Source organism: Ascidia mentula, chromosome 4 (genome assembly GCF_947561715.1).
Source record: "Ascidia mentula chromosome 4, kaAscMent1.1, whole genome shotgun sequence".
Taxonomy (NCBI): domain Eukaryota; kingdom Metazoa; phylum Chordata; class Ascidiacea; order Phlebobranchia; family Ascidiidae; genus Ascidia; species Ascidia mentula.
In genome coordinates this window covers 13,429,807-13,496,460 of record NC_138569.1, presented here as the reverse complement: position 1 = coordinate 13,496,460, position 66,654 = coordinate 13,429,807, and the positions used below count along the sequence as shown (strand labels likewise).

At 39.1% G+C, this 66,654-nt stretch overlaps 10 protein-coding genes across 12 annotated transcripts; 2 read left to right on the top strand and 8 right to left on the bottom strand.

Annotated features, from left to right (window-relative positions):
• Positions 1–2,516: 2,516 nt before the first annotated feature.
• Positions 2,517–12,058, top strand: LOC145898619 (uncharacterized). Of its 3 annotated transcripts, XM_082987144.1 has the most exons (13): positions 2,517–2,699; positions 2,764–2,819; positions 4,808–4,886; positions 6,130–6,273; positions 6,570–6,837; positions 8,675–8,828; positions 9,305–9,411; positions 9,601–9,715; positions 9,976–10,238; positions 10,383–10,563; positions 10,671–10,913; positions 11,155–11,556; positions 11,701–12,058. In XM_082987144.1, exons 1-13 carry the CDS (start codon positions 2,600–2,602, stop codon positions 11,752–11,754), a joined length of 2,166 nt encoding a protein of 721 aa, XP_082843270.1. In that variant the 5' UTR covers positions 2,517–2,599; the 3' UTR covers positions 11,755–12,058. The 3 variants fall into 3 exon arrangements, with proteins under 3 accessions (XP_082843270.1, XP_082843271.1, XP_082843272.1); XM_082987145.1 differs by lacking the exons at positions 2,517–2,699; positions 2,764–2,819 and adding an exon at positions 3,626–3,742; XM_082987146.1 differs by lacking the exons at positions 2,517–2,699; positions 2,764–2,819 and adding an exon at positions 3,885–3,961.
• A 321-nt stretch (positions 12,059–12,379) lies between these two features.
• LOC145899219 (helix-loop-helix protein 1-like) lies at positions 12,380–13,574 on the bottom strand. The gene is made up of 3 exons (XM_082987952.1): positions 13,490–13,574; positions 13,353–13,424; positions 12,380–13,196 (listed from the first exon to the last, which is right to left on the bottom strand). The coding sequence occupies exons 2-3, from the start codon at positions 13,421–13,423 to the stop codon at positions 13,040–13,042; spliced, it is 228 nt and encodes a 75-aa protein (XP_082844078.1). The 5' UTR covers position 13,424; positions 13,490–13,574; the 3' UTR covers positions 12,380–13,039.
• Positions 13,575–18,127: 4,553 nt separating this feature from the next.
• Positions 18,128–22,209, bottom strand: LOC145898808 (gap junction delta-2 protein-like). Its single transcript, XM_082987434.1, has 7 exons — positions 22,046–22,209; positions 21,650–21,784; positions 20,947–21,129; positions 20,200–20,267; positions 19,949–20,144; positions 19,065–19,247; positions 18,128–18,986 (listed from the first exon to the last, which is right to left on the bottom strand). The coding sequence occupies exons 1-7, from the start codon at positions 22,079–22,081 to the stop codon at positions 18,549–18,551; spliced, it is 1,239 nt and encodes a 412-aa protein (XP_082843560.1). The 5' UTR covers positions 22,082–22,209; the 3' UTR covers positions 18,128–18,548.
• Positions 22,210–25,113: 2,904 nt separating this feature from the next.
• Positions 25,114–29,074, bottom strand: LOC145897493 (V-type proton ATPase catalytic subunit A-like). The gene is made up of 15 exons (XM_082985805.1): positions 28,915–29,074; positions 28,621–28,749; positions 28,373–28,447; positions 28,168–28,307; positions 27,937–28,074; positions 27,625–27,776; positions 27,130–27,292; positions 26,956–27,064; positions 26,775–26,844; positions 26,503–26,670; positions 26,286–26,435; positions 26,104–26,221; positions 25,936–26,030; positions 25,528–25,803; positions 25,114–25,362 (listed from the first exon to the last, which is right to left on the bottom strand). The coding sequence occupies exons 1-14, from the start codon at positions 28,997–28,999 to the stop codon at positions 25,539–25,541; spliced, it is 1,857 nt and encodes a 618-aa protein (XP_082841931.1). The 5' UTR covers positions 29,000–29,074; the 3' UTR covers positions 25,114–25,362; positions 25,528–25,538.
• A 216-nt stretch (positions 29,075–29,290) lies between these two features.
• Positions 29,291–31,882, bottom strand: LOC145898510 (calsequestrin-2-like). Its single transcript, XM_082986993.1, has 11 exons — positions 31,746–31,882; positions 31,587–31,683; positions 31,419–31,524; positions 31,263–31,347; positions 31,102–31,202; positions 30,889–30,997; positions 30,750–30,823; positions 30,505–30,687; positions 30,228–30,383; positions 30,083–30,157; positions 29,291–30,009 (listed from the first exon to the last, which is right to left on the bottom strand). The coding sequence occupies exons 1-11, from the start codon at positions 31,786–31,788 to the stop codon at positions 29,716–29,718; spliced, it is 1,323 nt and encodes a 440-aa protein (XP_082843119.1). The 5' UTR covers positions 31,789–31,882; the 3' UTR covers positions 29,291–29,715.
• A 1,206-nt stretch (positions 31,883–33,088) lies between these two features.
• Positions 33,089–43,458, bottom strand: LOC145897480 (uncharacterized). Its single transcript, XM_082985790.1, has 24 exons — positions 43,290–43,458; positions 42,885–42,998; positions 42,551–42,623; positions 42,212–42,372; positions 41,495–41,858; positions 40,904–41,121; positions 40,421–40,707; positions 39,863–39,950; positions 39,579–39,688; positions 39,209–39,263; positions 38,663–38,760; positions 37,807–38,505; positions 37,177–37,371; positions 37,002–37,057; positions 36,481–36,541; positions 36,330–36,395; positions 36,041–36,236; positions 35,464–35,617; positions 35,261–35,358; positions 35,010–35,127; positions 34,817–34,939; positions 34,385–34,711; positions 33,759–34,268; positions 33,089–33,591 (listed from the first exon to the last, which is right to left on the bottom strand). The coding sequence occupies exons 3-24, from the start codon at positions 42,611–42,613 to the stop codon at positions 33,535–33,537; spliced, it is 4,104 nt and encodes a 1,367-aa protein (XP_082841916.1). The 5' UTR covers positions 42,614–42,623; positions 42,885–42,998; positions 43,290–43,458; the 3' UTR covers positions 33,089–33,534.
• Positions 43,459–44,642: 1,184 nt separating this feature from the next.
• LOC145898890 (uncharacterized) lies at positions 44,643–51,887 on the bottom strand. Its single transcript, XM_082987539.1, has 12 exons — positions 51,684–51,887; positions 51,350–51,447; positions 48,488–48,566; positions 48,063–48,324; positions 47,660–47,798; positions 46,916–47,077; positions 46,476–46,603; positions 46,235–46,394; positions 45,884–46,102; positions 45,539–45,671; positions 45,111–45,403; positions 44,643–44,939 (listed from the first exon to the last, which is right to left on the bottom strand). Exons 1-12 carry the CDS (start codon positions 51,778–51,780, stop codon positions 44,859–44,861), a joined length of 1,851 nt encoding a protein of 616 aa, XP_082843665.1. The 5' UTR covers positions 51,781–51,887; the 3' UTR covers positions 44,643–44,858.
• A 2,660-nt stretch (positions 51,888–54,547) lies between these two features.
• LOC145897836 (dnaJ homolog subfamily C member 11-like) lies at positions 54,548–58,967 on the bottom strand. The gene is made up of 16 exons (XM_082986287.1): positions 58,799–58,967; positions 58,599–58,725; positions 58,405–58,475; positions 58,220–58,321; positions 58,021–58,149; positions 57,781–57,903; positions 57,650–57,723; positions 56,817–57,021; positions 56,675–56,757; positions 56,489–56,605; positions 56,163–56,318; positions 56,032–56,101; positions 55,654–55,760; positions 55,315–55,459; positions 55,070–55,145; positions 54,548–54,996 (listed from the first exon to the last, which is right to left on the bottom strand). Exons 1-16 carry the CDS (start codon positions 58,868–58,870, stop codon positions 54,962–54,964), a joined length of 1,692 nt encoding a protein of 563 aa, XP_082842413.1. The 5' UTR covers positions 58,871–58,967; the 3' UTR covers positions 54,548–54,961.
• A 1,286-nt stretch (positions 58,968–60,253) lies between these two features.
• LOC145898781 (calponin-1-like) lies at positions 60,254–61,710 on the bottom strand. The gene is made up of 5 exons (XM_082987389.1): positions 61,236–61,710; positions 61,072–61,176; positions 60,859–60,948; positions 60,615–60,797; positions 60,254–60,544 (listed from the first exon to the last, which is right to left on the bottom strand). Exons 1-5 carry the CDS (start codon positions 61,377–61,379, stop codon positions 60,464–60,466), a joined length of 603 nt encoding a protein of 200 aa, XP_082843515.1. The 5' UTR covers positions 61,380–61,710; the 3' UTR covers positions 60,254–60,463.
• Positions 61,711–64,007: 2,297 nt separating this feature from the next.
• On the top strand, positions 64,008–65,390 carry LOC145898125 (uncharacterized). Its single transcript, XM_082986560.1, has one exon. The coding sequence runs from the start codon at positions 64,008–64,010 to the stop codon at positions 65,388–65,390; it is 1,383 nt and encodes a 460-aa protein (XP_082842686.1).
• Positions 65,391–66,654: the final 1,264 nt, after the last annotated feature.

Here is a 66,654-nt window from a genome sequence, read left to right as displayed (position 1 = left end):
CTTGTAGAGTGTGATATGCGCTGTGGAGTGTGACGTCATAGGAAGGCGGGCTGAGCGTCATCGCACGCGTGACCAGCATATACGGGCAGACGCTACAACGACACTAATTATATCAACATCGCTTTGGTGATAAAATTCGCACATATAATGTTGCTTTTCAGCCACATTGAATCTCTAGTTTATTTCAGCCACATAAAAAGCGTAAATCAATGAGGGGTTTGAATTTAAACTTGGGTTGCAGATGACATTAGTGTTTGGACGTCTGCAGAGAGCAAGAAGACGGTATAGTTTTTATACTAATAAGATCACAGTACAAATAGGGGGTTATACCTCATAAATATCTTTTAGTGCTGTGTTTTTTAACGAAGTGAATAGTTCGCACCACATGTGAATTAAACTTTTGCAGGAATGAATCAAAAAATGTTTGTTGGTATCTATTTTATATTCAACTAATATCGGCTATCGTGGGGGCTGGCACAAATGCTGTCCGTATTTCCAAAATTCAGTGCAATATTTCATTTAACTAGTACTGTTGTTTACTACCTTCTAAAAAAAGAAAAAAGATCACATTTTATTTGAAGAAATCACCTCTAAAAAAGATCACACGATTTCTTTTAATAAAATGCAGGCCTATAGAAATGCCGTAACATTTAGTAGGGGTGAAAGTAACCGAAAAAGCTCGGGAATCATTGTTTCAGTGGACTTTGATGTTGAAAGTTTCAAATTTAATTTACCCCAAATGCGAATGATGTACGTCCATATTTTTCATAAAAACCAGAAAATCAACCTCTTTAGATTTTATATGTAAAACACCATTTGAACAAAATATTTTTATTAAATTGTTTTTATATCATGTGACTGTGTTTTATGTGTATTTTTAATTACCGTCAAATTGTTTTTGTTCATACAAACCCATTAACATGTCATGGTTGTGAGTATAAAGAGACTGGCCCATATTGTTATTAACACTGTCATGTTAAAATAAGACGTTTCGACAAAAACTTATGTCATCATCAGTTTGATTGACGCGATTGGTGTAGCTCCATCATTATAAGGAGCTGACCTGACCGACGTCACAGATAAGGCTCGCGCGGGTGGTGACGTCATTTTTCTATCGGCCACACACCACCAAGAGGCGGAATATGCGCAGTAAGCGACGCAAAACGCAAAATACACAATAAACGGCATAAAACGCAACAAACACAATACACATTAAATAAAAACAGTGGTGCTGAAGTGCCGTCACATTGAGTTGTGGTTGTTGCTGTTGTATGGACAGCGACTCCATCAGCAGGAGACGGTACCTGTCTCTCATGGTTGGTTTTCTCACATGAAAAATTTTTGGCACCAATGTATACATTTTTGCTCAGATTATTTCGTATCACAAGGATGAATTAGTCGCTTAATAGAAAGTAAAAGAATAATTTGACCTTGCAATCCCAGAGGTAGCAAATTAATTCCATTTTAAAATATTTGTCTGGTTTCATTTGCGTATTCAATATCACGTCTTGCGGCAATTTGCAAAGTCTCAGGCGACAAACTCCAAGGTCTACAAGAAACGGGTCTACCAGACAACTGTCTGAGCAACCAAAGATGACTCTCACCAGGAAAAAGGCACTAAAACAATGAAAAAATTGTCGGTAATATTGTATACCAACAATTTTAATCCGTATCATTTTTTTGTGTATTTCTTTTCAAAATAACGTAATTTCAGACCCCAATGCCCAACTTATTGAACAAGTGAGCAGTTTAAAAGGTGGCAGGCCACAATCCACAGAACAAGTATATGTTAAGATGTCTAAACCAAGTTAAATATGGAGACTTAACGAGCGGGACTTTTTATGTGCAATTTATCGCCTGCAAATACAAAAGCGGTGGTTTGAAATACAAAGAATAAAATTATATTACTCTAACATGTTTCAAAACTCTGGAGAAACTTAACTACAGTTTTAGTGCTGTCAAAACTAGGGGATGCTCTACATTTTGACAGGGGAATTTCATCCGGCGGTCGTCAAAGCGTGCAAATTGCGTTTACCATCCCGGGCAGTCTAAGTTGATTGTCTTTTACGAGTTTGTGGGTTTGTTTATGTCTGATTGATGTTGACGCGAATTCCTTTCACACTACAATTATACTCACAGTTTTTCTACTTCTGCCAAAACAATTTATTTCGTAAAATTTATCAATAAAGTACAAAATTCATGGCCGCAAGATCTAAAATAATTTGAGGATAAATTTCGAGAGACCGAGCAAAATAAAGAAAAAGGCAATATCCTTGTGTCTACGACAGCTGTGACGTCACAGACATATAAGCTGTGCGTTGACCAGTTTTCATTGTCTTGCAGTAGTAAAGAAGTTATCGGCCGGGTAAGTAAGGGCGCAAAGCCGATTTCCGTTTGCAAAAAAAGCGAAATGAATGGTCATTTAATGACCCGGTTAGGCAGAAAGTAGGTCACTGTCATGACGAGCACTAAACTTTACGTCAGGATGTAAACAGGTTTTCTTTTTTGTCAGGTGTTGTTGGTTTGTGATCTGCGAGGTTGTGCCTTGCGAACTTGTTTTGTTAACAACTTAAGTTTATCAGTTTTAATATATGTAAACATGCGAGCTCTCCTTGAAGATAACGAATTGTCGTATGAAAGTTTTGTTGAAACATTTTCAAGCATAAGTCGTCCAATCGCCGATCGATCCAACGAAAATGGTGGGTATCTGATTGGCCAGTTTTAAACGTTTAATTCATTTAATCCCAGCAATGTTTTTTTCAGATTTTATTTCACATTCGATTTCTGCTGGCGAAGACGATGTTTCTGTAAATAATGAGGTGAGGAACCTGGATCTTACCAAATATTGTAGACCGGTTTGCAGCTGTAGAACGTTACGGATCACGTACATTGTAACTTCTTATTACTTATTCATGTGTGAGCCGCTGACATGAACTGACGATCGCGCACCACAGTCACATGTGTGTATTTTTAGGTTGGATAACCATGCCATGTTTACCCTGTGGCTGTTGATTCTCTTATCTAAAAATATAAATGTCGCGCATACGTTCCAGTAGACCCCTGTATTTTTAACGCTTGGTTGGTTTGCGGCCAAATGCATTCGTGTTTACTGCCAGCTCTTGTGTGAGCAAACCAACTTAACATAGTGAACATTTCCGCGATCGAGATTGGATTGTTTAAACTGTGCCCACAGTGTTGTTTTTGCGATCGTTCTACTCCAGTAGGAAACCATGGCACAGTCCCAGGGCTTTGTTTAGCAGCGCTTACATGTAGCTCTTCGTCCAGATTGTTGCAAATCGTAAACGAACAGCGTTTCTGTTAAAGTGCGAATGGGGCCAAGAAAGAAACAATTGTTACAAACCTCATCGAGATCGCTGCGAATTGTCAACTTCAGGCACTTCACGTCTGTACGAGTATTGGGTAAAACCGCCACTTGGCCCTTCGTATCAAATTGCCGACCTACGATCGTTGACGACGGGGAAGCGGAGACTTGTGATACGCTTCAACTCGTTTTACACAAGTCCCTAGTTTATAGATGAAAACGATCTGAAAGTCGACTTATTTGCCTTTCTGTGCGACGGCCAACTACGAACGTTGCCGTCATATTGTTTTGTTGTTTGCGGCGCAAAGTTGAAAGGCCCATGCGATAAACTGATGCCCTAAGCATATTTATTCGCTTGGTTCCTACTGTGAATGTGAACACTGCGGTGCAATGCGTGGTGAGAAATGTTCTCGTGTGAAGGTAATTTGAGTTTGTTGCCTGCTTGTGAAAATTAGTGTTAAAAAATTGGGTTATACTGAATTTTTTTCCTTCAATGATTTGATACAACCATACGAATCTGCGACTTTAATAAATTATCCTCGAGTTTGATAAAGGATCAATCCAGGATTAATACGTTGTATCTAGGATTAGCATGGCGGCACATTTACCTGTGCGTTGTTTCCTTTCACTTGAACAAAGGTGGGTTGCAGCTTTTTGTCACGCCACGTCTGAGTGGCGATTAATGCGATCTACACGGGTGTCAGTAGGCTTGATACAGAATACAATAGATTAACTGTTATCACGTACTGAATCCATGACCTTATCGAATTGAATTGCATTTATGCTTTTTACCTGTAGTTCGTGAGATGAACAATAGTCAAATGTTTTTGATATTCATTGGACATTAAAGGAAAGATCTACTACAACCGTAGGCTTGTTGTAGGAAATACCGTACAGACCAACTGAGTGTTTGTATTGCTACCCATTCGAACCGGTTTACTAGATAGCAGCTTTCTAAAAAGCGCGAAGTTCCGTGAGAATCGCTGCAAGCGTCGAGCTCGAATAGCTGCTGACAACGCACTTCTATTTCCACCTCTGAATTAATTTTAATTTAATGGTTCACGCCGTAAAATTAATTATACTCACCGTAACGCCAAACGGGCTATTTTTAACCGCAAATACAAAATTGCAACACCATAAAACACGATTTAGTTATAAGCAATCTTACTTATATATTTTCATTTCATGACCTGTCACTATATTTGTATTGTTCAACCCTGGTCAAAGGAAGTTATTTTGAAGTGGAATGGTGTATAGGCAATTTCCTTTTGGGTAGGTTTTTTAATAAGTTACGTCATTGAAGTGTATCGAGCGCCTGCTAACGTTGATCAAGACCTCTTTCCTCCAACAACGATCGACCATCGCCGGTATTATTGGGTCGATCGATTGTTTCAATATTTTTATGTTTGTCCACACATACGGGTTCAACTGAAACCAAGAAAATTTCACCTTTCTGCTTTATTCACATTACTTGATTTGTTGCAGACAAATTCAATCAAAAGTGTGGAAAGCAACTGCTTCAATTATGAACCAGCATTGGAAAATGATTCGATTCAAATAGGAGGTAAGCGAAACCAAATTATAATTTATGACACAATGAACTACTCTCTTCACCCGAAAGCGAATTGTACAGGAATAGCTATAATTTCGAAACGGTTATCATGACTTTTGGGGGAAACCAGATTTATCCATGGAAGCGAAGTCAAGGGTATGGAAATTTCCCATAGAGGCTTAGAAATGGCACAGCGTGTAGCCCGGGCGCAGAAACCAACTTTCCCACAGTTGTATTGACTTGCAGTCGTGTGGAGAGGGTTAGCGGGGAGTCGCACACCCACAGCACTGCCCTTATTTATTGAACAGTGTTCGACAAATGACATATCTCTCCCTGTGTATTGTATTGTAAAAGGACGGCGAGTAGCTATACATTTGTCAGGCAATGATGTCGAACACATTCCGGTCAAAGTGACACATACAGTGACGTAATCGACGCAAAACTAGCACAGGCCCTTGTCGTTGTTAAGTTTTTGTGTACACTAACCGCACGGCTAGTGTTGACACGTTGTGTCAGGTCCGAACCACAGGCTCCCAGTGTTTGCTTTCGTATTCCCACGTAATTGCTTTCCGTTCCGTCGATGTCATTTCAAGTAATGCACCTTCCCTGTGTGTGTTCCGCTTCGCCTTCTAAAGCTCGCGGTCCGGTTGTCAGCAGCGGCTGTCGAGCGATTTGTGAAGCATGCGCATTTGATTCCAAACAGAAATGATATCTTCTCCAATTTCGTGTTTGCCGAGTCAACCGAATCGCTACACAGTCCCACGCATAACTTCGCCAGTGGATTGGACATGTTTCCGATATCTTAAATTAGTTTACACAGGTGAAATATCTTTTACAGTAAGTTAGGATAACCGTAAGTAACTTCCGAAAATTGTTGAATCATTTTACCGGACGCGACAAAGAATAACATGTCATGGGTTTACTTGGAGCGAATTAATAAGTTCAATCACACTTGTACGGATTTAAAACGCTAGAATTTAATCCAATAACTTATGTAATGGAGAGAAGATCTTCTGAGCCACCATAACCAAACAGTGAAACTTCCACTACAAAGATTTATTGCGTATGACATTAAGGGTTGTGTTGCGTATTGTTGGGCAACACGCGTAAATGTGGACGCTGACACCTTGTTCGGGAAATGACGTATCATGATGGTTTAACTATGTTCAAGAGTTCGAATTTAAACGATTTCTAATAGGGTGCACTGTTGAAATAAGTGAGTTAGTTAATTTGTGCGCTGTATATAATCCTACAGGTGATGTTGGCAAACCTCAATCTTCCAATGCGTTTGTTGGCCGTCGCAAAAGACTGCGCAAGATTTCCATTGATCGAATAACGTCGTTCGGTGATGTTGTACAAGCTGCGATGACGTCACGGAAATCAAAAAGTGATGGACGAGGTGAGAAACGTAGGGAACGTCTTAGGAATGCATTTGGTTAATTCGCCACTGTTCGCTGTCGTTCTTGTGAATGTATTGGCCAGTTAAATAGCATATAACAAATCGTACGTTACTTGGAAACGTAGAACCCAAACTGTAGCGACGGTGTATTATGTATAGTGTGTGACTTTTATTGTATGAAATACGGGGGGTGAAATCAATAAAGTGCGTACACATTAAAAAGCCCAAGTGATATTTCCAACCAAACTTCGCCTACTTGCATTGAAACTTGTAAATGAATGCCCAACTCGCTACAGATGATCACTCGAGCGCACAATCACCTGGGGAAGCTCGCAGAATGTCGACTTTCCTCAACAATATCCACCCTTATCTGGCGCGCAAGTTTGTTTCGGAAAGCGATTCTGCTTCCACAGACGGCGAAGGCGGAAGTTCCGGCAGTATTTCCTCAAAAAGCTCTTCGCCAATCTCGAAAGCAGCTGTCTTCCGCATTCCAGCCACGAGGCTTAGCGCCGCGGCACACAGGGGTTACTTGGATTGCCGGAACAAGAAGAAACAGTGGGAAAGGTAGGTGCTGCTGTGTCCCAGCTTCTTTTAAGTGTGCATCTGTATGGTTTGGATAGTGCCGCTGCATCACATGCACCTGTTTGGTGGCATTTCAAGACATTTAAGCTAAACCAATAGAAAATAATATTTGTTGACACGGAGATCATGCTCTCTTGTTGCAACGCTTAGCGCAAGACAAAGTTGTTGATGTTGTGTCCATAGGCGCCTAGTTTTCATTTTTCCAGGGGGGGCGGCTATATTATGACGTCATAATTTGTTACTATGACGTCATCAAGTTTCGAAAAACTGTGTTTGAATTTCAATGCATGAGGCGTATTAACCGAAAGGGCGGCGTTAACGATAAACGCACGAGATCGGTCTACGACACAACCTATAAGTACCTGTTGGCACATCATAATGCGAGACTCGCGTTGCAACAACCGTAAGCGAAACTAGGTCAACATGTTTTGTGGGCGTCGTGTAAGAAACACATTGTTTTTAGATCTTGTTTTCTTTGAACGTTACGAAAGCGACGAGTTACATGGTGCGGACAGACGCGCGTAATAGCCACTCGTTTTTTTTGAAAAACCTGTGGGGGCGCCGCCCCCCCTGCCCCCCCGGACTAGGCGCCTATGGTGTCATTACTTTCAGAGTTTTGATGTTAACTTTGTAAAAACTTTTCGAGAATTGTTCGAGAATACGCCGTGAGAACTTAATTGCACACAAACGTGTCAAACGAAATCTATCGTCACCCAAAGGGGGAGTTCTAATCTCCCGGGCGATAACTAGAAGGCCTGTTTGGGAATCGCATAACACCAACTCCTCTCATCCTCCGCCATAACCCAACAATTACCACAAACATGTTTGACTGGCTAACGTACAGCTGGTTGTGAGTGGAATGCGATAACAAGGCTGTTCACGACGCAAACGTGCAGTTCGTTAGATACGATTGGCTTTTAAAGATTTGCCAACACTGAGCAGGAAATGTGTGTCAATACATGCGGGTTACATATTTCTACTTGCTCGATGCAATTCGCGGTGTGTCTGTGTTTTTGATCTTTTGTCCACTAAAAGCGACCCGCTGCTTCAAGCAAACATGTATGGGCGGATCATGTGACTCATTAGGTTAAAACTGCGCCGTCGAACCCGCTTGAACTCATTACCCTCTGTCAAACGTAAACAAAAACTACACACAAAGTGGTAGGCAGCACTCAACAGCACGGTATGCCACTGTCGGTGCTTAACAGGTCCTACGCCAGGCGATAAGATTACTGACTGTTTACTTGTCAGTCTGACCCATATTTTTCTTGTTCGGGTCCCTAAGGAGCATATGCTAGAAATGGTGCCAACAGTCCCCCCAGCAATGTCCGTTGACACCACAGCTTAACTAATAAAGATGATGTACTTGTTAAATTTAACGCCTCCCGCTTTGGTCACACAGTGTTGTTTCTATTTTAACAGTGAGTCGTTCGACCACCAACACGTTAGTCTATTATGCTTGCCATTCCACGTGAGGCCTTGTATTTTCAGAGATGGCTCAAAAATAGACAAGTCGCAGCCTTAGTGAAGTGCTCGTATTGAGTTAAAGCATCTGATAATACTAAGTAACGGTTATTGAACGACAAAAATTTGGCTTGTTTTGTGTCCGTTGAAAAAGTTTTCAAAAAGCACTGTCTTGAGTTTGGAAAAGTTTTACCTATCATACCAATTGAAAGTGGTCAGTTCCATCCATTTTTCCTGAAATACATTTAACAAGCATACACCTACGTGACCCATTGTAAAAATTACATTAATCATCTACACGTCAGCGGCCATTGCATGAAGTTCCAACGCTAATTGTTTTATTCGTGTTTCTCAGGTTCTGGTGCGTCCTTCAAGACACGTGTCTCTATTGTTACAACACCCCGCAATCAGAGGTGACGCGAGATGCTCTGTTGCTCAGGGGCTATGACGTTGTGGCCGACGTCACGAACCTTAATCGAACCCGATTTGCGTTTCGACTGCAACAGCAGGTGCTGCGACACTAATTGCTTTATTACCCATTACAACAGGCTTAGTTAAAGCTTACTAATTGCTCGTCAATATAAAGCTATTTGATGTCGAGTTTTTTTTGTAACAAGTAATATAAAGTAATATAAATATCAATTAATAGCTGTGATTGATTGTAAAGTCGACTATTTGAGGTTAAGCCTTTTTAATTTGCCTGGCCGCAGTTCAGACACGCATTGCACATATGTCATCATACAGATATACCTAAAATTAAGGCGTTACGATCACATATGTATCATAAATCATTCACGTTTATATACCGTAATTCCAACTTTTGTACCTGGTTGTTTTTGTAGAGGTGACACAAAAATCTTTTAAAATGATTTATTACAACACCGGGTTGTTGCCAATGTAAACCGGTTGAGTGTTGGTCACCGTTTAACTATTGTTAAGTTGTCATGATTAAACTTGCCTCAAGTTGTTGTCTGCTTTCATACAGGGAGTCCCAACTCTTCACTTTGCCTCAGACAACCACAGGGATTTTCTTCTTTGGGTTGGAACGCTCGAACGGGAGACACGGAAAGTAGCCGCCCATAGAAATCATAAGTAAGACAATTATGAAGCGCAGTTGGTGTTGAATCATCACAGGAGATTATAACAACTACAGGGTTCTTGATTCTGTATCGATCGGAGTAACATTACACTAAAAATTACGATCTGATGTTGTTGCAATACTCACTGTAGCTAAAAATATCGCGTAGCACTCGGTTAATGAAATGTTCCATTGCGTCACAGTAAGAGCACGACTACCGATGACGAAAGCAAACCTGCACCTAATGTTAAAGTTCATCGTGCCAGCATGCCAGCTCTGTCACCTACCTTATCTTCACCGTCTGAAAAGATTTTAAAGGTAGGAAAGAATGGAAAAGTTGCTGGATATTCTTGTTTTATTGAATTGTTTATCCTTCCGACCTTGACGGTCACACATATGTAACAAAAATGTTAACATTGTAAGTTTATCACAAATTACCAGAAGAGATGAAGTTGATAAATGATTTTTCCAAACAGTTTCTTTCCATAAACAAAAAAGTTACAATGCAAAGTTTGGTGTGACGATTTAATGTCATAATGAAATGCTGGAGTATTTAAACTGTGATTAATGCTTTGCAGAGAAGCTCATCGCAAGAAACGTTTGATATAGAATTGGTGAAAATGCAAAGGCAGAAACTGCTACGGGAAATATCCACACAACGCCAACAAATTATAGAAGAACAGTTTCTCCTCGAGAAAGTGGAAAATAACGCTTCTTCATCTGATGGCAGCAGCCAATCAGTAACGCGCAGATTGTCACGTGATGAAGTGATCGACTATTACGAGAAAGCTAAAGAGGACGAGGAGCTTAAAGTGACAAAGTTTCTCACATTATTGAATAGGTAAAAGGAGTTGGTTATCAACTTATTGAACTTGTCACACTCTGTGGGGTGAGCAGGCAGACACTATGCAACAATATTTCCTTTTTCATATATTATAAAAAAGCTTTGTGCAATACTAGAGTTGTTTTGTTTTCATGACGACAGGCGAAGGAATTCAGTTCAACTGAAAGCCGATCAATGTTCAAAAGATCTCGCGCCCAAAAGCGGTCGTCGTCGTCGTGACAACCATTTTCAATTTTCATCTATGGAATCGAGGTTGAAGGAAATGCAGGAAAGTTTGGCTCAAATTGACAAAGAGTTTGAGGAGGAAGAGGCAAATAAGCTGGTACGAAATTCACAAACAAAAAAATGTATTTGAAAGATTCAATTTTATGATTCTTACTGATCCGAGTTGGGTTCTTTCGGGTAATTTGTTCTATTTGTATCTTGCAGCATAACCTAGAAAAACTGCAGCAGAAACGTGACTTGGAACTTCTGATTCTTGACCAGCGAGAAACATTGAATATAATGCGACGTCACAAAGCGAAGGGAATGTCCCACCGACGTCGTTACAGCTTGAATGATCCGATGTCGCCCTCATCGACTAGGTCGGCGATTACACTCGGTTCCATAGATGAACTTTCGAGTATTTCGGATGAGAGAATGTCGTCATCAACGTCGGCAAGTTCCGCATCGGTAAGTTGGGTTTTACACAAATGCAAACGCTTTTTTGCTTTAGTAAAATCGTCCCAAAAAGCTACAGGAATAGCTTGTGCTGGTTGGTCGAAATCGAGTCCGCTCAGTGTTATGTTTTAGAAAAAAACGTTGCCATGAAATTCGCCAAGAAAACTGACATTGCCAGTTTCTGCGGTTTTGGCGCTGATTGTCTGCTTGCATTATAAATTCGCCTGATGGAAAAACACAACATTTTACGTAGGACGCCAATATGCTGCCATCAACGATGAATAATCCACCCATGAGGTCGATCTCGACTCCACTGAACAACAGACGCATATTCTATGAAGGACCTTCGCACAAACCGCCTTCAACCGCCACGAAAAATATCCCAGAAGATATAACGAGACGAATATCCGTCGATGGAAACTCTGACGCCGATTCTGGGTTTCAACCTTCATCAAATTTGTTGGAAGAACTCGTTTCAGGAAGCACGGAAGAAACTCCTAAATTATCTGAAACTTGTGGTCTACCTCCAATGCCCAGCGCAGATATTGTACCTGGAACACGTGCGCCTCATAGCGACGGAACGGTTTTTAAAAATGCTCCGCCAAGTAGCGCTAAAGTGGATGATATCGATTCTTCAGTACTGGCGCAAATTGAGGTAACTGTTACACAACATACTTCGCATATAAACTGAAAACTGAATTATGTAATAAGCAAAATATTTTTGTTGAAAAATATTTTATTATTACGTGTAAATGTTGTTTGGGTTTTGACCATTAAATTTTTTTCATTTTGTTGGTAGGATTTTCAACAATTTGCCAAACGGAAGTTGGAAGAAAAACGGATTGCTTCCTAAAACCGATCGTTTCCATGATTGCCCCGATGAGTTCCTGATAATTCTGACCAGTGTTGCCGATTATTCTCCTACAAATCTTGCAACCGTATGAGCAAACAAAACGTGTTGATTGCGATATGAATATTTTTACAGTGGAACAACATAGTAATGAACCCATGCATGCATGCTTTACGAAGAAGTGAAATTGTTACTTCTATTCCTTCCATATCCTCACAAGTTTTCAGAAAATACGATGTTTCCGGAAGCGCTTTACGTTATTGTTTTTTCATTCTTCATTAAAGGCAGTAGTGAAAAATTTGCGGAGTCACACAAATAAAATTATATCACGTAAACTTTGCTCCCTGCGCAGGTAGACTATCGGCAAAATAAAAATATTATATCGAAAATGACCAAAATATATTGAAAATGTCCTAAATTTTTGCTGGCATTTTGGTCATTTGACATAAATTTTTTGGTGAAAAAAAAACCCAGCAGGTAGTTGACAAAAGATGTACCTTTGTTGTGTGTTTCTACAACATGAATATAGGCCAGTAAAAAAATTGTACAGTAAGCATACAAATTTAAGGTAATATCCTTTGAAACTGATACTTGCTGTACTAACAGAAATGAACTGTCAACAACAATAAAACAGATAATGTTGTAATAAACTCAAATAAAAGAAAAGAAGGAACCGGCAAACGACAATGTTTTTACACAAAACTGCAAATTAAATTTGTATGAAGTCGTTTTTCTTTCTCCGGCGAAACAAAACTCTCTCCGATCACTCGTATACGTTTAAAAATTTCCCACCAAAGCAGAAGTTGAATAATTTGCTTTCACAAAAAAACGCATCGGCGATCCGAACATATTGCACTCATAACTACGTTCGCTTTTGAGATATTGCACAATCCACTTCACCACTTAATTTTAAACTGGGTAAAAAACCGCTGTTGCATACAAAGTATTTCCTCCCCAGTCTTACCGTGATTGACAACATGCAGTTAAAAAAAGCAATGGTAACATTACAGAAGGTTACTTAGACAGCATAGATACTGCAACTTCAAATATCCTATTCTCAGATTTTTTAAAATACGTAAGACTGTGGTAAAAAATGTACAGCAGAAGTGGAGAATTGTCGATAAACAAAAAATAAAGTGAAATGGAACAAAATAGTGCGAACTTTAAGAGCAACGCGACTCCACATGCCATGACAACTGTGAGCGAAACTATGACAAAGTCGCCTAGCTGTTCATCAAATAAAACGGTTGAAAGCATGACGTGAACTTGCACAAAAAAGGATAAAAGCTTAATTGAGCAACATGTTGTTGAGAAAAATGATGTATTGAAGGGTTTGTTGAAGGATTTCCACCTCGCTCAATGGTTTCTGTGGGGGAACAGTTGGAGGCAACAAACGACGAAGTCGCACGAAAGCAAGATGGAGAGCGATCATCCGTTGCCGCTTTCTGGGATCAAGTTCAATGTAATTATTATTTACTCTTTTACAAACTACATAAGTTACAGTTGATGATAATAGACCCAAAACGCAAAAACTGCTGGACCCGAACATCTACGAACTAGAACTATTCTTACGACATATCTACAGTTAAATTATTGCTTACTTCTTCGAAATGTTTTGTTTTTGGCGTATTGACCTTCCGTTTTTTATGTTTCTTTTGATTTGAAAATTCATTCTGCAAAATCGGAAACAAGGATAATCATGCATGCAGTGAACACAAACAAATAAATAGAAACGTACCTGTGTTTTTCCAGACAATACTCTCCAACACTTTTCAAATAATATCAAGCAAAATATTGGCAGAAAAGTTTCAAACCTATGTCCTAGAAAGCACATACAATGTGGTAGTCAAGCAGCTACTTCGTTTATTCACTTTGTATCGATTATTTGCAAACGTCGAGGAAAGTTCGGCTGTGCAAGCAGTTACGCAATCAAACACGATAAAAACAATAAAAACTGCGAACACACTCAGTATTACTAATAAAATATCCTAACGTTTCTAATCTTTTTCATAGTTCAACGGAAGCGAAATTATATTCGTCTGCAGTTTCTTAATTCCACGTTTAGCTGTAAAACCTACGTACCACTCGTGCCCAACGTGGAAGTTTAAACAGGGGGTTTGAAAATTACTCTTTGCTCCCTATCTACAAAGAACGATCGATGCTGCAGAGTTTCTTTCGGTGCCAACACTCTCATGGGAAGCGGACTCATCGATTCCCTTTCGTCTAAAAGAGGCAGAGACTTCTCCTGGCCTGGGCAACGACTGGCGAGTGTACCCCGGCTGTCTGCGGACCGCTTCGGCGATCGAAAGTCCATAAATTATGAATAAATGCTTCGGGGGCATGAACATATATTTATACCTTGAAGCTGGGGTAATTGAATTGCGACAGTGGATAGGTGGTCTTCCACTGGTTTTACTATTTAACAATCTTTCTCGCCATCTGCAACCTTCCTGCGCCTCAGCAACCACAAACTGCCCTGCGGACCTCAGCATCTCCTCAGATAATTTCACGAACCCCCTTTTTCGACCAGACATCTGCTCGACGATGAAGGTGGCGAAGGTAGAGATGCTCTGCGCCTGAACATAAGGTGTTCTCCGGGCTCAGTATGGATTTTCGATACGCTGATCAATTTATTTCGGGTTGATTTTACTTGCGCTCTGCCGCCACCTCCACCACGTGGCCTCGTTGCCATCGAAACACAGTTTCAAATTTGCGTTTAAATCTAAATAATCCTCAACAAACACAAACAAATGTTTCAGTAAATTGAACTGCTTTCCTCGCAACCACAACTGCACTATAAACAAAGTCTTGCAAAGGAAAAGTAAACAAAGGAAAAGTATCAAATTAAACGACAATGCAGAACTTTCCTCAAGTAAACTGATGCAGATAATGCAAATCAAGTGGGGCATTTAAAGCTTGTAAACAATTGCTTGCAGTGTAATGCAACATTTAATGGGAACTGACAAAAGTTGATTCTCACAAATTTATCAAAAGCACTTAGGACCAAACGTGGGAGAAAGCATTTAGGAATCGGATCGCTTTGTTCTAATTGTGGCTTTGCGCAAAACAGGAAACTTTTACAATTTTATTCAAAAGTTTTTGGGGCCTCAGGTCGAAGTAGCGGCTAAATAATAATCGTTTTGTGTCGTGTAGACGAGGCCTGTCAAGTCTTAGCATCTGGCGCTTCCCGCGTTTAAAATCAATAGGCCAACATCTGTCATTCGTGTAGGACGCAGGGCGGGTACCTGCTGTCATGCGAAGCTATACGCTAAATGCAATTCGGCCCAGGGGTTCCTGACCAATAACACAGCTCCAAAGAAAACTACGTCTCCGTCGACAACAACAGGATACGATATGAAGACAACATGCCTGACCGACTATCCATGGTTAACAGTATGTTCCATCCAATGTAGGAAGCAGATTTAACAAATCACTTTCAAAAAACATGGAGTGTTTTAGTTTCAAAAGGGCGCATTGGGCGCCATTGTTCAACAACCACTACTTTCTCCAAAAACAAAGAACCACAGAGGACAATTCAAAAACAGGTTAAGTACATAAAACTTATTACAGTTTTTTTGCTGCTTTATTGATGCCTGACACAACAACCCAACAAAAACACCATGTTATCTTACTACACACGTGAGAGACCTTTCAAACAGCCAACACTTTTAAATAAACGTGGAACATCATTGCTACTCAAAAGTTGTACAAGCAAAGAAAAAACTGGTATGAGAACTTGTGGTGAAAACCCGTGTGCTGTGACGTCACTCCGGCGCGACGGCGATTATATTTGTATTCTTAGATGCGACATGTGCTTTATTTCTCATTCATAACCGAATGCGTCTTTTCCCGCGCCTTGCGACAGGTGGTTTCTAATGCGCGACGTCTCTCTCGTCGAGTCTCGTATATTTTAACATCATCGATTGTCGCCGCTGCTTTTCCACCTTCGCGCATCACACCTATATACCAAACAAAGTGTGCCTAATTTACGATTGCGCTATATTTAAAAATTACCTCCTTCCTCAGAAGCATTGGGCGGTGTTAACAGCAACGACGCATGCACGTTCTTTTATGGATAACTTGATACGTTGTGTCTTCAACAAAATCGTCCTAAAACAATTTGAGAAGCAATCAAGCGCAAGAAGACATAATTTTGAACGCTCATCATACACGCCGTTTCCAAATAAGGCCACCGTACAAACTAATGTCACACGGGTTTGCGTGTCTGCAGCTGGTAAGCCGTTTGAGTTGGTTGCTCGCCATGGTATACAAACACAGTGGTTTCCACTTTACTAAAGCTACTGCACGTTCTTAAGGATATTGCTTAAAGATAATTTCAAGTAAATAACCAATATCTTTCTTGATGTTATCAGAAACACGAAGTGTAATATTTTTTGCGTGTCAGAACTTTTCTAAATATGTCTTGAAGTGCATGGAAACCGAATTGACCAGTACACGTCTATTGTTAACGATTCATGATTTGTACGAAAGATCAATCAATTCACATTTATAAGTGCAATGATTTCCAGACATGAAATTGACAATTTGCGGCACTTTCTCTGTAATGAACATAGAGAATATACAATGGAAGGCAGAACTTGTAAAATCTATTGTATTAACGACTGATCGAAACAGCAATAAGTACAAACAAACGATGCCGCGTGTCACCAAATTAAATGGCAGATGGTGTTATTGATTCCTAATGCCACTGTTTTTGCCTGGAAAAGGAAATAGAAAAACAAATGCAGATAGAAATCTATACGCCAGGCCACAAACCTTCTGCCAGCGACAATCACCAATAACGTCGATGCCCACATTGTTTCCAATACGAATCATATTAACAATCACCAACAATTGTGTAATTTGTTCTTTACCAAAAGAACGCTATGAGCAAATCATTATTTTCCCGGAAAATAAATTTCAATAATGAGGTGATCACTGAAATATTTTGTCCAAAATGTAACGGGTTTCGTCCGTTGGAAAAGTAACGCATGTATGTTTAGTTCCGTAAGGTAAAGTGGTTTCGTCAAGAAGTAACATGCAATTGTTAAAAAACAGTAAGTTTGTCTATTTGTTTATTATAATGTAGCAATTGCGCAGAAATTCACTAAAACCAGACAAATATCAAATCTGCGCAACCCGTTTTTCAGAACAGGCCAAACAATAAATATTTTTAAAGAATTATAAATTTTGAGTTCCATTATGCACGGCAAACTTCTTGCACAAAACTCCAGGAAACTTTCCTAAAAGAATGTTGTTTTGTTAAAAATAATGGAACCTGTCATTCGTGGACAAGACTGTGGTTTCTCATTTTTTTTATTATTTGGTGTTAAATCGTTCGATTTTTTGAATTTTGGTCACACTTTGACTTAAACAAAATAGTTTAAAATAAATTTCACATTATTTGTTTGTTTGGGGCGAATATGTCATCAAATACTTTTATACCACACTGGGATTAGAACACAGATTATCCTGGACACGAATCCCGATGTCGCCAAAGATCAACAGGTTCGTATGGTATAACTCTATAGCGCCACCCACCGTTTACAAATAAAACTATAAAACGGCAATATTGAAAAAAAAACTTACAAAGTATATGAAATTGTTACACAATTTCAAAACAGGAAAAATTGTAAGATAAAAATAAAAATGATGGTTAACATCTGGCACAAAGCATTTAAAAAAACTTTTAAGAATTTCCTCAGGTCATCTGGTCAAGCGTTCACGAAACTGGTGAAAATTTCACGATCGCCCCGGAACAATAGCGATGAGCACCAATAACATAAATGCTCCCAAAGTCATTAAATATTTATACTAGATTTTCAGTATCATTTGCGCTGCTTTAGTCCTTTTCACATTGTTTTTTTGTTTTACTAATATAGTGAGATGGAATGCCAGCCAAAAGAAGTATTGTTTTGGTAACTGTAGATACATGTAAGTTACAACCCACTGTAATGTTTGCTTTAATGCGACATACAACCAAATGACTTGTGCCAGTGACTACTTATTTTGTCCTTTGGCATTAGGTTGTGCACCAAACCCCAACTCCAGCAATTCCCTCTGAAAAAATGGTTTCGTTGCTTTATTATGTAGTTGCGGCAGATTAAATCCATTGAAGTATTTTTGAATGAACAAAAAAACTCTTCTTTATACTCAAAAATGTTGATGCAATTACACTGACCTGGTGGGTTGTAACACCAACAAATCGCTACAGGAAACGAACGTGTTTGGTTATTTACGTTTGATTTTGTATATTCTAGGCATATTCACATCACTACGCGATAAAATATGCACAAAACACATAAACAAACTTCTATCGCCAGCGTTAAGTTGATTATCTGGTTTTGAAAGTTAAAAATTACATGTCAAGGTAAAGAACGAATAATTAATCAACTAATGATTTGAAAACGAGACTAAGGAACGTAGTAGCAAAACAATACGTTGCCAATATGCTGCATGATTGTACATTTCACAAATTAAACATGATAAATACAGGTAAGCAAAGTTTTATGGCGGAATAGCTAAAACGTAGTGCATTGAGCTCCAGTTTATCGGTGTTTTACATACCAACCATAAACAGGTACACTACTTAAAAACTACAGCATTTCAATATGTTTGTTAACATAACGAAGGGGGAAAAGCTTTTACCAATCATCAATCACGATAGGTTTGCAACTTCCTAAAACGGTTAAAACGTTTGTAGATTTCGGAAACAGGGGAGAAGTATGTGCCAATAAACATTATTCTTGGCTTTAAACTACTAGTGTTCATGCAGCTTCAAACGATTAAAGTCACAACTACACGTAATCGTAATAATCGTTTGACTTTGGTTTGTTTTCTCCGGTACGTGGGTTAGCGAGATAGGGTTGGTCTACCAGGGTCAGTTCCACAGGTGCAATGAAGTTATTACTGCGTGATGATCCACCAGCGCTCCCTGGCGGCCCAGCTTGAAACCTCGGAACGCCGTTTCTGTGGTCAGGCAATATTGCGTCGTCCAAACTGAATGACATTGCCATACCGGTCTTGTTTCCGCCGGTAGTTGGCGCTAACTCAAGTGCTTCTTCGTCGGCAAGGTTGGCTAATCCACGGTAGTCAGGGGGTGGGGCATGGTTTCCAGACAAAATACCTCCATCCAGGATTTCGGCGTCGGCAAGCGTGACTCCACGTGACTCAGATATGGTATGTCGTTGCTGTTGGCGACGTCGCCTCTCCAGTCTTGAGCGCCGTATACCAAACTAAATTAAATATAGTTAATAAAACACCTGGAGAATTATAGTTTTGTAGGAATATTCACAAAGCTGTTGTCAACTTACCTGCCAAATCAAATAGTAGATTTCGGCAACATTGAGGCTGAGGCAAATTACGGCAATTACAAACATAAACCAGAGAAAAATGGTTTTCTCCATCGGACGCGACACAAAGCAGTCCACCACATTGGGACATGGGGCTCCGGTACATTTGTAAAGCTCAGATATTTGAAATCCGAACAGTTTGTACTAAAAACAAAGTAATTTTGTGTTTCAGTACAATTCTAAGGCTAGTAATTCTTTTATACACAGTCCATATGTATCAATTCAAGTTATGAACATGTTTGTGATGTCAGCACTGCAGTTGAGTTATTGAATAACTTTTGGGTAAACTGTACAAAGATTTTCTTGCAATAAACACATAGTGGTGGATTGACCAAGATGGTGAGTCATTCAAGTATCTGAAAGCCAAATTAGGGCCCAGGAACTTTGACCAACTTCAATGTGGTTTCATGCACTTGCACATTCTTATCGTAGTTCCGAGTATGTCCACCAGCAATGCGGGTGCTTTTTAACGTTAGATATTTAAGACCGATGCCAACCAATCATTGATTTTGAGTCTTTCTAATGAAGATAATGCAACAGTGATTTGTCAGCACTTGAAAAAATCTATAAAGCTAATTTGGTGCTTATCCACTTGCGCAGAAGGTATAATTAAGGAGTGGAATTCTACAAATCGATATTCAGATTTGTGCACAGACATCTGTTGTCATTAACTTAAATTATTTGGCAGCTCTTATAATGTTCTATATTTTCACTGAAATAAATGTCACTTATATATGTGCTCGTGTACCATCTATATGGATTGTCACATTTCTGTTTCCAGTAAATTATTGTCATGAGCGTACTGTGTGGTGGAAGTCTAAGGTAAGTATTAGATTGAGTTTTACCTGTAAAAGAATAAAGAGCACTTCGACGAGGGTTCGCATCAGTACAGACATTGCATATAAGACATAATGCTGAGAAAATGCCGATTTTTCCTCCCCGAACATTTCTTGGATAACCGACTGGCGAATTTTGCGAGACTCTAAAAGATTATTTTCTTGTGTTTCGTTCTGACCGGTCAGCGACATCGGCCTCATTGACCTACAAAAAAAGTTTTTTTCTCAAAATAAAAAGTACAAGGTATTAATGTTTATACTTTTTGCGCTTCCGTTTATCATCGTCGTCTTCTGGTCCACGTTCGTTTGCCATTTCGGCCTTTTTGGTCTACAAAATAACACAATCGATGATAAAAGCAAGAGAAACGTACGACTACAATACTAATTTGAGGCACAACATGGTGCAGTGTATAGAGAACGATGGAAATTGTTGAAAGCCAACGCACGCAACTGACAAAATCGATTGATTCAAAGTCGGGCGTTCCGCAGCGACAAAAACCAATTGCAAGTTGCAAATTCCCTTGGGGTCGCTTGCAGAAAATGAGGTAGCGGCCGAAGCGGCACCAGATCGAAGATATGCGCTTTGTCTAATTGCCAGTGGGCGTTCTGTGCGCTTGGTTTAAAAGGCTCAAAATTAAATTAAAAGTACAAACTTTTCCTCTAGCATCGATTCAGAAACTGCCTAATGGTCGAAATGGAGGGAAAATGTCAAATAAGCCGCCAATGTTTCGTTGCAAACCAAGACAGAAACCACTACCGCCATCAACAATATTTTAATATTAATATATGGATTTGTGTTATATTTGAGTGAAAATCCTTCCTGTTTACAACCATCTAAATTATCCAGTCATACAAGAACCTTAGAAATAATAAAATAATTCAAACCGATTTGACAGCATTGACAAGAATGATTAGACTTCACATCATAAAATGTGCAAAACTATGCTTTACAAAGTGTTCAATACATAAGAAACTGCTATGTTAATGCAATTCATTTGTACGCTTACAGGGGAAGGTGTTGGTCCGCTGCTGGACGTCTTCTCTTTATGAGGTGGTTTCTTTTTGATTTGGTGGGCTGAGTAAACCATGAAGACAATAGATGGGGTGGTGACCATTATTATTTGGAAAGACCAAAACCGAATGTGTGATATTGGAGAAAACTGATTAAAACAAACGTTTGGACAACCAACCTGAAACAAAAACAAAATTCCTGTCAAACAAATTTTACACGGAAGCCGATTTCTCATGCAACATGCGTCGTGGAGCATTATTAGAGCCAGAATTTGATTCGAAGATACTTAATTGTTTCGCTAACGAAATAAACATGTCTTTTTGGCCGGGGGGTTGCAACTTCTCGTTTATTAAACTAACATTGGCAAAATACAAAACAAGATTAGTGTCAGAACATTAGTGAAGATAAAGCAATGAGTGGGGGGAATATTTGTATTCGTGGAAACATAAAAGTGGCTAAAAAAGGTGGATTAAAACGATCAGTGGAGATGATACGCTTCGAGCAGATGTGCATGTCCCACGATAAATAATTCACCGAATGCTTGGCAAAGAGTGGAAACGTAATGCTCACCGTACCAGGGGGTGGAATAGGACTGAGCTACGTGTGGAGCTACGTCACGACACACGTAAAATATTCATGCTTCGTCACGTGACCCGGTGTTGGTGGTAAACACACGTATTGCGAGTATTTGCACTTACTTGCATGGTATTACACTTAAACTCGCTCTGTTCGTCCGAGTAAACTCGATCTCCCACACTGGAAACGACTACGATGCGGAACACGATGAGAAATGTGATCCAAAATTTCCCGATGAGGGTCGAGTGCTGGTTGACCTGGTACAAGTTAGGTGTAAAGATTGTGGCTTATAGCAACTATTTTTGATTGTTTACAGAACCACATTTACTTTGTCATAATCGTAATAAGAGGTTTAGCCACATAAACATCCACAAATTTAGCGCCAATGTTCAACAGGGAAATGTTAAAGAACAATAAATTGCTAACCTGAAACACACATTATGTGAAACACCTACAAGAAGCTTAAAAAACAATGATTTTTGTTGCAAAATTACTGAGTCACGCATTGATAAATTTACCTTTTGCAACCATCGCTCTACGAAATGCCAAGACATTACTGTTTATAAGTCAATACGGTTCCCAAAGTGGGGTTTATTCCAAGTTTCCTGATCCACAGCTTTGGCATTTATGTTGTTACAGACTAAACGTTGTTCTTCCACAAGCTTTAAAATCCAACAACCCAACAAAACCAACCTAAAAAACAAAACATGGTATTTTGTCAAAGTTTCTCCACATAAGGCTGCGCATCGTTGATATTATCCTCTAATGCAAAAACTTCCCTTCGTTACTTCATATTGTGATTACTTGAAACTCCTTCTTGTCTGGACTTTCAGTCGATAAAAAAGTTTTAGTGTCACCCCTCATTTCGTCAAACTGTCCACATTGATTTTCGTGTCCAGGGCGCATTTGCTAATGAGGTGGCAAGTATAGTTAGCAAATCAACAGCAAACAAAATCTAACCTACATCCATGTATACTAACGCATTACACTATCGACACCCACAACTCGTCATTTCCAGTTTGGTCAGCACATTCACAGTAACATATGTGGAAAAACTCCATATTTGTATTCCAACAGATTCTTCTGCCTCAACCCTGGAGGTCAACTCAGCTGTAATTGCTTCGCAAGGCTGGACGCACAACTAACCTCTGACAGAATGTGTCGAATTGACCAAACGACTTGCCTCGTTATTGTCCCAATAATGTTTTGACTTCCTTGGCTAATACGATCGACCACCGCAATAAATAATTTATGCAGACAGTTGACGCTTGAATCGTCAGTACCTAGTCCTTACAATCAACATCACAATAAAAGTGGTATTTTAAATGAGCTCGTGGCATCGTTCAAAATTTCTCAATAGCATACACTGATCCCAAAAGTTTGTTATTTTTCAAGAGACGCTACATGAGCTGTACATCTTTGTAGACATCTAGCCAATTGCTGCGTAAAAGCTTTTCTAATGCTGCGGACACGAGAACGCTGTCAACTAGTCTTCGTCGTGCATTAGGGTGTCGGAAAATGGACTGGGCTACACCGCAACGCAATTTGCTTCCCGCACTGACGACATCCCGAGATTATTTGTATTGATTTCTCCAGATCTCCTTCAACCGATTGTTTTAATTTAGTCAGCAAGTTCGTTGAACCTTTCACCCTGTCCTAAAATCCACTCGGGAAAAAACATGACTGCCTGTTCAAGTATATACTTGCCAAATTTTCTGGCATGCAAAAATACTCCACATGCTCCTTACAACTAGGCTCCGTGTAAGCTAGCTGGCAATTACCTCGATTTTTTTTAAATTGTCCTGAAGTCAACCGAAGCGAATAACTCTCCATTTCAATTTAGCCGTTGACATAGAAATGGCGCCTAACACGTTATGGTTACGCATTGCTATTGTTTGAACTTTCCTTGTCACACCTGTTGCATTTATGTTCACGAATAATTGGCAAGATTAGCACCTTGAAACTTATATTACTTTCAGTCAAGCATCACATGATCGTTTCTCTATGTCACAAACCTCTACTCAACAGCGCTTGGTTGCCTGACCAACAGTCCACTGAGAACCACGGGAGTGAGATAACGCAGTTACAAACACTGATAAGAGTATAAAGAACAAACATAGGTATATGGTCGCCTCCGCATGGACGGAAGGCCTTTTGAAATGCCACTGAGTCAAGTTTAGTTTCTTTTGTCGCCGTCTGCCAAGCTGTCTGAACCTTCGTCGCATTTCCTTGGATTGCGGGGTTTTCGCAGATCGATAAAATATGGATGCCCCACAAAAAATCCACGTCACACGACTTAATTGAAAAGTTTTTATCTGCTCCTTACGGGGATTGGCATTTTACGTTTCCACAGAGTGGGTATTTGGGAGTCTCAATTGTCCTGCTGGTTGAGTGTATTGATATATTGCATTGTTTGATCCGGTTGTTGTTTTTTCGGACATGTGTGAAGCGGCAACCCACTGGGGATGCGTTGGTGACATTTTAAGGTCGCTCAACCAGTGACAATAACCAACCAACCGTTCAGATTAAATTGCAAATGTCAACTATTGTGATTTTAAAAAACACGTTCGCATTGATGCATTAACATTTTTAAGATGTGAAAAATGTCAAGTAAGGTTAAAGTAGTACGGAATCAGCAAAATCGATTAAGTTGCTCGGGCCTTAATCGCAGCCTGTGGAATCTCAATAATCTTAATATTGCACAAGCTTGTCCATGTCATATGTTGAATTTCTTTGTAGGCTACAATAACGTCATGGTATCAAGTTAATTATATTGATTCATTATACATAAAAAAGGTACATAACTTATTTGCGTACGTTGGCAATTTGGAGACTAAATCAAAATTAGATTAAATTTGAATTTGATTTTACCAGTGTTCATCACGATTTAGCACTTTATCGGAAATTATAACAAGAATGTGTTGGGAGTTGAGAAAGGTTTTTGATTGTAGTTTATTGCACCTAGGATGGTGAATGTGATCGATTACATAAAAAAAACGGATATTTATATCACAAGCCCAACGGATTATGTTTATTTGAAAATGCTTTACTTTAACAAAGAGAAACAAATAAACGCACAGTGATCTATACAATACAACAACAACAGTGATTTCTGAGAGTCAATGTAACAGTACAATCAATTGCGATTTACATTATAAGGTATTCCATGTTAATTTATGTCCGTTACCTTTATTGTTTCGTAATTCTATGAAACATTTCGAAGATGGGTTAGAGGTTTGCTATTTTGCATTTAAAAACAGAATCTGGCTACAGCCTAATAGGATCAAATTAATTAACTTTGTTCGTATTTACGTTCCACACACCGAAAGGCTAAATTGGTTTGCAAGCACAATCCGTTCCCTGAGTTAGGCGTTCCAACCACGCGTGTTTTTATCACACTGAGTTTCTAACCCAGGATATCCTGGCTCGGAATCCCGTTCAGGTTTTCTTCTTGGTATGTGGGTCGGGCTTGACCGCACGCCAACAGCAATATTGCAGTATACTGCCCTCTAACGGTTGTAAATCTTGTTTACCCAACGAAGTGTCATATTGGGTACGAATGTCCGGTAATTCAAGACCAAAAGGAGCGGAGACACAAACATTTATTCAAATCCATCACATACGAACTTACGAAAAAAGGGTTTGTAAACAATATAATGTGCCGCACAATGTATACATACATATATAATTTTATCAATGAAGTTGAGCAACAGAAAGAAATGAAAACTTTGTTTCTAAACATTTTATTGGTCGTTTTAAATTTCTCCAGAAGAGTTCAAACGATGGATTTCAACTTTTATTGCACAGGTCTACATGATACAAAGATAAATCGAACCTGGGGATAGAACAAAAGTATTTGGTATAAGATAATAATTTTTAATATCCACAAATTTGTGTGTTTTCAACACACTTTCAACACCATCTACTCACATGAAACTTCATCTACTCACAAAAATTTTTTATTTAAACTTTACCCAACAAAAATAGATTAAGTTTGTACCTAAAAGTTTTTCAATCTTCCAAATTGCGGAAAGCATTTTGCATGTCGTCGTACAACTGCTCGAAATCACGTTTAATATTTGCCTCCCCATCCTTGATCGGGTCTTTAAACTTCATCGACGACAATCGGTACATGACGTCACTTAAACTCTCACGAATCACGCCCCACGTGACCTTGTTGTCTGACTGGGCAGTAGCCTCCACACTAGCTCGTGACATGTCATAGAAGGCAATCATGTTGCGAATCATTCCCACCGTTTTATAAAATGGACAGTATCTGGAAATTTTCACAAAAATTAATTCATGCAAACCGTCGAAAATACATTAACGCTTCGCCTATTTAATAACAATAGTTTTAATCAAACCCTAAAGGTAATTTCGAAGTCGCTTTTTTCGTTCAAAATCCTACCTGTCGTACGGTGAAAAACCGTTTTGTTGCAAGAAATCGTCCTTAATGAGCTTGGCAACCTCCAGTGTAATTTTGTCAGATTCGGCCAAAGAGCTCTGAAAAAGAACTCGGGGTTAAGGGACGTCAGTAACCAAACACTCCCAAAAAACGTCTCCATTAGAATTTCACCTTTCCAACGAGTTGCACGATTTCAGACAACTCCTCTTCTTCCTGGAGGATTTCCTTCATCTTTGTACGCATGGGAACAAAGTCAGAGAAATTCTTGTCGTAATAATCATCCAGAGACCTACAAGATAAACACATATATATGTAAACCTAAACAAAAGCTGCCAGACATCGCTTCAACAAACCTGGTGTAATTGGAATAGCTGATGAGCCAGTTGACAGAGGGGAAATGCTTACGTTGAGCCAACTTCTTATCCAAGCCCCAGAAAACTTGCACAATACCAAGTGTGGCTGACGTCACAGGATCAGAGAAGTCACCACCAGGTGGCGATACGCTGTTGGTTTGCAATTAGAACAAAATTTTGATTTGAAACAAAACGTAAAACTACAATATGCACTCACGCTCCGACCAAAGATACACTTCCTTCGCGGAGGGGACTCCCCATGCACGTCACACGACCAGCTCTCTCGTAGAAAGAAGCCAACCTCGCTCCCAGGTAAGCAGGATAACCGGAATCGGCCGGCATCTCAGCCAGACGACCCGAAATTTCACGCAACGCCTCGGCCCACCTAAATACGAATGCAAACTATGAAATGTTGAGATTCCATTGGCAGGAATCGCATATTTAACACGTAATTGTTACTTCTATTCTTACATCTACATCGTTACATACCGAGATGTTGAATCGGCCATCATTGAAACGTTGTATCCCATGTCACGGAAATATTCAGACAAAGTGATTCCTGACAAAAATTCATAAAAATGTTACTAAAACACAACACAAAAAAAATTGTCACAAGATTTAGAAATTAGAGCCAATATAAAATGATCAAGATTTTAAACATTCTTAAAACCTGTATAAATGGAGGCTTCTCTGGCGGCCACAGGCATGTTGGACGTATTGGCAACCAATGTGGTACGTTTCATGATGGATTCAGTCTTTCCATTTAACTCCACAGACAACTGTAGAGCAACAAACACAAGTTTATAAAATACAGCATTTTATGTTAATGCTGGAAAGTTCCAACCTCTGGAAAATCACGAAGTACTTCAGACATTTCATTCCCTCTTTCACCACATCCAACATACACGATGATGTCACTGTTGGAAAACTTGGAAAGAGATTGTGAAATGACAGTTTTTCCACAACCGAACGCCCCAGGAATAGCTGTGGTGCCACCCTGCACTGACCTGTACATAAAGTTTATGTAGTTATGTTGTTGGTCCAAATTGACCTTCACTTATGTGCGGTATGGAAAAGGTTGTGTTGCATTGTTGTATGTTTAAAATTGTCCTGTCATATTTTATTGTTATATAATACTTCATTAAAAAAAATCAAACCAGACATATGCAAATAGAAATAGTGGTAATTTCAGGGGTGACAACATGCAACTTCATACTAAATATAAAATTTGTGCAATACTGCAGAATATACATTCCAAACATATTAAATGCAAATTGATAAATTTAAACAAATAAAGATTATTTACGTACAAAGCTGAAAACAAGTAGGTATATCTTACGGAAATAGTGCATCGAGTACACGCTGACCAGTAAGCAGGGGATGATTGGCTGGCAACTTTTCTACACAAGGCCTGGGCTGTCTCACTGGCCACACTTGCATCATGCTGAACTTCTTCACTTGTCCATCGAAATCAACTTCCAGAACAGTGTCCTATTTTGGAAAAACAAAGATGGCACCGTGTCAATACAATAAGATTAAACAATTTGCCAGATGTTTTAAAAAAGTACATATTGATATGTTTTAAAATTATATTCCCAAATAAACTTCATCACATAACACTTTATTGCCTAAATTATAAAAAACAACCCACGTCAATATTGTACATTCCTGGTTCTGCAATGTAAGTTATTCTCCCTTGAGTTCTTGGTGGCATCATAACTCTATGCTGGATAAGTGTATTTTCCTGAATCAATCCATACACATCCCCACCAGTAATATGACTTCCGACCTAAAAAAACTAAATTCTTGAATACAGTGAAGCCAAATGAAAACCATTTGATAACAAAAATAATCTTAAAAATACAATATTTATAAAGCTAACCTGGTAGGTTTTGACTGGGGAAAAGTCCCACTGCTGCGATTTGTTCAGGGCTGCTGTGTTCACACCACGTGGAATGTAAATAGATTGTGTCTGTTGTTGAATAACTTGCAAAGGCCTTTGAATTCCATCATAGATGTTGTCTAGGAATTTTTTTTTATATTACTACCATTAAAAATGATTTGTATGAAAGCTGAGTAATATTTACTTAAAATTCCAGGACCAAGTTGCACAGATAGGGGTTTTCCAGTACGAAGGACGGGATCACCAACAGTCACTCCAGCTATAAAAAAAAAAGATGATAAACACTTTTAAACAACTATTATGAAAGTTTATAAAAATTACCACAACTGTTACCTGTTTAATAAGCCATCTTAGTTGTACACATAAACTTTTTGACTAAAATGAGACTAAGTTCTATTTGGTGTACAATAAATTAGCTATAGTTTTTCTTACATGTTTCCTCATATACTTGAATGGTGGCACGATCGCCTTCAAGTCGAATAATTTCTCCCACAAGTTCTGAATGGCCAACCCGCACTAATTCGTACATAGAGGATCCAGACATACGCTCCGCAGTCACCACTTAAAAGTAAAAATAATGTTTTGTACTTCATTTTTTACTGATAGATTGGTGGTTAACATTCATTCATTCAAGGACTGTATGCTCTATTCAATAGAATTTGATTAAATAAATATCAAAGATGCATTTTTATCAGGCTAGTAGCGTCTTCCATAAACTATACATACCAGGTCCAGACACCCCAAACACAGTTCCAAGCATACTTTCCTTTTCCACATCTCGAATTTTCGGAAGATTAAAATCTTGCTTCATATTTATTCGCTATTTCCTTCCTAATTTACCAACTGAGAAAAATGTTGTCATAAGTGTCTTAGTTGTTAAATGCTAAATGGTTTGGGTAGGGCAAGAGTTTTAGATAAGAAAAGCAATAACAGTATCAAACGCCAACGCTTATTGCTAGCTAACAGTCATTACGCGTTCTTGCATACCCAAATCATTCATGCGTTAATTCCGGTCATGTGTTTGTAAACCAGTCACATGATAAGATATGGTACTCGCTTTTTGAAAATAAAACAATAATTTCAACCAAGAACACTTGTCACCTTGTCAAATATATTTATGACCTTAAAGCGTGTATGCATGTGATAATATAGTTCCGGTAACGAAGCAGAAGCACCAACAAAATTTTGCTTATTAGCGATGACTCATAGAAATATTACAAACAAACTTACTGTGGATTTTATTATATTTTGTGTATTATGACATTTGACGCTAATAACACTTTCTTTAGTACGATTTTAATTGATGCGAGCTTTAGGTATGTTTTTGAAACAAATTATGAAACAAACCTACTTTTATACTATCGTCATTGTTGTTTATTTTTCCTTCGGGTTAAGGACAACTCATATTATACAGCACGCAATGATCACATCAAGCAAAAGGTATAGTGATAATTGCTCATTCAATGCAGAAGTGAGGAAGCAAACAAGTAGGCATAGCAAGTGAAATCTACTGCAGTTGAGCCAACGTTATAATTCCTGATTTGATTTTCGCTTGGTTTCGGCGTTTATCTTCAATTCATTTTCATCACTCTCATCGGCATCGTTATCATCATTATCGTCTTCTTCGTTTTCATCAAGAATCTCATCATTAGAATTTCCCTCTTGATCTTCTTCGTCTTCACCATCCTCGTCATTTAAATTGTAATCGTCGTCATCGTCCTCCGTGTTAATTTTTCCAGACAAAACTTCCTGAATCCACTTTTCCAATTCCGAAATATTTGGTAAACGTGACTTCCTCCGCTCCATCCAGACACTATCTGCCTATTACAACCAAAATTGCAATCAATACGTGGAATGTTATTTTCTTATAATAAAAAGTGATGGTGCTACTTACGTCTGTGACGTTGACAACTCCTATCTGGGGTTCTTTTAAGTCTACGCCAAAGGTTCTTTCCCAGTAGTCGTGAAGCTGCACATAAATATGTATTGAGTTTTGACTATTCAAGGTCAATTGCCATGGAACGGTATGTATAACGTACCAATGTAAAGTCATCTGGGTCAATCCAGACAATAGACAGATTCAAGTTGTCTGTGTGCTGCTGCGCAATCTCCTTCACAAGCTGTAAAAACTCATATCCCTCTGGATCTTCGTCGTCCGCAAAGGCAACCACATGAATCCCATTTACGTCATCCTCCTGAAAACAGAAAACAGCGTAAACAAATCGAAACAACAGATTGTCAAGGGATGAATAATTTCTACATATTACTTATAGAATTACGTACATTTTCTTGATTTTTTTTTAAATTTGCACGTACCCATGTGTCGTACATATCCAGGGGTTGCAATTTTCGCAACGTTGCACGTTTGTGGTGATCGACGTAGTCTTCAATCACTGTGTTATCGTGAGGTCTTTCTCCAGGAATCGTCAATGGTTTCTTCATATACGGCTCGTAAAAATCAATTTGATTCACTTCATGCAATCCCAGCTGCTTTGCCAACTTTACGAAAATTAAACATAAATAGTGATTATTTTATCATGTTTTAATTTTGTCAAACTAACCAGTTTCTGAAACACGACAAAGAATGGAATCACTGGTTGGTAATCCAGGGCGGCATCGACAAAATCATCGTAAGCTGAAATAAATAAAACAAACATATTTATTAGTTTTATTATGAAAATGACTTTGTCGCATTTCTACCTGCGCTGCTACTGCTTTCAAAATACCCAACTACCTTCATCATCTCATTTCTCTTGAAACTTTGGATTTCAATCTTTGAACTGATATCTTCAACAGGATTTTCGTCAAGCTAATCAATGCAATAACGAAAAGATTTCATTAATTCAAAAATATATTGACTAATCGACAGAAAAACAAATTTATTTAACTTTCCCGTCAGACGTATTGACATACCTCCAACAAAAATTCCACAAGTACGTCGGTCGACCGCTGCCCATTGTACTCGACTTTATGACCAGCTTTGTAGGCGTATATTGATCCCGCCTCGAATATTCCTGTCAACATATATCTTACATTTGCCTGTCAATTTATATAAACATATCAAAGTTACTAACCAAGTTTTTCTGCAAGCTTCCGATCTTTGTCAAGGTCGATTATTCCAAACCCGATCCCCTCACGGTCCGTAATCTGGGCCGCAAGCTGTTCACAAATGTTTTTTACGTTTTTTTTTCAATGAATTTTAAAATAATTTGCAAAAGAACTTCAACTACCTCTAACATTTCTTCGGTAAGTTTCCATTGCTTTTCGAGATAGTTGTCATGTACATCGTGTGGAATAGTAAAGTAAACTATCAGGATGTCGAACTTTTTCAAAAATCTAACACAAGTTTTATTATTACACTGCAATCACTTTCTGTTGTAACCTATTTATTTTCTAACCTGTTAAAGTTCTTTTTGCTCAGGTTAATCAAGCGATCCTTTCCATCATGTGTTGGAAACTCAAGTCCTTTTTCCGGAAACACAAAACTAAGAAATCCTAAAGAAAACGTATTTCGTAAGGCACAGCAAATGTAAACCTTATACTCATATTCCACTCACCACAAACCACAAGAATCTGGAAAAACGTTGGGAAACCCGACATAATTTCAGCACAGTCTTCAAGTGTGCGTAGATACTGGCAAGGTTGTAGTGGAAGTGATACAGAAGCCCGACCAACAACTTATTTTAAGTGCGTGACGTGCAAGTCGCCGCAGAGCAGTGATAACAAATGTCGATAGCGGTGAACACGCAGGGATGTCTGCACATCCAGCAATGGCGTGAAGGACGGCAGCTGCTAACTCGCACGGTAAAGGCTGTGATTTTCCCCACAATGCAACATTGAGTCAGAACGTCGTATGTACCCTCCTCAATCGCTCCCGATCGCAAAGTTTCCAAAATAAGCTGACAATATGTGCCTGAAACAAATCTTAATACAATTTAACATTTAATGAAAACTGTTAAATCGAAATCACTCAAACATGCATCGTACGTAATTGAGTTTCGCCACAGTAGCACACTTTACCTATGACGTCATGAAATATTCGAAATGCTTTTGCAAACTTAGTTTGTTATAGGTCTGCTGGTCGTGCATGAAGTTGCTGTTCGATTTGGTAATCAGTTAAACTTTACCACATTCTACTTGAATAAGTATGGTCAGGATTAAAAGAATGTTAAATTCTGTTTTGCTCATTTCTTAAAGTCTGTTCATGATTTGTAGACGGAAAACCGTGGGTGAACATTTCGTGTGCGTCACTTCAGCGCGAGCGTCATTGTAATCGTGAAAGACCATACACGCGTTTTCGGGAAAGTCACATTCAGTGTAACAGCTCGATGCCGACCAGCCGGTATAAAAACATATGACGTGATTTGGAATTATATTTTTACAAATTTATTGCGGAGAAGGCATGAGTTAAATTTACCTTTCACTTCAACTTTCAAACTCTAAAATATATATAATGACCAATGTTTAATATGCTTTGGCAAAATGTGGAGTATTTCTTTTCTCAAGTTGCATTAAGCACTATATAGCTTTTGTGCGATTGAAGACTTGCTTAATTGCAATCTGATATGCGTCGGTCCAGTGGTGAGTTAATTATGTTTGACTTTCTTGGCATTCATCAACTGTTGTTGCTCATTTTATACGCTTCTTTATAACGAATAGTTATTTACATCGCTATACCACATGGCAACTGGAATATTGTATCATGCGTATGTTGAGACGATCAATATTGATATGTGAGAGCTTTTAAATGTTCGTTCGTGTTTCTGACACGAATTGGTTTGTGCAAAAAGCGTGCGCATGTGCCTACAAAAATTCCAAGTAACTTTTTTTTCCAAAAATTGAAACAGAAAATGAAAATCCGCAAAATCAGGAGAAGAAAAATCTGAAAACTCTGTTTGTGATGACTGATTCATAATTTATTCATGATCAATGATAATTTGCCAATAGAAATCGTCAAATATCGCTGTTAAGTCGTTGAATTATTTACTTTGAGGAGAAAGTTTGCTGCCCACATGAACAGTGAAACACGAAAATCACTCGCTGGGGGTTCCAAAAAATAAGTTGTTCGAATAGACACAGAAAAAATTTTCCCAATGCTGAGTATACCCTTGGGATCTTAAAGGGTACACAAAGAATATTCGCTTTTTGTGGGAATAGGTTTCAGTCTTTGTGTGTAAAAAATAAATAAAACATGCTCTTACGTGGTAACATCAACGTCAAACACCATAAATGGCTAACTTAAAAAGCAACGTGACATAAAAATATAAAACATCGCACAATTCTGACAAAATAAGGCAATGAATAGTTGGAACTGCATTAATGAAAGACAACAAACAAACAAGAAGTTTACACTTTTTCACGTCGAAGTTTTTGCAGTCTAAGATTTGAAAATTTCTCAAACATCTGCAAAAAAATAAAGATACGTTAAATAGGAAAAAAATAGGGTGATTTTTAGATTTAAAATCCAGAGTAGGCAAAGTTCCTTTACTCTAAGTTAAAAGTTGTAAAACAAAATCTGCATGTACTTTTTGTTTTTAAAATAGTTATAATATTTGCTTAAATTTACTAACCTCGATGTTTGCAATTACAGCGGGATCCACATCTGCAGCTTGTCGGTCTGCTGATGCATGTAGAGATGAAGTTGAAGAAGAAAGAGATGAGGACGAGATTTGAGCATTTAAACTTCCTGAACTGTTAAACTTCGGTATGGTGGAGTTTTCATCGGTCGACTGGGAAATATTCCGATTGATTCCGAAATCAACCGAAGCAATAGAGACAGCCGAGAGGTTTTTGCTCTCTTTGGATCGTTTGCTTCTGGGATACCGTGGCGTGGACATAGTGCGAAAAACTCCCTGTTCTTGCATAGAATCAGATGAAGTTGACGAACAACAATCCGAGATGCTCGACAACTCGTCAATCGACATAAGAGTGTCGCGCGTGTTTGAAAGTTGGTGACGGCGACGGTTGACCACAGCGGGCTGTTCGTCATTTTCGTGTCGCCGCATGATGGCAAGGTTGTCCTGTTGCTCGGTGAGCAAAAGTTCCAATTCTTGCCGCTCGCTAATTTTTTCGATGACATTCTGAAAAGTAATGTTTGTTCGTGAAATTTGTGCATGCTGATGTTTGGTAGGTGGTTAAGTTTATTGAACGAAAACGCCAATAAGGAGATAAATCATTGATATTTGTGGCTGCGTACCTGTTTCGTGGCTTGCAACTGGCGGATTTCTTCGTCGATTTTGCCTAGTTTTGTTTTCATTTCGTGCAGTTTTGCTTCAAACGCGGCAAACTGCTGATGATTTTGACGACGTTTTTTCCCTGACTTTGGAGCAATTTCGCGTGAGAGTTGATCGACCTTCAGTTGAACCGAGTTGCGTCTGCGGTTGAGTAGTGTCATACATTTGGTCACTTTTGCCTCCTCCACGTCGCGAGCTCGCTCATATTTATCGATGACGACATTGCGACGCATTACGGTCTGGTACGTTTGGTGCTCACTGGTGTGTGACGGAGATCCGTCGCTTTCAACCTAACAAAATATCGTAGATTTAGTGGTGAGGCAAATCATAACACTCGCAAACGAAACGAATGGTCAATTTTATTCTGATTGCAATAAAATTTAATTGACGCTTACCTTCTGTGAAAATTGCTTTTGGTCGTCAAGAATCTTCTGTTGCTGCGACAAGATTTCTTTCAAAAGTTTGTGTTTTTGTATTTCTACCAACTCCTGTTCGAAGCTTGGATCAAACATAGATTTCTGCATAAAAAAAAAAAACTTAATTTTTTTCGCCAGATAAGTGTTTTACATAACCAGGTCAAAAACTTACGGTTATGGCCGATGTTCCACTGGACTCGTCGCTGGAATCTTGACTTTTCAAAGAAGCGTGTGAACTACCGGAAATACTGAGTTGCGGGGACTCACAACGATGCGAGTTGTTGGCATTTCTGAAAAAGTATTGCGGGTTTAGTTGGTGTCAAGTATTTCGGATTGCTCAGGATTGTTCGTCTAAAGGAAATGGACGATGTTGCAAAACATTTAGGGTTGTTGTGAGTTCCTATACATGACTTCCTCGCATACCTTTCCGTGGTCACTATTCTTGTATCTTTTTCAAGCGCCCCGATCCACAGCAGAAAATCTTGATGGTTGTCTGTCCCGAATTTCAAGGCAGGCGAACCCTGAAAGACACAATAATTGTATCAAAAGACCATTCTTGGTGTTTGGTTTTATGTATCGTGTGTTGCTGCAGGTGCAGGCAACCGATTGCGTGTTTCTAAGCTTACCGTTTGTTCAAGTCGGAACAAAAATCGATTTCGGTTCATGTTCGTGACATCTGCGACCACATCATAGCCACGTAGCAAAATTGCATCTCGGGTGACGTCAGACTGTGGGGAGTTATAGCAATAAAGGCAAGAGTCCTGGAGTACGCACCAAAATCTGGCGAAAAAAAGGAAATTGTTTAAACGGCTGGTAATTTAAGCTGTATTGACAAGCGGTGGGAAAGTTAATTGCATTACTCCAGTGCGTAACAGACGTAGGCCTGTGATGCTGAGGTAAAAGGAAAACCGACATGATTTAAAAACAAGTATAACAGAGAAAACAGTAACGTTGAGAAATATTATTTTTTGCATTCAGTTTGTTGTCTTAAATTTTTAAAAATATATTTGATGAAATAGCCACGAGTGTATATATATACATATATACAACGCTGTGTCAATTGTCCTCCGTGTCATAAAGGGAATTGAGGACAGCAGGCGAGGAACGTGAAGAGCCCCTTAAAAAGGCCATATCCACTACAAAAACTACTGATCTTAAAACGATTACGTCACAGAATGGCATTTTCGTGAATACTGACGTTACCTTTCCCATGTTCTTTTTTTGATTTTTTGATCGATGAAACCTTGGTGTGACGCGTTGGTGAAAAGTGGCGCTGGAAGATGGAGAACTGTTGGTTTGTTGTTTTTCGGTTTTCCTCTCAGTTGTTCGTTGGAATTCGGGCTTTTACGAAAAGCTGATGTTATTGCTCTGAAGCTTTTCTTCGACCTCGAACTATTTGCTGAAAACGCCGATCAATGCATTGATTAATTTCCTTACATTCAAATGTTATAATTTATGCAAAAAGTTGCGTTTATTAGAAAAATTTAATTACCTGATTCAGAGCTGGTTGATGGATGAAGACTTTTCGCCAATCCTACTCCGACAGAACTACACGAGTCTGTAAAAACGTGAAAGATTGTTTATGGCTTGGACTAAAATCTCTAAGGCTATTTTTTTTAAAACATTATCAGAAAGTGTCTTACCGTCAGATGATGACCGATTGTCACTAGATGCCCCTTCTACTTTGTGATCATCGCTGCAATTCTGCACCCAAACAGTATATAGTGAATAACTAGTCTTATTTGAAAATATAAAACGGGAAAAAACATCAATCTACTTCACAAAGGGAAAATACGAAATGCTTGCCCACGAGTATAACAAGATATTATACGTTTGTGGATTTCATATTTTTTCGTTTGCCTTGTTATGAAATCAGGTCACGCCGCGAACAAATACCATCCATACTACCCATTAGTTATTTACAGAAGTCATTTAAAAACAATAATATTGTAAAGATAATGGGCGCATTGATATGTGTGCAAAACATCGCTACAGGCGTAATCCTACGATTATCTCGCGTGCTATCAAGCGGGCAATTAAAATTTTGTGACCAACAGTTCGTTCACAAGGACCACGTTTTTCGAAAACACTTCGTGGCATACCTTTCAATTAGCACACAGCATAACATGTTTTTGGATGAGATTGAATAATATTTCTTTATTACCTGAAATGTGGTGTTGTCTGTAGACGTCTTCAATTGCATTCCATTCGCAGTAAAGTCTTCAAAATAAAGACATACAAATTAAAACATAAAAATCTTGCAAAAGAGCACTTGAGCTATAGTGATTCTTTCGTAAAAGGGCAAAAAAACTCGATATTACACCAAGGATATCCCTTACCTTTGCAGGAATTGTCCAACCTCGAATGTCCATAGGTTTCAATAAAGCCAAGTTTCGATAGAACTGGAATGGTATTTTTTAGATGTCTCATTCTTGTATTGTAACTAAAAGTTTTAAAAATATTTCCTTCCGAAACTGTTCGTCGCAAATTGCCAAAGAAAACAGTGTCTTGGGAATTCAGGTCACTTACACTTGCTGGAAACAAAAAATGACATAGTTACATATTAATGTTCCGTAGACACATATTTACCTATATTATGTAAACACTTTACTATTTCTATCAACATCAATCTCTATAAGTTTGCTATAGCTGTCATTGCGTTGCAAAAACAACTTATGATTCTGTGATTCTACTGCACTCGCTTATAAAGGTCGAGTGACAAAAGAAAAAAGGCGATACAGGCGACGACTCGATCTTCGATAACCCGCCGAGTCCTGTTGTTTGTGCGCTCTCGCAAACTCGCTTTCTCCAACAGCGTCACTTTTAAGAATCGCTTTGCGCCAGTCTCGGGCACTGATAGCGGGGCGTCATTACTCAAGCGATTATCAGAGAGAACATTTCGCGCCGCTTATCGCGTCCACCTTTCACTGACACGCTTCTAAGGCGCTCGCGGTGTTTGATAAGATTACCTGTTCTTCTCCACGAGGACAAACCATTGTTTTCGCCACAAGCAACCAGTGAAGTTGTTCGATCTGCAACTTGGCACGGACGGAAGAGTTTGTTTGAACTATCCCGGGATTCCATTGTGCAAGTGTTTGCTGTTTTGTTTCTGGTTTTCGAAAATAACAGGTTGCAATCGGAGCCATTTGAACTTGCATTATCCGCTGGTGCTTCGAAATTAACTACATCCGTTTTTACATTGCATGAATGGGTAAAATAATTTTCACCCTTGACATTTTTTGTATCGACCCATGTTTCTCTTGTACCAAGCAGTCCTGTGGTCATGGCTGTGTATGTCTCGCGTTGCTTGGGCTTGTTTACATTTTCGCTAGTGAATTGTAATTCTCCCAATTTAACACTCTGTGACGCGTAAGCTGCAAATTTCTCACTTGGTTGCATATTCTGAGATTTGATGAGATTGTTCGCACCTTCACACCCAAGAGATTGCGCTGATGGTGTGATGACTTCAGTGCTTGCAGGTTTAATCTTATCATCATTGAAATGATAACGAACCGTATTCATTATATCGTGTGTATCAAAGTGTCCTGATATGTTAAGATTGTCGAAGTCTTCCAACACGTCAATACCCGGAAAGTAAGTGTGTGTCTTGACATCTTCGTCGGTCTTATTTCGTCTGATGTTGGAAGGAGGTAACGACATTACACTGCCTTCGTAAAAAAATGTTTATATACAGATCTCCCAATAACAACTTTGATTGGTCTTGGGATCGTGGCACTAACTTTTTTGTAGATATACAGAGATTTGCGTAAATGTAATGTTATGTGAATTATAACGAACACATGTTAGAAGTCAAATCGGATATACCTTCTTTAACGTCTGATAGGGAGTCAGCCACCCTGTCTTTAGTTTCGAAGTTATCGTGTAAACCTGCCGAAGAAGGGTTTGCAGCAAGATACTCCACTCTGCGTAAGAGAAGGAAATGTTGCGTATCACCAACTCACCTTCGAACATTGCCAAAACGCAGGTTATTAGCGGCAAAGGGAGGCAGCCTAATGGGCACGTTGCCTCTGGTCGATTACCTCTATTGGGGAAAGTTGGTAATAACTGGGTAAAGGAATTTTGATTACAGTAATCAAAACATATCCCCGGTGACTCGCCAGCTTATGTCATCGTCGACCTTTTTTGCTTGATATTACAAGTGGCTTAAACGCTCGACTTGAGGTGAGGGGTTTTAGTAGTTGCCGGACGCACAGACGCCCTTCGGCAATTAGAATGCTAATTCTCAAAAAGAGAGAGGTCTGTGATTACACATTTGAAATACATTCGGGAAAGATAAAACAACAAACAGACGGATACCCCAAACGTTTAGAAGATCACTCGTGCACGTAGTTTCAAAAACAACAAACAAACCTTGCGCCGTTTTCAGCGTTTTCAGAATCTTCTGTCTCACCGCTGTCGGAATCAACTTAAAACGCCAATATGGTCAAAAACGCAAACATGAAAAATTTTCAAAACATATCAATGCATTCTTTTAAATGGTCAGATGTTATCACAAATTTGTACGTCTCTGTTACTGCACCAAAGTACAAAATTAATTTACACTTTTTTGTTATTGATCTGAACTTCAAGTATTTATAAAACCAAATTTAATGATTCAGCATCCAAGCAGCCAAGAGATAAATCTCGCATCGCTGGGTAAGAACCCTGATGTTGAGTTTCAAGGCAAAAAAACAAAATCGATATGGACAGATACAAATATTTTTCTTTGTCAAAAACATACCTGCAGCACTCGGCAACTTGTAGAGAGAAGTTGTTGACAGCTGGGGTTTGGAATTCCGTTTTCGTTGGTGAATTTGAAAGTCAAGACTCGTCAGTGGCGCAATTGAATGTCTAAGAAACAGTGGAATAAGTTCTCACAGACGAGTTGACGCACCACCTCGAACGCAAATGTGACTCACACATAGAAATATTCTATGAATAAATAAAAAAAAAACGAACGGAAATAATTTGCTACAAATCGTATTTGTTGATGGCATCCCATGAGAGCAACATAAAATCTCATACCTGTGAGAACGAGCGAGTGAATCACGTTGTTGTGTCAATCTTTGCTGTTCATGCGGAGACACGCCCCTCGACGCCGGATCTTGAAGAACTACAACCACACAATCGACAGCATTGGATAAAAATCAATAAAGTGCAGTCCAATTACAGATCAGGTTAAACCTTGCAACAGAACAAGGACGTTTTGTAAATGCCAAACTTTCACCACTTTCCCACCGCGTGGCGGGTTGGTGACACTGGCTTGCACGCAGCCGGGTGGCTCGATTACCGACGTATTGGGCAATTTAACACATCTGGCGGAAACGCAAGTAAAGTGCAATGACGTTCGGGCAAATGTTTTCAGATGTGTTCCAATGGATTGATATCATGTGAAAACCAACGGTTTTCGCGGAGGCATTGATGTCATATTTGACAAGGGTTCTGACAAGCTATAATAAATTTTATGGCCTTTAGGTTTGTTCAAATAAGGTATAATTGATTAAAAATATCGTGGAAAATGAATCGTTATAAAAATTCAAGAACCTAATACATATGTGAAAGATGCATTTCCTTGTCACTCACCAGTTATCGTATGTCGTTTTTCAGTAAGTCGACCGCTGCCTTTTGCCGATTGATCGAGGTGGGGGGTTGCTACTGATTTCACATTCTTGTTGACATAAAACATTGGCGATGATTGGTGTTCCAAACCCAATTCCCGAATAGTAGCCTGAGTTCGCTTGGGTTTGGCTTTTTTATCAATCCTTATTTGGTCACGTCCCACCGTTGAAAGTTTCCTCCCAGTGGAGTTTGGCTCGGTTTGAATAGTTCCGACATTGGACGTGTCATTTGCGCGGCCGGACGTTTGTGTACTGACGGAAAGAACGCCAAAGCACATGTGGTAAATTTGCGGTTTCCGCCCTCTTTACAGTATTTAACTATATAACGTGTCAAAAAGATACGGTAAATTGAAAACACAATGAAGGTGATTTCGTTTTATTTCTGTAAAACTTGTTTCGTTGTGTCTGTATTGTAGATTATTATAGTACTCAACAAAATGAAATTTACCTCATTGTAGCGTTTCTAGACAGCAAAGGAGATGACGTAATCGACGATGCAAGTGACGACTCGTCAGCGGAATCTTGGTAACTGCTTCGGTGTGAAGATGAACGGGAGAGGGTTGGTGAAGAGAAATTACTTGCTCTTTTTCTTTCAAGGGAGTTAAAACCTTGACTCGATACGACAAGATCCGGTAGAGCTCGTGTCATAAACGTTTTCTTGAGGTGCTACACAAGACATTCATTGAATAATCGACATTCCTCCATATTTGTTTACAAACTTGTAAATTCCGAAGTATGAACAAAACATGACCAATATAAACAATATAATGAGCCCAAAAATCAAGCAAATATGTGCGCCGGAATTGCTTCTATGGATATTAAAGTAATAAAAGTGTTTCCATTTACTGAATGAGTGTACGTGAGTTTGTGAACGTGTGCTCTATAGCAAATCTATCTTTAAACGTCAAGATTTATTCGAAAAGATCATACAAACCAACGGTATAAAAACTTAATCAATTAATTGCCACACAACGTCGTGGGAAAAACTATTCCGAGATTGATTGCTCAGTGTTACCAATTTAAACAAATCCGTTCTGACCTTTTCAGACAACAAGGGCGCTCTTTGCAAACTCTTTTGGGGAACGTCGTCCTTCATAATGCTATCAAATACGCTGTCACTCTGTTGGACGACTACATCACGTTTTTGTATTGCTTCCGGAGAAACTTTGTGAGAACGGTGGCCAAAGTCGGCTGAGCAGCGATGCTGATGACGTAGTTCCGTAACTTCTACGCTAGGTGGCAATAATGAGCGCTGGTCGTTGACTGGAAAATTGTTGTCTGACGACGCCTCGGCCTTTATCCCATCAACCCACCGCTCTAGCTCCCACTCGTGGTTGGCGTAAAATGTTGATGACTGACCAGATTTCGCACAGTCGAGTTGCAACGCATAATGAGTGGGAGTTCTGCAATATAGAAAAATGTGTTTTTAAATATGCCAAGTTCAACCAAAAAAAAATCGTCTCTTTGACATCATGTTTAATTTTTATGGTATGTTTGTGGATTTTTTGTGTAAGTTATACCATAATATAACGTTTAACACGTTATCATATCATAAAATTTAGGTGATATAAGGTTTTAAAATCAATGTGCCAAAACGTTAGATAAGAACAGTTAAATTCAAATGGCATAGAATGCACAAAAGAGTTATTAATGCCGCACAAATGAAAAGTTTTTGTTAATTAAATGCAAGTTTATGATTCTTCGAACATAGTTTGATACACGTGAAAACAAGTAGTGGACCAACTTCTCCAAATACCGTTTGTGACTTTTAGGTAGAACATACGCCGTGGCTGACAGATGGCTGATTGGAAAAGTCTGGACTGGAATTTCTTCCGCCTCTGACAACTGCGAAGCATGACCTTGTGATGGCGTGTTGTAAATATAGAAGTTTCCATTCCGAATAACACACCATAAAACCTAAAAGTCAAGATGGAAATCAGATGTTCGTTAAAACAGAACATGATTAGGAAATTAGTTGGACAGGAATCAGCACTTAAATCTTAGTTTATCTCCCGATCACTTGCTTATCAATGCTATGGGATAAAGACAAATACTACATTGCGTTGTCAGGCGGTTCACGTTTCGTTCCACTTACCTTAGAAGATTTATATTCCTGTTTCAGAAGATAACCAGCTACGCGAACCGGTTTACCATCCATTTTACGAGAACTGTGATATAAAGTTAAATCATATCATACACCAGATCTTATTCAGGAATGGATTTGATATATTACTTGCCTACTGCAATACCTCCTACGTCATACTGTAAACATCTCTGTGGTATAGTAAACAACATACGTATATACAGTAACTAAATTACGCGAGCAACTCAACCCCTTCATTAGCATAGACTATTATTATAGGCTTGTTTTAAAATCATACACGCGAAACGATACATGGCTTTCATAAGTGCCATCTGTCTCCACTAACCCGATATTATAGCCAATAAGTTCAATTTTTCAGCATATTGATCTCATACACAGCTAGCTTGATGTGGTAAACTGAGTAACGTCGTTTCCTCTCTGGTTTGTTGTTCCAACTTACCTAGTCACAAACAGCCTTGTGAACGACAAATGTTGTTTATTAAGGAAATGTCATTGACTTACGGAGGATATTTCAATGTCTAGAAACGTTGTGGTTTGTTAGGCAAACGGTTGGGAAACATAAGCATAAAACGCAGCGTTTAGCAACATTGGAACATGTGAAAACTTGTGCTTTTATAAGCGCAAAACAGCAAAAACAACAAATGAGCCACAGCCCACCCAAAACTTAACTGAGCTAGACTAAGCCTGAACAATAAGTAAACAATATCTCATAGGAACAAGCCGTAATTACCTGTGAAGGACAAGTCAAGACATGACTTATCTTCGGCAAACTGAGTTGAAGTTCTTATTGCTCTACTCTCTATTCAATTACTTTGCTGCTTTTTTTCTGGAAGTTAACACCAGGCCAATTTGAAGTAACTGTTCTTATTGTCAGCAATCTCAACAGTGGCTTACATCGACTAGAAGTGAGGCTTATATGGATAGTGAGTATACAGCGATGGGAGTTAGGTCGACCAAAGCAAACACAGACTTTTACAAGCCAAAAGCAGCAGGTAGTACAGACACTCTAAACGTCATGCTGAGGTTCCGAAATCTTGTGCACTCTGCCACGGTCTGATCAGAAAGCGAGCATCGTCTGTAGCGTAGAGTCATTACTCAAACATTTGCTTTGTTACCTTTCGTTTCATGAGGTCGAAAGAAAGGATTCTTGAGTCAAATCGCTCCACGCAACTTTTACATCCGCCGATCAAAGTTTGATCTAGTTAAACACCAGAACATACAACACACGCGGTAGATACTCGCTGAAGATTCTCTTCTTGTCCAACGTCACCACAAACCACTATGAGTAAAACACAACGCGTGTCACCACTCGACAACATATTATTAAATGTTTGTTTGCAATGAAACCGATGATTTCCAAAATTTTAATAGAAAAAGTTTGGTACAGACCTCAGCAAATTAATTTGGTACTTCGTGTTTGCAAATGGAACAATTCTTATTTGAGAAGTCGGGAGAATAAGGTTTGTGAAGAAGTTAGAAGTAAAGTTCTGATCAGTGATGGTGTCTAAATTATAATTTAAACCCAACCGAATTAAAACTCGCATTTGTTTCTTACCAGCTAAATAAAGTGGTATTAAATGCATTTCACGTCGAAATAGTTGATGATATTTTGGCGACCGTTACGTTTGTTGAAGTGGAACGGTTAACAAAACTTCGACCCTTCTATAATCGATTGTGTAAACAAATCACTCAGCATTGGTGTCGGTCACTTCACTTCACGACCGGGTTGACAAGTATAAGAATAAGTTAGCGCGTGATGCTGACAACGTCGTTAACAATTGTGTAAAGACGACAAGCGACTTGTATACGTCCGGGGGGACAAAATGTAATACATGGTGAGTTTTGTTAAACTTCCGAAATAACCCCCTGGAATGTTTAAGGTTATAGCCTGAAATTCAAAGCGAACAAATAATAAATGCATAGAGTGTGACAATCTTGACGAAGCTGTTTGTCCCTTGTCATATAAAGTAACTGATACGATTGTCTGCGACCTTGATACTGGGTGCAAAATGCTGTCTGTCTCCTAAGCTTTCATCCTTGCTCACTAGTTTCACATTTGTAACAATATGTTCAAAGGGGAGTTTATTGAGTGAAATAAGAAAAGCAACCATCGCACATATGGCTTTGTATCAACATAAATATAGCTCACTGCATGGGTTATGGCAAGACTTGAAAACGGTCAATTACAACTAAAAAGTGTAATGTCATCGAGTGTAAACAAAACATGTACAAAAATCAATATTTGAACTGTATTCGACAAAAAATACACGAAGCTTTGATCGTCACGGTCGGCAGCAATTCAACAACCGCCTTTTAGAGGTACGAGTTTTCCGTTGTTGGAGATACAACGTTTCCTTTTTTCGGCAAAAACCTCAAAATCCTTAAAAAAATAATGTTGTTTTTTTATCCAGCATGTCATAAGCACAAAATACTTTTAGACAATGTAATACTAAACATTTAGACTATCCGATTAGTTTTTCAGGTTAAGTAATGAAAACAAATAGTCAGGCTGTGCTATTCATTGCATCACTTCAAGCCAACTTTCTTTTACCTCGATTCGGGCAAGTGCGCCCCCATGCGTCGTTAGATCACTGCGTTTGGCCAAACGCGACGTCAATGTTGATTTTCCCGTGTCACCAGACGACACGTTCATCATGGGTTTCTTGTGGAAATTGTCGCGTTTTATCGACGGCGTGGGCGAGTAGGAACAGGATGAAACTATGGATCCGGTGGATTTGGACAAATTTCCATAGAGGCTAATGTCACTGCGACTCAACGTGTCTCCGTTGTCGAAACCGCTGTCGCAATCGGAAGTTATCCCGAAATCTGTGGAACGATTTCTCCCTGGAAAAAATTAATGGAATTTAATTTGGCATTCAGCTTGTATATAAATGTGGAAAAATACAAATAAAGTTTTTGATCAGGGAAATTAAAATTGGTGTCAGAAATTTTGTTTCAAAGCTGAACAGAATTTATTACCTGCATCATCAATTGTTGTCTTCCCACATGATTCGTCCAAACTCACGTCCTTTTGATATCCTGGGCTTTCTTTGCGGTAGGTGGAGCCAGATTGTCGTTTGGATTGCGGTATTGGTGATGACTGGTTAAAGTTCTATAGAAAAATAACAAATGCCAATTTACATTCCACCTTGTCACTATCATTATTATTGACAGCTTATGTTAATGTATGATCAATTGCGTTTAGCTGACCAGCACTAGAAGAGTTATTTTTACTGTACATATAACATGGCTTCGGAAAGGCCATAACTTCGCAAAGTTTTTAAAAAAAAATATGTTTATAATACATAATTGAAAAAAGCTAACCAAGGACATGGCGGATGCAGAAGCCGAATCACCGAAAACCGACGTATCGTCCAATGACCCGAGCGTCTCACAGGATGGCGCTGTAGTGATGGTTGCGTGCCTCTTTCCGATTTTGTTTGCTTTCAGAATGGCGCCGTTCGAAAACAACTCTTCGTCTTTTTGCAGGCCCAGTTGAAAAAGATCCAGACAACATTTGAGTTCGAGCTTGGCGACAGAAAGCTGCGGACAAAAAAAAGATATTTATAGCGTGTGAACTGGTGAAGAGGCACTTAACCGACCGCGGTCAACGGAGCAATTATAACAAGGTCTCAAATTGACGATCTAAATCTTCAAGCAAGCAAGTTATCATACCTTCACCGCGTCTTTATGCTCTTCAATGCATTGTTCGACAACCGACAATTTTCTCCGAAACTCGAGAAGTCGTTCCTGTATGAACTTCGCTCTTCCATTGTCACTGGAGGTCACGTTCTTCTCAAACTGCTTACATTTTATTTTTAGCGAGTTTCTTCGTCTGAAAAAAAAACGGCATAATTTTAAAATTTGTAACAACTTAGTTACAGTAACGCAAATAGATGAAAAGTATTTTCCTCACCGGTTTAGCAAGGACACTACGGCCACAACGCGCATTTCTTCATTCTGCCTGATCGCTTCGTATTTCTTGGTAATTTCACTCTCAGGCGTCATATCACCATCGTGATGCTCTGAACGTATCGCCAACGACTGCAAACAAATACGTCAATAAGTGTTTATAAGAAGCCATGACCATTTTAATCGTGTTAATATCCGAAGAAAACTAGCTTCGTTAAACTTTTATCTTATATTCCTTATAAATTAGCTTGCAGTGGCGATCAAAATAAATTAAATTTCAAATTTTTGAACAAATAAATGGAACCGAGTTGGCCACTAACATTAGATAGATGGTTTCTTCGAGGCACAAACAAATATAAAAGTTTTCGGACAAAAACCGTCACCGAAAAGGTCGAAACAACTAAAACACATATTTCTTAATGGTGAAAAACGACGACGACGAACCTTCTCATGAAACTTGCGCTGCTGTTCGAGGATTTGTCCTTTCTGTTCTAGGATTTTTTGCAGGAGGTCAACCTCCTGTTTCCCATCCACAGTTTCACCTTCAATCGCCTCCTCCCACCGTGATGAAACAAACGTACTGTGACGCTTCGATTGCTCCGAATTCTGATAAAATAAAAACGAAGCCTCGTGTTAAGAACCTTCAGGGCACTGCATTGTGAAATGCTCAGGGGCGACACAATGCCGGTGAATTCATTGGCATCAGCGTGACAAAGTTGACTTCGACACTTCTGCCCGGATGGCAAACTAAGTCTTTTTGCCCGAATTTACTAAAGATATGATGTCTGTTTCTACGTTCAACCTGAATACTTGCGAGGCTATACGATTATGTTACGCTGACACACCACATATTTGTTCTTGCACAATTAACATGGCATGACATGTAACAAGAATTATTAAAGAAACAATAACATTGATTTGTAATTTTTAATGTTATATCTCATCACCCGATGTAAAATTGACGGCGAAAGAGGTGCGATATAGTTGAAATGGAAATTACAGCGCGTTTCGGGATATCCAGCAGTCAGTAGACCACACAAAATTAGCTAAAGAGGAGTTGGAAAGTCGGAAGTAACAGTCAGTTGCATTTAACTGATTAATATATAAAAGAATAGCAAAAAATGTGATAACCTCAACTTCCATTTGTATACAAATATACCCGTGGTTTAGCATGCAATATCAGCTTACCGGTTTGACAAGCAAGGACGTGGATGGTGAGAGACTCATGCTGCGCGTCACCTTCGATCGCCTGTGACGAGCTTCAAGGCGGCTCGGCGTTGACGCGATAGGTCTTATTATTACGTCATTATCGGGCAGAGTCCGAAAGCTAATGAATACATAAAAAATATGTTTTAAAACGATTTTGCTAAGTTTTGCTGTAAAGCATGTCCAGGCTTGTTGCATAATATCAACCTATTTACGGTCATTCTCTGTGGGTTACATTCTGGCAGAAAGTAAACTTTTCGCATATCTTTAAGTAGGCTATCAACTTTAATGCCAAACACGGACTACGATGAGTTTTGCGACTAAGGTTCGTGGCATATTTGCGGCAAATGTCAAACTATATGACCACTCCTAACAGTAAGTGTACCTTGTAATCGTACAGTCCGAGGATGCTTGACGACTGACGCTTTTGCTTCTTTTAAAAAGAAAAGCTCCCAAACGCGTTGGTGTTGGAGGTCTTAAGCTAGAATTGCTCTCTATAGTAATTGAGCCTTCGCTGGGTGACTTTTTCTTCGATCCAAGGCGAAAACTCCGTCTTGCAAGGCGATTTGCAATAGAGGAAAACTTGCTTTTCGGTGCAACATTGTCACTTTCTGATAATATATTTTCCTGACTGGAGCTCAAGTACCCTACAACAAACAGCAACATTAAAGCAAAATGTTAAATACTTTGTTTTCTCGATATCACGGTCGAATTAACATTGCAATGAAAGAACCAAATAGCAGACACATTGAAGAAATCTGCTTTTGGCCAAGTGGGAAAACGCACTAACAAGTCAACATATGTACGTACCTCTTGTCTTTAATGCTCGCATTGGTTCCCGGCTTGTACTTTTCATTTCTTTCCTCATATTATATTTTCCTTCAACACCCTGCAAGAAAGATCAGTTGGCATAAATATTTATCAGTAAGAGTGGCGACAAGTTGGTGCTATCTGAGTACTGATTGTTCACTAGGTCAGTCAAGCTTTGGCAGTGAGCCCTGGGCAACCACAATAACATAAATCACGTTGCAAAGCTTGGGTGAAGTATATGAGAGGTTGGCAATCGTAGCGGCGAAGGTCAAAATATAAACCTTCAGTGCAAGTGAGACCGAAACGGCTGCCGCCGTAAACAGACTGAGTTGCAATTAATCTTTGTGTCGCGGCCATCGATATGAATCACACGCGAACAACGCGCACGTGATACTTGCGACAATCTATAGGTTGGAAGCAAGCGTTTTTGGCCAACCAACCCTTTGGGCGATGCGGATCTTCGACCATCAATTGCGTGCCATTAAAAGACAATTAAATTTCCCATTAGTCGGTTAAGCTAGGCTCGCACCAACACACTGAAGCTGTAATTGGGTCGCAATAAAAATTACTACGCGACCAAAGTGGTTCCAAAGTTTGTCCCAAAAAGCAAACGCGACCAACCGACCGACATTAAATCCTTGCGTAAACATTAGCTTATTTAGCGTCCGTCAACAATAAACAACTGATGTCAGGCAGAAGTAAACCAGTTTGTTCTCCCAGGCCATCGACCTACATAGTACGCAACTTATCACCTGCTCGTTTGTGGATCAATCTAAATCGCAACGGGTAAATAGGAAGCTTAAATAAACCGTCGCATATGTATACTTGCACGCTGTATAGCAAGGGTCGTTAAAAATTCGTCGTGAGAGTAAAATACTTTACAGTTCCAGCGACGGCAATAAACTGTCAAATCTGCGTGGGTCCACTAATGTCCGTGTCACCCGCACTAACTACGTACTCCCGACGTGTGCAGTTGACGACAAAACAAGTCATGCCACACATACAAGTGGTTTGTAACCATCGCGAAACATTGTTTGCTGTGTTCATCTTTTCAGCATTTTAGATTTTGTTGTGCGACCTCGGTAACTTGCAAATTAAGACGTGGACGAGGAACAGACATCATTTGCAATGTTGTTTAGCGCAAAAAACGTGATTGACGCGCTTCGTTTTCAGACTGTTCGTGATCGGTTGCGCTGGATTTCACGGAGACTGGCAAAAATTGCGGAACTTTATAGCAGAAAAAAAATCCTAGAGTTTCCAAAAGTTTATCCTTAGTTACTGGTATGACTTGCCAAATTTACTTGGCAAAACTAAACTTTATTTATCTACGCCAACTCGCATTGCCATAACGAGCTTCCTATAAGCTATGAATTTCTCACAACTGTCAAAGGTGACGTTAACGTCTTTTAATTGTATCCTCAGGTCAGTCATACCAAGCCTACCAACCCATACATTACGTATGGCTAAGGTGCTGTACCAACTCTCGGAATTAAAACTTTATTATTTGATACAAAGTTGTTTGTCGAAATCCCCTATGGACAGGTTTGAAAAGGTTCATGACATTACTAGGAGGAATGATTCAAGATACAGACAGGTGACGGTAGTCGCGACCCCATAAACATATCAACAAGTTAATCCCACTAGAATCGTTTCCCGCCGTTCACTTAACCCAAACAAAAACACTCCAGCTTCGAAACTCTGGTACGTGCAAAACACCACGCAGAGACTCTTCAACAATACCGATGTTGGTTCCACGAGTTGATAGGAATAGATTTTTGTATTTTACCCATCAACACCTGCCGACACTTCTCAAGTGGTGTGAATAAACACTGACGTACTATTTGGTTTTCCCCCATCTTTCTAAATGTCGAAACAGGCTGTCAAACTGTCTGTTTACAAACATTCTTTTTTAAGTGCTGAAGTAAGGATGGTCATCTCACTGTCAAACTGTACATATATATTTTATTCCTTGAATAGTTTTTCGAAAAACAAAAAATTTGCTCATGTCACAAAACTGTCTTTGCCTTCGGTTTCATTCAAACTAACTAGCACTAATTTAATGTACAATACTCTGAACATTTCCCTGAACGAAAAAGGTAACTACCCGGCAATTTACTTTTGCTATACGACTTAATATGCGTTTATTTGTGGTGGTAGGCGAATTAACTAGGTACCCAAGGTAGTTGAAAACTGCGACGATGGGACTCATTAAACGCACCACGTCAAACCTGTTTCTTTTACGCGAACGTGTTTGGAAAAGAGCCGACCAATTACAATTCATTCACCTGCGCACTGAACTTGGCAACACGATTAGCTACTACCCAGTAGGATTGCTGGCTGGACGCGTGTACGTGTGTGTACGTTAAGCCCCCAGTTCGTGTTTAACAGTTTCTGCTTACATATACAAGATGTTCCACGACCGAGCTACAATGTTAATGACGTAACAAGGCGAGTAGCGTTACGTCACAAACATACATTCTGCATACTTTCACGAATCGACCCATAACCCGAGAATTTGGACTTAAAAACCTTTTTGAGCTGAAAGAGACCGATGAAATATTGCTAAAAATATGTTTGCGATAGTCTCCCACTTTCTCCCATCGCGATTGCAACCATACAGATAAAGTAACAACGCCCAGGCGGATTACCGGATAACAAGCAAGGCGCTGGTTTTGCCAATGCTCCACAGAGGTTTTATCTCAAAGGAATGCTTACAGCGTTTATAACCGCATTAAGCTCGCTCGACACATGATGTGGTATTTGTCATCGCTTTCGGCATTATGGTAGACGTGGGCAAAGTTTAGCTTAAAACCACGGCGTTCAACTTACACACATAAATAAATACAAGGTAAGTACACTAACCTGTCCATATCCGTGACTCGTTTCGTTCGAGCCTTCCGAAACCGTTGAACCGTGCGATCGTTTCATATCCTCGCTTGTGGAGCTAAATATCATAGTTTCTGGAAAGGGAACAGACAGAACTTCAAACTTTAAGCCGGTACGTTGCGCCCAGACGAATAACAGTTTGTGTTCTGTTGCCACACACCAACTTAACACTACTGCCACACGATTTACACCACCCAATGATGCAACAAAAACGTTACATGATCAATCTATATTTAGATTATTCGTTGCTGGTCGCTCGTTTTTGTCCCTTTTAATCACGTGAGTTTGCATCGAACGGAGATTCACATACCTGCAGTGGTCGGTGAAGGCGATGCACTGCCGAAGGTCTCCATAAACTCGTCATGACTCATCTCGTTTGTGACAACTCGTGACAAACCTTGCTTCATGTTGTCCAAGGTCTTGGTTCTGCTTTGTCAGAAACTTTTTATGTAAATCGCGAATCTTGATATTCCAAAACCTCAAGATCCCGATTAAATTTCAATCACTGCAAAACTTACACCTGCACAAGCAATATAAAGTATTAAATACCTTGTATCGAAAAGATTGCGAATTTGAATTACGTAATTGTTCGGCCAAGTTTCAACATATTCTCCAAAAACTAAAATCATTCAGCGACACCACTGTTATCATAATCTGCGAGCCTGCTTTTTCTCAAGCGCCTTTCCTCTCGCCGTTGGCAAAGCAGCAGACAAGCAACTATCACCTCTCTCCTATCGCTGCCTGTATCGGTCGCAACCAGAAAAAGGCTGTGAGCGATGGAGCTCATGGCGGCAATAAATTACCCGGCGGATTTCTACTCTATTGTGATGTTACACTCAGCTGTCAATAATTTCATAACAAATTGTACTTGCAACTGCACTGACTCAACATGCAAACGTTTCCGCATACATGGAAACATTTTGCCAGTCGACTGGAGTCGTTTTGGTGCGGGCGTTTTTTGCTATCTTCACACTTGTCAGTGGGTTGGATTGAAACTGTTGCCGAAACAATGACACTTACAATTGCTCAAGAAAGACACCTGGGCCCCAAGGCTCTTTGCGTAATTTACCGCTTTTGTCAACCTCGCGCAACAAAAGAACGCACCATAAAATCTAAACAGCGTGCAACAGTTTCGTATTAGAATTTAGACTCAGGCGTCAAGCGAGTGAAAACAAAGGCTTGCGCGATACCTGCAGATAACGACAATTGTGACCGAGTGGGGTATGGTTGAGAATTCATTGTCTTGGATCAGACGTCTTGAAAAGTTTAACTTCCAAACCAACTGTGATGAACCACATTGGGTGGAACAACTCTGAGCAATTTTCTACGCAATGCAAATTCTAGGACAAAATACTGTATGTAAATTTGATCCATAATTTTCGAGTATAGGAATTTTAATGTTGATCATGTAATAAATTTCAATTGGTCCATCAGCGCACGAAGCAATTCAGCTTGTAGTAATTGCCTGTTAATTAACTTGACATATACCCATCGATGTGAAGTACATACTGGCACGAAAATTTCAGCGGAAATTTAGCAGAAGCGATGGGTCGGAATATCAACGAGTAATATCGCAAAACTCATCGAGTGGGCATACTTAAGATTTGTTGACCTCTACTAAATTCAGCGGAAACTATAACTTGTCGTCCTTATTCTGTCTATTCTTATGAGGGCAGTGACGCCCAAAGAAACTGAACGCTGGACGTTGGCATTTAACGAGATGGACCCATAACGAAATCGTGTTTGCCAACGTCAAACACATCGTAAAGCATTCGCGTCTTCGCAACTTAGAAGTCTGTTTGGTCTCAGATTCCTGGCCCAGATACACATTTCTCAACAGCTTTGTCGAACGCAAGAATGTTTATCTTCGTGGACCTCCGCCGAGTTTGCCTCCTAAACTGGAACAGTCGAAAGACAAAATCAGTTTTGCTGCCATTTACATTGGGTTATGCCATTTTATAATATACTGGTGTTGTAAAACTGCGCTAAGCTCGACGAATATTTAAGGTAAATGTGGTTTGGTATAGCAGCCTTTGCGATTTATATATTACGATGAAATTTCTTTTTTCAATGACATAGGAAGTAAACATGCCTGTATCAGCTCGTCTTGACCCGGGGTTTCGTTCGGGCGTGTTCTGTATACATGCAGTAGTACGTAAACGACTGATAAGAATCGGTGGTCTGCACCTTCGACTATTGTCTTATGTGGGGTTAGTAGACAGTTGTATTGTTCTACTGCAGACGCCACATTGTTGCAACAAAATTCGCTACAATAATGTTTGCTTTGTTACGACAACTATGTCACAGTGCACATATTTGCACAAGATAGTAAAATGTCTGCTTTCTTAGCGAGGGACTAATTCTGCTTCTAACTTGTACAGCTATTTGTTATTGTGATGGAAACAAAAGTATGTACAACTGTCAAATATCACAAGGCCATGTTTCACCTGACATTTGACTAAAATGTTGCATTCAGATCAACCCAAAACAAAACAAATGTTGCATTCAGATCAAACCTTTATGTCAAGCACGCGCCAACAACAAGGTCTCACCGATAATTGTTGTTGGTGGCAAACGGCCTGTATTTAAGAAATATCTTTCTGACTCTGCAATATTCTCTTTAATCGCCTCAACGATCCAACGTTTTCGGATCAAAGAGCCAATTAAGCACTTGATACATCAATAGCGAATAAGGTGTTTTGACTTTGGACAGCCTCTTCACAGTACTTGTGCTACTCATAGATCGTTTGCCAAGGTGTTCAAAATATGCCAGCTTTGTCTCATGACTCGCCATCGACGCTGAGAAGAAAATCGTTTACAGTGGCGTAACGCACCGCCACGGGTTTTAACACAATATCCATTCAGAATACACAGTGCGTAACTCTGTACACATGATGGCAGTTCTCTATACTGAACGGAAGAACGTGAATAATATTCGGTTGAAATGTTTAGGTGCACTGAATTTGTATTGAATCCAGCAAGGAACCCAAAGTTAGTATGAAGTAATGTTAAGCATCAGTTGTAGAATGGAAACGAGAAAATCGCAACCGATTTCATTTGATAATTTCGGTATCTAGTAAGTTACATGTATAAGTTTGGCAGGAGCTGTTTGCTGATCGTCGTTGTAAATCCCACGCTTACTAATCATTTGTTGAAACACGTTTATTAGCGCCAGTCAAGTGCCAACACAGTGTTGTACTTTTGCGAATATTTGGCAGATAAGAAGTTCATCCAGACACAGAAACAAACAGTTTCTCAAAAAGCACCAAATTTGTCACACCTATTAAACTGTGGTTAAAATATGACATCGGTAAAATTTGGGTAAAAGTCGATCCATTGGAGATGAGAAACAAAACCCATACATATTTCCAACTCCGATAGAATCAATATTTCGTATAATTATTTCGAGATTTAGTTGATAATACACAAATATATTTGTATTTCTGCACTGATAAACGTTTGCCAGCGAAAAATTGCAACATTTTCTTCAAGGAAAAGGTTTTTTCTGCAGTGTCCAATAAATTGTCGAATATTTATTCGCACTCAAAGCAGCGTGTCGTCTTTATGAAAATATTTGGTCCAATCCAATCAAAATGTTGAGCTGTTGTCACCTGTGGCATGGCCTGATAAGATGGAATAAATATCGTGACCACAAAGCGAGTATAAAATTGTCACTCAAACAAAGTTGTAACTAACTTCTCAAAGGAATCCGGACAGCTTCTTGATCTTCAATAACAACTTGATGTATTCCTCCACGAAACTTGTAGGTAATCTAATAAATATGATATATTTATTCTATTAGCAAAAAACCAATGTGATTTGTTGCTACAGTATAACGTCTCAGTAACATTTGTAAATTTAATGTCTACACACTTGTCGTACGATTCAACCAACAGGTTTATGTAGCAGAACATAATACAAAAAACTTCAAAGCGAGGCACCTTCAGTTTTTTGTCGCTGCCCGGCGATGGATCGTAAAATCCTGGCAGGCCGCTTTTTGTTATACCGGCGGGAAGCTGAAGTCTCGAATTTTCGACGAGATTTTGCAATGGAATGGTCACATCAACAACTCTTGTCATCGATGAACTGAAAACACCAGGCATATTGTGCTAATAAAATGCTTACACGCGAATAACTGTGTTGGGATAATTCACTACTAAGTTCAGAGGGTTGCATTGCATTCTGGCATACATAGAGATATATTTTTATATATTTGGGCATATAATCCTATCAAAGTTCAGTCACGGAATGCGAAAACATCTAGCGACTTCTCCGCCCACCTGTTGTCGGCCACAAGACGGCCGTAGAGAGCTTCTGATATGATCAACCCCATTTTGCGTTCCTCTGACTCGATTTTGCGCTCTGTTGACTGCTTCATCATTTTAACCTTGTTTTGAAAAACATAAAAGTCATTGCATAAATTTAGCGCAAGAAAACCCCAAGCAACAAAATTATTATGCAAAAATACTATTCAACTTCGGGCACCACAAACAGTAAGTGTCATTACATTGACAAACAACCTCAAACAAAAAACAACACAGGACTATGATGAGATTATGGAGTACTGGGCTCTGAACGTTATGAGCGACAAAATCCATGCTGAGTCCTTGGTGGAATCTAATTAAAATTAGTCAAATTTCCAGAAACATTTTTTTCACCGTTTCTTCCGCTTCTTTTCGTTTTCTGTTCGTATCGTTCACTTGGGACTGTTCATTTTCTTCAGCTTCTCTAAATAATGATCAAATTGTTTTAATCACAAACCAATCCACATCTTAATTTACTCGTTTACCTTTCTTTTTTTCGTTTTAAATAAGGACGAATAACCAGCGTTTGTAGAGCAGTATAAACTGCCACTGGAACAATGGTTCCATAAAAAGCGGCTACAAAGTTAACATCGTCCGACAAGATGATTGGAACTACGTAGGTTTGCGAAACTCTGTTAAGCCTGAGAACAATCGTAAATATACATTCAAAAGATATTCAGAAAATGCATTAAACTAAATCAGGGGTATATTACGAGCAGAGATATTAAAGACACTATTTGCAATCGATCCGCTTTATTTAAAAAACAAATGTGTTCGAACGGCGATTTAAAACAAAAACAATATAGTTTACTTTAACTTCACTGATACACCAAGAGGAACTCCAATGTTAACATGCGCAGATATGACAGAATGAGCAGAGAGCTGGTGTTGTCCTCCATACTCCACCATACATCCAAACGTTCCTCCTCTATAAACAAACAACAAACACAACTTCGTTTAAGCCTTGTTGTAACATTGCCAAATGTATATTGCTTACTTTATGGCAAATTTAAAATCCGCATGTTCGTCTGGCATTTTGTATGTGACGCTTAGAACTCCAAAGCTATGTGGTATTCCTAGCTGTAAACAAGCGAACAGTCCAGTTGAGGAGAAACATGTTGCATTAGAAAAACACTAACTTGTAATTTCGCTGCAAACCGCCACCGAGACGTGTCTTTCACGAGGTTTGAAGATAAATGGTGTGCATCGCCCATCGAAAGATCCAATGAACCATACAAGTTATCGCCCATCACTCGACCCACCGTTAAATTGGCTCCCGGCAAACGAACGGCTAATACGTCATCTTGTAACATCATTCCCAAAGGAAAATGAATAATTGCAAACCTGCAGAATAAATTACAAACGAACAGTTGGTATATTGGGCCGACTCTTCACAAAATTTTGTTGCCAACCTCCAAGAATACTTACGCAATTTGGACTGCAAAATGCGCTGAACTTATGCAACTTCAACAAAGTTTATCGACATTATTGTCGCACATGGCCCAAGGACAAACATAGGTTAACTAAACAATTAATTACCCGAATTGCGTTACAGGATACATCATGTTTAAATACACGCCTTATGACACCACACGGGAACTTTTCATTTAATAAAATCATTTAGATTTCTTTGTCAAAAGCTCCTAAATGGTAGGTAGTTTTAGGATTGTCAAAAGCATACTTCAATTTTTAAAAAAGCTTTTCGAATTTTATATCTTTATTAGAAAATAATTTTTGACAAAATATCTTCCCACATAAAAGTCACACTAAAAGGTAAATAACTGGACTGTCTCTACAAAAAAACAGTTTTGGATGCATGTCAAATCAATATGTTTGGTGTATCACAAATGAAATCAGATCCAAGTAAGCCTTGGATCTAACACGTTTGAGAACCACTGATATAGAGTACTCTTTATTTTTATATTTAACTTGGAAATGCAATAAAATATTCCTACAATTTTTTTTTACTTACAGACCACCACCCATTGATCGGTATCCTTTCAAAGCAAAGTTATATCCACTGGAATCAGTGGCCCCAATCATCATCTACAAAACAAAAACTAATAAATTATGAGTGCAAGCTTATATAAAAAAAATTGTTACCTCTGCCCATGACTTGGACGTTAATGTTTTTCTCACAGCTACATTAAAATTTCCAGATCCATTTCCATTATTTGATTCAAGATTTCCACTCAGTGTAGCTGTATGTGACATTGAAAGTGGAGCCTGCATATACATTAATATGTGGTTTGTATGATGTAATACACTCATGTTGTGTCACTGAGCAGTAAGTTGTTGACCATAACTACATATAAAAACAAAAGCCAACACACAACTATATACCTCTATTGATTGAGACATAGCCATTTTAGTTATGTCAGGCAACACTAATTGCTGATTGTAATATTCATCTTCATAAATGTTCTGCTCATCAAACAAGGAAGTTGCATTGACAGTAACACTAAATGTACCCTAAAAAACACAAATGTTTCTAACTGAATTGCATTTTTACACCTTAACATGCACAGTTAAATAAGCACACATTTGGATGCGTTCTCTCTTCCAACCGATGTTGGGCACGAAGCCTCTGCATTCGTTCATATTCTTCTTGCATTTCTTGTGGTGTTTTTCTTCTTTCAATAAGCTATCAACACAAAATTTAAAAGCCATTGGCAGAATATGTCAAATATTTGAAAAGTCTTGTGGCATGCTGAACTTGCTCTTTACCTGCCAATCAGCATCCAAACCTTTCTTTCCATATACATCATATATATGCCTTCTTACTGGGTCGCTGAGAACTGTGCAAATAATATTTAGTTGATATTTTACATAACATTTCTAATAAATAGATAATCAAAAGTCCTCTATTTATTAATGCCACTAAATTAAACAAGAAAAGCAGTTTGTCCCAAATATTTTACTGGTATATGCTGTTTGTATTCTTCCAAATATTTCTGATGCCTCTCGACTTATGGATGAGTCATGCTTGTCAGGGTGGTACACCATGCATAACTTACGGTAAGAACTTTTCAGTTCTTCTTGTGAAGCCTGAAAAATGTGTCAGTGTTACAGAAAGATGGTAAAACTTTGCTACTGAAAAAACAAAAACATAGTAGGCTACCTCTCGTGAAGCATTCAATAAACTATAATAGTCCTCATTGTCCACCAGCTCCTCAAGTCCAGTAAGAGCCATTTAAAGGAAATGGTCACATTAATATTGATGTATAAAAAATATTTAGAACAGGTGTTGTACCTTGCACATACTGTGAAACTGCAAATATTTAATAAAATAATACACCTAATACGAAGTCAGTTAATTGTCAAAAAAAACAATACTTTTAAAACTTGCAAGCAAAGGGTTGTCACAAACTCAATGGAAACATTGATTCATATATTACTGATAAAAAAATCTACGTCTTAATAGAAGCAGTTACCGAAAGCAAACTTTTTTGTAAAAGGGTTGCAGCATCGCACTACAACAGTCAGCAGAGTGGTTCTCAAGCTTTTTCTGCTGGCGGGTCCCTTTTGATGACGTAAGAGTAGTCGCAGACCCTATTAATATTTTTTAAGTCCAGACTGTCACACAGGCATGTGTTTTTGTTTGCCACATGAAAAGATTACAATATTCTGCAGTAATTAGGCATGTTTTTGGCCTATTGCGAAATTCGTGAATAATTTTCGAAAATCGTGATTTAGCAATCACATAACACGTGTATCAAGAAGTTGCCGAAAACCCCCCAACGGTTCGCAAGTCTAACGGCAAGATCCAGTGACGTAGCGTAAAAATCAGCCCAAAACTATTAACAGATACAAGTTTTAGAAAAGTTTTTGTTTTTACAAAATGCTGTCTCATCATGCGGAACGCTTTATCCAATGATAGTGACAGTGGGAAGATACTTTTACACCGGGTCACCGGTTTTTTTCAAACTTTATCCACATGAAGGTATGTGTAAAACAGAAATCTGTTTATAAATTTAAGTTGAAATACTACACAAAATCGTAGCGTTATTATTCGCACAGATTTATATGTTACATAGGCTGATATGTGGATCAAGTTTGGAAAAAAAAGTATCTTCTTTTATTAGCTGGTGTAAAAGATCAGGTTTTCTTCTTGGTATGTGGGTGGGGCGGTTGACCAATGCTGCCAATCAGCGGCGAAGAAATTGTGAGTATTTCCCACTTCCACCTATTGGTATCGATGTACTGGCGCCATCAGTCTTAAATTCGATCTTTGTATGGTTGGTATAGATGCCCTGACACTACAACACATTTTTTATTCTTTCTGGTGAAATTTTACATATTCAAAGCAAACAATGGTTTTACCCCCCTTTCGTGGGGTCTGGACTGAAGTTAGGGTGGAAATACCGCATGTGATCAACAGTTACAACTTGTCGTGTGGGTTACGATGCAACAGAATAAACAACACCATTTTTCTGCCCGACCTTTTTTTAGCAAATGATCAAACAATTTAGCCTTAAAACTGCACAGGACGGGTTTTCTGCATGTTTTTAAACAGTTTGGATTTTTTCGATTATGACTTTCCGTCCAGTAAGAATTGCTTAGTGACATGCGTACAAATGTTCTGTGTGTTTATTACATATATAAGCACATTAAGATACACAGAGTATAGTTTGGTTCTTTTTTACATTTAAACTTTACACTGGTGACAAGTGTTGAAGTCAAGGTGAACTATATATGCTGCATTTGCGAATTTGGTTTGATAAAATAAGTTTTCATTTAATGATAACAACTCCAAATGCGATTACACCAAAAGAGCAACTTTCAGTTATTCAGGTTTGTTTGTTAGCTGTCGACCCATACCATACGGTGTCATGCCCTCCTGTGAATCAACCTGATTAGTTCCCATCTGCAAACACAATTTTTTGTTGAAAATCATAACAGAAGTGTTCTCATTGGTCAATCATTAGTTTCCTTACCTGTAAGCCAATGACATTACGGTCTTCTCTGGTTTTCTGTTCATCAAATTCACGCACATTTGTTTCGGCTATCTTTACTCCTATTTGTGGAAGGTTTACGCCTTTTTTTCGTGCGGCTGCGCTGAGTTCGAATAAAGTGACTTGAACTTGGTCCAAGTTCTGAGACTCGTAAAGATCAGTGGTCTGCAAAATGTTGAAAGAAAGTTTTGTATGGAAGGTTTATCAATAAAATTTCAACTCAAACCTGAAATAAATTATTTGGCTCAACGCCAAATTTGCGAGCCGCTGACAAAAACATGGCGATGTTTTCCATTTCTTTGCTTCTTTTCATTGCCTGAAAAACACAGTCAATAACTTTTCATGTGAAAGTACTTATAAGAGCAACATGAAATTATGGGAAAAAAGCACAAGTGTAAATTTCAATGGTATTGTCTTGAAAAAAAACTAGTACGTCTACCTCAAATCTGATGCCTGAAACGTTGTTTGGTTTGCAGCTACCTGGACTCAGTTTGTTCATTAACTCGCAAAGAACCAGACCATCTTTTAACCACGCGTGAAACGCCTAAACAACAAAAAACGTCATGATACTTAAGTTAAAGAAACTAAAAAAAAATGTTACACCTCTCTACCCCGTCCGCTTGGGCTCTCACTGGTAATTCTCTCAATCCAAGCCACGACTTCCAATTCGTCCTCTTCGGAATATTTTGCAATCATTTTTGAGGAAATCTCTCCTGACATTCCAAATTCTGTTGGTCGATTTGCCATTTTGTTTTCTATGTCTGCAGTAAATGCTAATAAATATGCCCTGGCTCCTGCCAAGTTATAAAATATTTATTATAACTTTTAGGGGTAAAAGAGGTAACACAATGTGTCATAGAATAAATAAGACTGCCAATGTCCTTTTCAACATGGTTGCCTGATCATGTCGGATATTATCTATTGAAATTCGTAGCCTGTAAGATAAAACATACAAACGTCAGTGATCTAGGCAGCAAAAAACGAAAGTTTGAATACCAACGTATAATTATTACGCATATTTTGTCAAATAATGAACAACTTCTTGATGTTAAAATATCCACCACACTGTTGGGCTCGGCAAATAACCCTCTGTTTCTCTCGGCTGGTTTTTTCTCAACTCACAAAAATGTAAAGTGCTCCGACAAGATGTTCCTAGACGGCCGTTACAAATGCAAATACAAATAATAATTACATGGTACACAAACATTTACCGTAGTGTGGTATTTCTTGATAGGATTTTCAGCAATCGCATTTATCAACATACATAAAACTGTACCGACCTTCAGCCATGCTTGCAATCTCCCTTGATAAACCATACTCTTTTATCATAACTCAATGGCGAAATACAGCTTTGTAAAGTTTAGCTGCTGTTCCGCAGCATGAGATCGGAACATTACTTCAAAGCGGCATATTCACGAAAATTCACAAGCGCTCGTTTTTTTCAAAAACAAAATAACAACTCAAAACACCCAAAACAAACAACCACACAAAACAAAACAAAATACAAACAATGCCATCAATTAGTCTTTTAGTAATTCCCGCTAGAAATTTCCGTCGTAGAACGAACGTGACTCATGTCAGTAACGACGTGACAAATTTCTGTTTTGTAAATGGCAACAGTATGACTGTCAACAGTTGTTTTGTCCAATGCTGTAAAACTGATCCTTTTGCGACGGTGAAGTCTGTTAAGATTGGTGATGATTTGCTTGACAAATGACGAAGTACGTGAAAAGGCTGTCACGCGTGTTATTTCGCGAAGATCTGATAATAGAATATTCCTGTGTTTCGTGCATTTGTTACATATTTTTATCGTCATCTCCTTATCGCCTCTAGCGTCCGCGAATATGTTTTATGTGACGGCACTTGGGTGCGGTTAGCTGAGTCGGTTGGATCATGTGAGGATCCACAGAGGCAAAACATCTTTGCTGTGACACCTACCAAAACGTCAAAGTTAGACCTAAGCTCTTTAGTAGAGCAAATTGCGGGGCTTTGTAAAGAAGTAATGCAGCTAAAAGAGAAGGTCGTATACACAGCAGCTAGCAGTTCTCTCCAGATGGTGGAATGGTTTCCCTCACACTTTGTGACAGATCGTCCACCGTAAGCAATCAGGTGCTCTCTTCTATCAGATACCCTACATCTTCTTCTGTCGCAGGCAGTTGTTGGTCATTTACTCCTAATTCTTCAAACTCTCCTTAAGCTGTAGATGTCTCTGCTGTCCCGCAACTGTTGCCGGTTGGTGCCGGTTGGTGCCGGTTGGTCCCCCTTTTGATGATGAAGAGTAGTCGCAGACCCCATTAATATTTTTTAAGTCCAGACTGTCACACAGGCATGTGTTTTTGTTTGCCATATGAAAAGATTACAATATTCTGCAGGAATTAAGCATGTTTTTGGCCTATTGCGAAATTCGTGAATAATTTTCGAAAATTGTGATTTAGCAATCACATAACACGTGTATCAAGAAGTTGCCGAAGACCCCCCAACGGTTCGCAAGTCTAACGGCAAGATCCAGTGACGTAGCGTAAAAATCAGCCCAAAATTATTAACAGATACAAGTTTTAAAAAAGTTTTTGTTTTTACAAAAAGCTGTCTCATCATGCGGAACGCTTTATCCAATGATAGTGACGGTGGGAAGATACTTTTACACCGGGTCACCGGGTTTTTTCACACTTTATCCACATATAGGTATGTGTAAAACAGAAATCTGTGCGAATTTTAATGATAAGCTGTGAACAGGGCCAACGCCTGTTATTTTTGTTAATAAATTTGAGTTGAAATACTACAAAACATCGTAGCGTTATTATTCGCACAGATCTATTTGTTATATAGGCTTATATGTGGATCAAGTTTGGAAAAAAACTTTGGTTTGAGAAAAATACTTTGGTTTGAGAAAAATAAGTTCCCATTTAATGATAACAACGCGATTTGCAAATGCGATTACACCAGAAGAGCAACTTTCAGTTATTCAGGTTTGTTTGTTAGCTGTCGACCCAAACCATACGGTGTCATGCCCTCCTGTGAATCAACCTGATTAGTTCCCATCTGCAAACACAATTTTTTGTTGAAAGTCATAACAGAAGTGTTCTCATTGGTCAATCATTAGTTTCCTTGCCCGTTAACTATTTTATTCGGGGTACATCAAATCCCCACGAATATCACACCACGTGAACGGATAACGCCACGCATAAAATTGAACAAAGTAAGAAGAGAACGCAACGAATAAGGGAAAGGGCTTGACGATACACAGCAACTCCTGGCGGCAGCCAGTCCCTCGCGGGTATCGCACTAGTTGGCGCAAATACCTAGCAGGCACACGCGAAAACACAAGAAGAAAAACCATTCTACCTGTAGCACGCGTAGTGTGCGGACGTGCGAGAAATGGCAGAAAAGCCAAGTTACGCGCAAGTAGCATATAAAAAGTCGGCCGAATGGAGAAGGCCAAACTGTCTAAGTTTGAAGGCGGAAGGCATTTTGAAAAGAGAAAATGTGTTAGAAACTCTTAATAATCTACAGTACTCAATCAAAAAGCTTACTGGAATAGCTGAAATGAGGGGAAACTCTTTTGACATCACCTGTACATCTAGAGAACATGTGCTCGACCTATATGCAAAGCTTAGTACCCTAGAAGGGATAAAACACCTACGACTTTATGAAAGCGACAAAGTTAATGTCGCTGTAGGATGGGTTCCAATACCCTTTCCAAACCAGGCAATCGCAGAAGAGTTGACAAAAAAATATGGGAATGTTTCCAAGATGATACATCGTAAAGGAAGAGAAGGTTTGCTTTCAGGCATGCGTATCGCCACAATGAATGTATCCGACCTAGAAGATAACCCAATCCCAAGCTATATTAGAATTTTGGACTGCGAATTTTATGTTACCTACCATGGTCAGGTAGCAACCTGTAAATACTGCGGGGAAAAGGGTCACAAACAATTCGTTTGCCCAAAACGTAAATTGGATTTCCCAGAGCTTGCAAATGTTCAGCCATCAAAACGTGCAAACACATCAGAATTGAAGCAAAAGCAAGGTAACAAAAATCCCGGAGCACCAGGTGCAAGTCTGGAGCAACCTGATAAGAAAGCTGCGACTACAACTGATAAGAGCCCAAAGAGCGATAGTGCCAAAGTCCCAAACACTGTAGCTGATTACAACTTGACCGATGAGTTCCAAGCCACGGAATCACCTCACGCAAGCACGCCCATCGATAAGCGGACCACCAGAAAACGACCAACAAGAAGCCCTGAAGACCTGCCTAAAAGCAAGTCAATTAGTCTTTGCGAAAGCGTAATTTCCTTGAACTGTCCAGAATGTAAAGAGGAAATCTTGGTTACCTCCAAATCTAAATCAACACGCTGCTGGGGATGCTCGAAAGAATGGACTGTGGCGGTACAATGTTGCAGAGATGAACTGTTTCTTGTGGAAGTGGGGAGTAAAGTCTGCAAATGTCCGACATGTCGAAGCACAATGCGGCTTATGCCATGTTGTCAGGACTTTCAACCAGAATTCCGAAAGGAGGAGGGCACCTTCGAATGTATCCAATGCGAAAGGTACTCTATCATATGTGTATGTAACGCGATGAATCGCGTCCCTAAGTCAACGATGAGCATTGATTGTTGTAATGCTGTGTGTAAACATAAAATAATTAACTGTGACTGTGGCAAAGTATTTGCGCAGCTCATAAACCCTGGCGAACCCTTTCGTTGTCCGTGCGGCATGGAATTTGAGTGGGACATCGAGATTGGACTGAAAAAATATTAAATAATGTCATAATGGCGTCCCATATTGTTTCCTTTAATGTTCGGGGCCTAAACAAGACTATTAAACGAAAATCGGTGTTTAACTTTTTGCGTCGCAAGTGTCACATTGCTTTTTTGCAAGAGACCCATTCCAGTCCTGACAACGCGAAATTATGGCAACTAGAATGGGGCGGGGAAGCTATTTGGTCACATGGCAATAGGAGCAGCAGGGGAGTAGGAATCCTGTTCAACAAAGGCCTCTCTTATACGTTAAAAAACACCGTATCCGATCGCGATGGCCGATTCATTTTGGCTGAAATAGAAATTAACTCCAAAACAATAACCCTAGCTAATGTTTACGCACCCAACAACGACTCCCCAGAATATTTCCACAACCTATTCGCAGAACTGTCAAACTTTTCTGGTGCGCCAGTTATAATGGGGGGGGATTTTAACCTAGCATTTGACCCAGGACTTGATAAAACCGGAAACGCCCATCACCCCAACAAACGAGCAAAGGAGGCCTTACAAAACTACATGCAACACTCGAATCTTACCGACATTTTTCGATTTAAATTTCCCTCAACAAAAAAATTCTCCCGCACTCAGAAATCGCCACTGTCACTATCACGAATTGACTTTTTTCTTGTCGATCGCAGCTTAATTAGCGACGTAGTAAACGTTGACATTGTCCCAGGAATTATGTCAGATCACAGTGTGCTAACCTTAGATGTTGCAATAAACCCATCTCCGAAAGGAAGGGGCTACTGGAAGCTAAATACTATGCATTTAAAAGATGAAAAATACAGGGCAACAATCAGGAAAGTCATCAACAACTTCATTCTTGAAAACCCAGAAACAGACACAAATCCCCACACCAGATGGGACGCATTAAAAGCAGTAATTCGGGGTGAGTCGATCCGATTTGCGGCCGTATTAAAGCGCAAATTAACCGTCAAACATAACGCCTTAGAGAAGCAAATTACGTCACTGGAAACTGAGATAACCAACTTACAAGGGGACGATAAACAGAAGCGAGTCGAAGCACTTTCAAAAGCTAAAGGAAACTTGGACACCCTTTTAGAGCGACAAACAAAAAGTGCTATTATTCGGAGTAGGGTACGTTGGGCAGAAGAAGGAGAAAAAAACACAAAATACTTCCTGAACTTAGAAAAACGACATGTCGCAAAAAAAACCATCTCTAGATTATTGATCAACGGGACTATATCCACTGACCATAAATTAATACTGAATAACCTAGCTGGCTTTTATACCCACCTGTATGA

Excerpts from the sequence above, each read along its gene's own strand:
- LOC145898619 (XM_082987144.1), top strand. The coding sequence starts at position 2,600 with ATGCGAGCTCTCCTTGAAGATAACGAATTGTCGTATGAAAGTTTTGTT. Across the intron at positions 6,274-6,569 it reads ATCAAAAAGTGATGGACGAG|ATGATCACTCGAGCGCACAA; the intron begins GTGAGAAACGTA and ends AACTCGCTACAG. Across the intron at positions 10,914-11,154 it reads CGTCGGCAAGTTCCGCATCG|GACGCCAATATGCTGCCATC; the intron begins GTAAGTTGGGTT and ends CATTTTACGTAG.
- LOC145899219 (XM_082987952.1), bottom strand. The coding sequence starts at position 13,423 with ATGAATTTTCAAATCAAAAGAAACATAAAAAACGGAAGGTCAATACGC. Across the intron at positions 13,197-13,352 it reads AAACAAAACATTTCGAAGAA|AAAGCGGCAACGGATGATCG; the intron begins GTAAGCAATAAT and ends ACTTGATCCCAG.
- LOC145898808 (XM_082987434.1), bottom strand. The coding sequence starts at position 22,081 with ATGTCTTGGCATTTCGTAGAGCGATGGTTGCAAAAG. Across the intron at positions 21,130-21,649 it reads TTAAGTGTAATACCATGCAA|GTTGGTTGTCCAAACGTTTG; the intron begins GTAAGTGCAAAT and ends TTTTTGTTTCAG. Across the intron at positions 19,248-19,948 it reads TGCTCTTTATTCTTTTACAG|TACAAACTGTTCGGATTTCA; the intron begins GTAAAACTCAAT and ends CTTTGTTTTTAG.
- LOC145897493 (XM_082985805.1), bottom strand. The coding sequence starts at position 28,999 with ATGAAGCAAGATTTTAATCTTCCGAAAATTCGAGATGTGGAAAAGGAA. Across the intron at positions 28,750-28,914 it reads GTTTGGGGTGTCTGGACCTG|TGGTGACTGCGGAGCGTATG; the intron begins GTATGTATAGTT and ends TTTACTTTTAAG. Across the intron at positions 27,777-27,936 it reads CAGGAATGTACAATATTGAC|GACACTGTTCTGGAAGTTGA; the intron begins GTGGGTTGTTTT and ends TTTCCAAAATAG.
- LOC145898510 (XM_082986993.1), bottom strand. The coding sequence starts at position 31,788 with ATGTCGGGTTTCCCAACGTTTTTCCAGATTCTTGTGGTTTGTG. Across the intron at positions 30,824-30,888 it reads TGAAAGCAGTAGCAGCGCAG|CTTACGATGATTTTGTCGAT; the intron begins GTAGAAATGCGA and ends TATTTATTTCAG. Across the intron at positions 30,384-30,504 it reads TGGATATGTACGACACATGG|GAGGATGACGTAAATGGGAT; the intron begins GTACGTGCAAAT and ends TTCTGTTTTCAG.
- LOC145897480 (XM_082985790.1), bottom strand. The coding sequence starts at position 42,613 with ATGGATGGTAAACCGGTTCGCGTAGCTGGTTATCTTCTGAAACAGGAA. Across the intron at positions 39,951-40,420 it reads AAAACGACATACGATAACTG|TTCTTCAAGATCCGGCGTCG; the intron begins GTGAGTGACAAG and ends GTGTGGTTGTAG. Across the intron at positions 38,761-39,208 it reads AACGCTGAAAACGGCGCAAG|AGTGGAGTATCTTGCTGCAA; the intron begins GTTTGTTTGTTG and ends TCTCTTACGCAG.
- LOC145898890 (XM_082987539.1), bottom strand. The coding sequence starts at position 51,780 with ATGAAGCAAGGTTTGTCACGAGTTGTCACAAACGAGATGAGTCATGAC. Across the intron at positions 47,799-48,062 it reads TCGGACTGTACGATTACAAG|CTTTCGGACTCTGCCCGATA; the intron begins GTACACTTACTG and ends TGTATTCATTAG. Across the intron at positions 44,940-45,110 it reads GCGCACTTGCCCGAATCGAG|GATTTTGAGGTTTTTGCCGA; the intron begins GTAAAAGAAAGT and ends TATTTTTTTAAG.
- LOC145897836 (XM_082986287.1), bottom strand. The coding sequence starts at position 58,870 with ATGGCTCTTACTGGACTTGAGGAGCTGGTGGACAATGAGGACTATTAT. Across the intron at positions 58,476-58,598 it reads AATACAAACAGCATATACCA|TTCTCAGCGACCCAGTAAGA; the intron begins GTAAAATATTTG and ends TTATTTGCACAG. Across the intron at positions 57,022-57,649 it reads CGATCAATGGGTGGTGGTCT|GTTTGCAATTATTCATTTTC; the intron begins GTAAGTAAAAAA and ends TTTATTCTGCAG.
- LOC145898781 (XM_082987389.1), bottom strand. The coding sequence starts at position 61,379 with ATGGCAAATCGACCAACAGAATTTGGAATGTCAGGAGAGATTTCCTCA. Across the intron at positions 60,798-60,858 it reads AGCCAAATAATTTATTTCAG|ACCACTGATCTTTACGAGTC; the intron begins GTTTGAGTTGAA and ends AACATTTTGCAG. Across the intron at positions 60,545-60,614 it reads GTAATGTCATTGGCTTACAG|ATGGGAACTAATCAGGTTGA; the intron begins GTAAGGAAACTA and ends TTGTGTTTGCAG.
- LOC145898125 (XM_082986560.1), top strand. The coding sequence starts at position 64,008 with ATGGCAGAAAAGCCAAGTTACGCGCAAGTAGCATATAAAAAGTCGGCC.